Raw genomic sequence first — 69997 nt, 5'->3', positions numbered from 1 at the left:
AAAAGTGTCTTCTTAGCTGGCTGAACTGAAAGTAGATTCTTATTACCCCCTTAAAAAAAACCTGACAGCGAGTCGGATGAAAGGATGGATGGGCGGACGGGCGGCAAGTGGAGGGCGGGCTGCTAAAAAGTTATGTTTGAGCAGAAGACAGAGAGGATAATGAGCTGTCAACAGGGAGAGATGAAAGTGGTGTATTCTGTTCAAGCAGATCATTAAGTGACAGACCAAAGACAGAAATTAGCAGCTCAGTCAGACAGGTTGTTTTTGTCATATTGTTTTTAGCGAGCTATCAGAGTGAAAAGAGAAGCAATAATTCATACAGATTTTTTCCTCCTTTATTTTCACTTCATCTATTAATGAAAACCAAAGTCAGAGCATTTTGAAAATTTTGATAACAATTCACATGCATGTTTTAGATCTTCTGACTTTTCTGACTCACCGCAGAGAGACTGTGTCGGATGAGCTGACAATAACAGAAAATAACCCGCTGTTGAATCAGACAATCAGCGTCAACCTTGCCCATGTGTCGCTGCAGGAGGAGCAGAACCAAGCTGCGAGGGCTGTTTTAGCACAATCAAAGTGGAAATCTGTGTTTTTATAACACTATAATCTGAGCATCTGTTCCTCACATCTGTGGCACTGGGTTAAAATTCACTTTAGACACACATGGAAAGCAAGCTCCAGATCCCAACCCTACAAATGACCCGTCTTTCTGTGAGGTTCCTGAAGTGGCCTCTGTAAGTGTCCACTGTGTCCTCGCAGGGATTTCCCAACTTCAAGACAGAGGAAAAAAAACTTCCCAGAAAACACTGAGACGGACACAGAGCCAGCTGTAGTTGCGGTCAGGTCGTGCCCATGAGAATGAGAAGAATGTGGAGCTGGACTTAGAGAAAGGAAGCTTTGTCTCTCTGTCTGTCCCCGTCTCTCAGACTTTGTCTCATATAAAAGCGTCCCCATTTATTTTAAAGCTGTAACAAAACAGCAGGTGTCCCCCACATGCCAAACCAAATTACAAAAATAGTTTTCCCAATTAGTTTTATCCAGCAATCATCAGATCAGAGTCGATTTTTTTTCTTTTACTTTAAGTTTTTAACTAAAAGCAACAGTTTGTGGAAACACATGCTGAGTTTTTCATGTGTTTGCGTGCTGTGAGGAACAGAAACAAAATGTATCTCCACTGTGCTGGGGTTGCAGATGTTTCAGTAATCTCCAGAACCAAAGCATTTACATTGCTAGATAAAACATAAGTGGGAAAATGTTTTAATTTTGGTCAAAGTGACAGTTTAAAATCAGGGCAAGAGTGGAAACATGTTGTGAAAGTAAATGAGTTAAAGCAACCAGAAGCAAAGACCTGATCTAGATTATCTGATAATCACCACAACTTAATCAATCACCCATATTAATGATAGGACAAAGTATTTGTACATGTTTTGTTGCTTCGACGTTTTATTAGTTTTGATTTAATTGATCTTGAATATTTTAAAGCCCCTGAAAGCCTGGTTTCAAATTCTTTTTGTTTTTACTCATAATATAATATCAATAACTAAATGTGCAGCAATCACTGTTAAAGTTTGGGGAAGGAAAATCTTTATTAAGAGTTAAACACAAACTCTGTGGCTGAGGTTTGATCACATTTGATTGACAGTGCTCGCAATGTAAGAAAAAAAAAAAAAAAAGATTGTCATTACATTTTGATTAAAATTGCTAATCCCTGATTGGTGCATGGAAATATGTGACAATAATTATTTTCAACCGAGCCCACTTTAAACCAGTGACAAACAAAAATACAGAAAAACAAAATTGTTTAAACTTTGGCAGAAATTATGCGTTCATGTTGAATCCTATCGCACAAAATGTGTTATCATGGCCTTGAAACTTAAAAAGTGTTGTATTTTGTAATCTGTCTGTCTTCTGCATCTGACTGATATCTGAAGAGACTCAGAGGTTGTTTTCAGGATTCAAGTGATAAGAAAGTCTGTCTGTCAGCACAGCACAGAGGTAATTGCTACACACCTGGATGAACCAGGAGAGGTTTTGACTGAACCCAACAAAACTGAACACAGGATCAGACCGACAACAGCTGCTTGTATTTAGTCAGAGGGTAAAAGCAATAAGGTGGGAATAGTGGTTTCTCAGACTCTCTGAAATGCCACGTTTCTTTCCTTTTAGCAAAATCACCAGTGTAAAGAAATGAAGCTGAGACAGTGAGAGCAGCTCACCAGTTATCATGCATCCTTTAAAACCACTAAAGTAGATTTCTATTGTATTTTCTGATGAAGGAACAGTGCTGTATATGTTATGGAAATATTCTGTCGCTCATTTTTTATAATATCTGTGAATATGCCATGGCGTCTTGCTCTGAGAAATGAAGGAAAGTGATTTATTTTGATATTCAAGTCACAGAATCTAGTTATGGCAATCTGTGCTATTTAGTTGCTTCGATTAATGTCATAAAAGAAAAAAAATGACCTTGCTTTCTATTTTTTATGTTTTTAGGTTTTTGTCTTTGTGAAGCCAGTTGACATAATTTCAGCAGTTATAATGTATGAAGGAAGTTATACGCTGCTCATGAAGGCTTTTTGAAAACAAGGCACAAACGGACCACTAAAGCAAACCTGGGACTTTTTATTGATTCATATCTTAAAATTGCTGCAATTGAAATCTTTAATTTTTTTATGAAAATATGCTACAAAAATCAAAGTGAATCAGTGATTCTTTTTGTTGTGTTTTCCTAATGTATCTTTTTTTAAAGTGGGGATGTAATAACTCCTGTAATGATTGTAATCTTTAAAAAAAAAAATCTTGAAATAGACCTAATCATGACTTTCTTGTTTTCTGTTGTGTGACTTTGTGTCTTTTTAAAGATTAATATGACGGGTTTTTTTCTCTGTGTGGAAAAACACCTACTTCATTTATTCTGGGCATATCCTGTCTTTTATGTCTTTCCTCCGTCTCGTTCCTGCGACGACGATGGCAGCCAGCCTCCCACTCAGCCTTTCCCGCACACTTCCTGTTTTGACGGAGCTCATGTCCTTGTCAGTTTTCTGTTTCTGTGTCAGTCTGCAGCATAGACGGGCCCTTGTGTGTGTCCTCTCTCCGCTTGATAGATCGTCTGTTTTTCAGAGAACCAAACACAGAGAGACGGCAGTGGCGGGAATTCAGGAATGGAAGCTGCTCTGATGTTTAATTCATCTGTGTTTGTCCTAATTCATGGAAATCCTGGTCTTCCTCTCTGAGTGTCGCCGGCCTCGTGTTTGTTGCTGTGTCGAGACGAGCCGAAACCCATCAGGGATGAGACAGAGAAGGAATCCAAGAATGGAGACGACTGCAGTGTGATGTTTATTTACCCATCTTCTACATCAGTGGTGTAAACAGCCAATCAGCTAAGACACACAGGTCTTGTCACTGTTTCATAATTCAAACATGATGCATATATTCATTCTCTACAAAGGAATCTAGGCTTCTGTGCATAATAAACCATCAAGTGTGGGGGACAGTAAGCAGGCTGGATGAAGTCTGTACAACCTAACATTTGTTTAAACAACTTTCTGTATTACATATCCCAATATGACTTTCTTGGCGAATTTCTGAAAAGTCTCCCAAGAACCTTAATCATTTTCAAGTTTTGCAGTAAGTTTCAGAATGAGTTACTTAAACTCACAGTCACCCAAACTCAGCAAAACTCATATGAGGTTTTAATTTGTTGGCACAACTTCAGTGTAGAAGTGAATTAAGGTACTAGAGAAGACCAGAAGTTTAAAGGAATACTCCAGAGATTCAGTACGGGACTGCCACAAAGTTGAAATTCTTCTAAGAGGCAGATTTAAATAAAGAAGGCTCAATTTCAAAGCAGCAGAGGCTGAGATGGATCTTTCATCTCCTGTAATGCAACTCGATCACATCTTTCTTCAGACTCCTACTGACAAGTAAATGCTCCTGTCTTTCAAAGTCCACACCTCTAGTTCATCACCTGCCTTCTGCTGAAAAAAAAAGTGTTTTCTTGGAGTCCAAACCAAGATAACCCAGATGACATCACTGTGACATCATCAGGGTCATAGACTCAAACTTTGGAAAGTTTTGTTCAGAATCCCAGAATAATCACCCTGCTGTTTTCACAGGCTGAGTAGAGTAAATCATGACAAGTAAACAGAACCTTGTTCAAAATCTGTAAAGTTCATCAAAAAATAATTTGAAAGTCCCGTGCAGTCAGAGCATCTTCGGCCTCTGTCGTTTTATGTATTTCTAAGTGAAACTGAATGTCGTGTAAAACTACGAGAGATTTGATCAAACAGGTCCGGGATTAAACTGGATCACTCAAAGTTGGCATCGCTTTATGAGCATAGTGATTTTAAAAATATTAATCTGAGTGCTGTTAAGATCTTTAGGCTTTAATACTTGTACACTTTTAATCAGTATGATGAAGTATTGGACAAGTTTTACGCCTGTTTAAACAAATCCTGCTCGCACTTTCATCTAACAGGGCTCACACGTGAATTTCCACCAGGTTTTTACAGCTTAAAGGTCCAGTGTGTAGGATTTAGTGGCATCTAACGGTAAGGTTGCAAAACTGAACCTTCTCCTGTGTGCCAAGCATGTAGGTGAACTATTGTGACCAACATGAAATCTCAAAAAAAGTGAATGGCCCTATCTAGAGCCATTGTTGTCTTATTTTCAGGTGATAATAAACTAATGAAAACATGGTTCTGAATATTACATTCCATTTCTGCCAATAGATTCTCCAAAATCATACACACTGGACCTTTGAGTTGAAGTAAATTTTGGACCTCAAATATGCCGACCTTAAGAACATCCAACAGGATTCTGGCACAGACGGAAGGCAAAAGTTAAATCTGTGACTGAGAAGGATGGAGGGAAAGTATTCATGGTCAGGGTCAAAACTGATTTTAAGACTTTTAACATACGTCAGTGCAGGAACAAGATCTAGTGTGCCAGCGCTGTTAAAGGCCCCCAAAACACTTGGACTGGCCCTGTTTGAAACTTTATGAGGCATAAGTACATTCTTATCTATGCTCAGCGATATGTTGGTATTTATGTCACAGTGTTATTTATATGAGAAGCAAGCAGAGTGAGATCTGAAAGGAAAATTAGCACAGCAATCAGGCAGGCTGCCGTCAGAGCCAACCAAGTAAATGAGCTTTTCGATGAGTCGTTTCAGAGCAGCGTGAAAAATAATAATTAGAAGCTCTTTGTGATTGTGAGAAATAGGTCCCATACTGAGCGCGAGGACATGTCTGAGGCTGTTAAAGCCATGCAATGTATATTTAATACATGCCATTGTGTAATGAGACTGCCGACATCGTAACACTAACCACCCTCCCTCACCCCTCCCTTCCTCTCCACATGCTCTCTGCTGCCCTGGCAGAGCGAAGGAAGTCTGCTCACCGATGTGGAACAGCAGATCAGGAGGTGAATGTCAAACTGATGATAAGATGAAAACAGCAGTGTTCGGATTACAGCCCGTTTATATGATACGTGAGCCGTATATCTGTATGACTGGAAATAGAGTGAGCGACTGATAAATGTCAAAAGAAGAAGGAACTCAAAAATAACACCTCCTGTGACATTCTTGCCACGCAGATGACCTTTCAACACATCACTATCTTCAAGTGAAAAGTCTTTCCAGAGTTCGTAGCGCCTACCAGCTGGTTTCAAACTGATGATTTACTAAATGAGGTTGCACCATTAAAACTGAGGATGTCCTAATTATTACTGTTGTGAGGAAACAACCCAGTGCATCTAGTTAGATAGGCCTACAATCAAGCATGTAAACAAAGAAAAAACATTCCTTTATTTATTCATGAACACATGCAGAAATTGGTGCATGTCAGAGTAAATGCTATTTATGTTAAGCTAACCAATGTCATAAGCATCACATTATTAGCATTGCATCTTGTTATTCGGGGTAGGCCTATATTATGTTTTGTAAGTTGTCAGGTTGGAGCGAGATAATGTTGACTGTAGTTAGCTGGCTATGTTAGCTATGCAACAGTTACACCCGGTTAGTTAATAAATAAGCCTGTTAACAAGCTTTAGTTGTCACTAACAACCAATCAGAACTAGTTTATGGATTGCAACAAATTTTTATTTATTCATTTCCTGTAACCACTTATTCTGTTAGGGGTCGGGGGGGTGCTGGCATTGAGCGAGAGGCAGGGTACACCCTGGACAGGTCTCCAGACTATCGCAGGACTGACACATAGAGACAGACAACCATTCACACTCACATTCACACCTACGGACAATTTAGAGTCACTAATTAACCTGCATGTCTTTGGACTGTGGGAGGAAGCCAGAGTACCTGGAGAAAACACACGCTGACATAGGGAGAACATGCAAACTCTGCACAGAAGGGCTCCCCCACCCTGGATTTGAACCAGGAACCCTCTTGTCTATCTTGGTAATATAAAAATCTCCAATTGGAAAACAGTTTTAAGTATCAACCTAAGAACAGCTGCTGCAGTCTGCTCCTGATAGTTTGATGCCTTTGGTCATTTAAAAACATTAAACCAATTCACTTGGTGTGTGCACTGTAAGTAAATTTAGATTTGGAAAACCCAGTGTGGCCCCTCAGACTGCCCCTTCGCAAGTTTCATGAAAATTTAATGAATTATGGGTCTTGCTGCTTCTGCAGCTTCAAAATCACAGATGTCTGAGATTTCACTTTTCAAAGACTGTCCTCTACACAAGCACTTGGTCATTACAGGTTGTAGATCAGTTTCATACAAATGGCCATCAGTGTTAAGACTGAAATTTAGCAATCACAGTTTTAGGCAAAAAAAAAACACGCCATAAAGGGTTATATACTCAGTCTCTCCGTGAGTTGCATTAATATTTCTCTTAGGTTTTCTTGATTTGTGCCCACCACAGGTAGCACCACACACACCTATCCATGGTTTGTCACCCTCTCTCTCTGTCTCCCTCTGTTTCTCCCTCTCTCCAGCGCTCTCAACTCTCAGGAGTCTGAGGAGCATTAGTCACTGCCGGCTGGCAGGATGGAATTGTTATCAGGTTTATTGATCAGCATGGGGAAAGATTATAAGCCTGTGTTTGTGCGTTTGTGTGCGTATGTGAGGGGGACAACCTGAGAGCCAATCTAGCACCACCAAGCCTCAGAACAGCTTCATCCACACACCAAAACCAAAAATCAAATCATTAAAGCTGCAGCTGTTGGCTGACAACAACAACCACAGCCCAAATCCTTTAAAGTCAATTCAGTCTGTATCAATCAATAACAAATTAGGGAAAGAAGCAACAAAACAGCCAAACACAAACTCAAGTTTGTTCTTGTTAGCATACGTTCAACATAGTGTTAATCACTACATTTTCAGCTCTCATAATAATATATGACATTTAATCAGAAAATACCTGTTTCTGATCAGTTGGCAGGAGTTCATGAACGTCGTATCTGTTCTAAATCAGTGCACGAGACATATTAAAGTAAAACTGACCAAGGCAGCAGTGCACGCCAGATGTTGCATTATTAAACGGTAGCACTCACTGAAATGGACCAAAACATGGGTAAATACAATGATGTAATAAAATCTAAAGCAGAACTTGTACTCAGGGGTACATGGAAAGATTATGGAGTAACTCAGGTTTTAAAATAATAGAAATTGTGATTTTTTTAAGGTGTATATCCACAAATATATGCTTTGTAGAAAATAAATGCACAAGTAGGATTGCAAATAGGTGTGAGGCCGGTCTTTAGAACACTCACTGTCACATTAATCAACTAAAAACCATCTTGTGATGGGATCACTTCAGCACCAACACAGTGATCCGCAACTTAAAATGAATCTGAGGCGTAAAGTGGAAGGGCCCCTCTTCTACTTCCTGCCCCCTTGCTTGGACCACACCCATCTTTCAACCCAGACTTCATTCTGATTGCAACCACACATCAGAAAAGACTGCATCTTGGATGGTTGCAATACCGTCACATTGACAAATCTGTCCACAGACAGACAGACAGATTAACCCCTGGCAAAAATACTCAAAATGGCTTCTGTGGTAGTTCCTACTATAATAGGTGCCACCAGGATCACATGAGGACACACACACAGACTCACAAAGTAAAAATAATACCAGGCGACGAGATGTTGTCGCAGCTCGTAATAAACTACAAGCAAGGACCAGCTGACAGCACAGGACACACCAACCTATAACACCAAAACAGCGCATTAATAGTAGTCAACAGCCGAGCAGTAAAGTCACGTTCCAGCCTAAAAAGTCTTTTTAAAAGATGTCAACTTCTATATGATTAATAGCATTAAATAAAAGTCCAATTTAAAATCCACTCGAACAAACACATCTGGTGTCTGAGTAAAGAAAAAAGCCTGTAAGAGGGAACTGCTCACGGCATCTGCCTCGTTAATTATTTTCATAAATTAAGACACCTAGTTGCATATTATCACTTGCTTATCATGATACAGACACTGAAGTTGTACTTTGCTGTTTTGTTCATTCATTTCAATTAAATTGCTGTCTCTAGTACACTCATATTTTGTTTCATGAGTAGTGTGAAGTGGAAAATTGTGCATTATAGGAGACTTTCTCTTCTGAGTTTAGCTGTGGAGACTTGCTGCGACAGTTTGCTGAATCTTCTGTTGATGTCTCGTGGAGAAAAGGTGCCGGTTCAGCACACCGGCCTCTCTGAGGGCCACGGCTAAAAGGAAAACTACTGCAGGCACGGCATAGGCCACCAATGATCGCGTTTCTTTACAATTAAAAATCTGATGCAAGAGCCAGAAAGAAAGTCACAGAATTAAGAGGTTTATAATTCGTTTTTTTATGCTCAGGTTTTTATTGTTGTATTGCTGCCTTTATTTCCTCCTTTGATCTAAAGAAGTGTCAGAAGTCTCTTAGGTTCTCCTTCCTTTCCTTTATTCTTCCTCTCTCTACTCCCCATGCCCTGTTGCCCCCCACCCCCACCAGACTGTAATTGCTCCTGTCTCTCACAGCCCAAGTGTTCCTGTCTGACTTTGACTTTTGTTTTTTGTTCACTCACGACCGACCAAAAGACAGACTGAAAGTGTTACGAGAAAAAGAAAGTGTACACCTAATTTACAGCCTCCTCTGTCCTTACCTCATCCATCCATCTATCCATTCAACTATCTATCTATCCATCCAGCCATCCATCTGTCATCTGTCATCTGAGGGGCTATTGCGGCCTCTCAAAAGCCCAGACAGGCCCTCCTTCATGGGGGGAGGCTGTCAAAAGAAAAGCCCTCTAAACAGGATGGGAGTGGCAGGACGTACAGACAGACAATCAGACAGACAGGCTGTTAACTGAGGCACATGTGTCTGTGCAGTCAAACAGGCCACAGGGGCTTTACTGCAAAAACAGATATTTTAACAAGCCATTACACACAGTGTTTTAAAGTCTTTAAAGTGAGTTTTTCTCCAGGGTAGAGAAACAGAAAGCTGTCAGTTAGGCATGATTGTTTTATTTGTTTCCAATGCAAATCAACGTCTTATTTGGAGTCCCACAGGGGGAAAATGACTGATTTGTCGTTACTTTAAAAGAGCCGAGATATTAAGCCTGAATTAGACTAAATGCTTTTTTTTTCATTTTCATTAGACTGGGTTCCCTGAGGAAGTGAGTAAAAATAATCAAGTGCCTCGCAAATAAAAAAAAAAAAAGCAGCAGGCAGTTAATAAATTCATTCACCTCCAGAGCAGCTTCCAGAGAGCAGAGTGCACTTTGTGTTTTACACATGGAGGAAATCAGATGTTAAATGCTGCAGATCGCTGAGCTGAGCTGTTAGTGTTACTCATCTGCTCTTTACTGGAAAAGGTCAACTACTCCATGGGTCACAGCAGCCTGCACACGGTTTACAGTCTACACGAACAAACTGACAAGTAGTGCTAATGGTCTCACTTGGTGATTCCACCAGTGCTTAGCAATAGCCTGATGTTGACCAACGGCACTTATCTTCCATTTCCAAAACCAAAACACTTTCACATACAGCTGTAAATACATATGAATAATTTTAACGTGTCTACTGAAATCTATTGTACCTTGACTTGACAGCTTGCTGCAAATCTCAGTCAGTCAAGGTCAAATATGTGTGCTTTGGATATTCTTTAAAATATGCTTATATTTCTTTGATTCTTGATTTTGTGGTAGTTTGTTTCTCGCTACCGTGGCTCTAGGGATTATGGGGTGCCGTTTGTAAAGTGTCTCACGCTGAAAATAACATCAACATTTTGCCACATTTAGCTTCAAACAATGTTTAAAAAAGTATTGTTATTTTTTTAACGTCACCTTTTACCACATTTACAGCAATATTTGTTAACTTAGAAATATATTAAATAGTTAAATCTAAATATTAAATGTGGCACCTAAATGTTAAATGTTAAATCTAAATATTAAATCTAAATCTAAATGCTAAATATAAATATAAATATAAATATAAATGTTAAATCTAAATATTAAATCTAAATCTAAATCTAAATGTTAAATCTAAATGTTTTGGGTGAAACTAAATATTTAGCTAATATGCAAATTCACACTGCCGGTCACCGGAAGTACCAAAATAAAAGCTCGAGATGGTCAGACTGTTTATAGAATCAAATAACGAATTAAAACCAACTTATCGGGGGAAATGGACACTTGAACATACATTAGCGTGATAATAACTACCTAAAATAACAAGAAACGTGTTTGGAGAAATGTTATTTGACGTGTACTTTGAGTTGTTAGTGTCCCTTCGGAGGGAATCACCTTGTTGTTTACAAATACTTCCGGGTAGAAAACCAGCGGAGTTTAGCAACATATATATATGCACATCTCACGTTTTTCACGTCACTGTATCACCGTTTAGACTAATCTGGTGTTTGTAAAGCCTATAAACACAATGACTAAACAAACATTACTATCACGGTCTGAAATTAATAACATGGTTATCGTAGATTAGCGGGGCTAACTGTTAGCTGTTAGCCACGTTAGCGGTGTCTGTAATGACTCACTAACTCTAAACGGTCCGTGAAGAAAATATTTTTTCCAGCGGATGTCTTAGTTACAACATGATTGAGCTAACTGGAGTAGTTTCATGTCGTATCCGACAATGGGAGACATTTAACAGATGACGTCCTGATAGCTTTGCTGCTGCTGCAGCCGCTGATGCTTTCTAGACATCATGATTTCCCAAAACTGAATAAATACCACACATCGCAACACAAAACTGCTTTGCTAGCTCAATCATGTTGTAACTAAGACATCCGCTGGAAAAAATATTTTTTTCACGGACCGTTTAAGAGTTAATGAGTCATTACAGACACTGCTAACGGGGCTAAGAGCTAACGGTTGTTAGCTTAGCTTAGGTTGTTAGTCCCTCCGAAGGGACACTAACAACTCAAAGTACACGTCAAATAAAATTTCTCCAAACACGTTTCTTGTTATTTTAGGTAGTTATTATCACGCTAATGTATGTTCAAGTGTCCATTTCCCCCGATAAGTTGGTTTTAATTCGTTATTTGATTCTATAAACAGTCTGACCATCTCGAGCTTTTATTTTGGTACTTCCGGTGACCGGCAGTGTGAATTTGCATATTAGCTAAATATTTAGTTTTACCCAGAACATTTAGATTTAACATTTAGATTTAGATTTAGATTTAATATTTAGATTTAACATTTATATTTATATTTATATTTATATTTATATTTATATTTAGCATTTAGATTTAACATTTAGATTTAGATTTAGATTTAATATTTAGATTTAACATTTAACATTTAGGTGCCACATTTAATATTTAGATTTAACTATTTAATATATTTCTAAGTTAACAAATATTGCTGTAAATGTGGTAAAAGGTGACGTTAAAAAAATAACAATACTTTTTTAAACATTGTTTGAAGCTAAATGTGGCAAAATGTTGATGTTATTTTCAGTGTGAGACACTTTACAAACGGCACCCCATAAGGGATGGCAATAAAACCATGTTAGCATTTCTTTACTGTTGTAAAAACGTTCTATATTAATTACTCAGACATATGTAAATGTCAGTCTCTGAATATGGTGGAAAGGAGGCATTTCATAGTAGATTTAACATCAAACAGTGTCCTAAATGTAACTTTCATACAGTCACATTCGAGTGAAATGCTGGTCTGAGGACACATTCTTCATCTTCATCTTCTAACCGCTTCATCCTCTTGAGGGTCGCGGGGGGGCTGGAGCCTATCCCAGCTACAGCGGGCGAGAGGCAGGGTACACCCTGGACAGGTCGCCAGACTATCGCAGGGCTGACACATAGAGACAAACGACCATTCACGCTCACATTCACACCTACGGACAATTTAGAGCCACCAATTAACCTAGTCCCCAACCTGCATGTCTTTGGACTGTGGGAGGAAGCCGGAGTGCCCGGAGAGAACCCACGCTGACACGGGGAGAACATGCAAACTCCGCACAGAAGGGCTCCCACGCCCGGGATCGAACCGGCAACCCTCTTGCTGTGAGGCGAGAGTGCTAACCACCACACCACCGTGCCGCCCCCTGAGAACACATTATGAGGTAAATAAAGCTAACAGGATACTTCCTTAAGTTGGGCTTAAAATAAAGTATACTGTGCCTTTTTATTTCAACTATCACATGTTTTAGATCCTTTTTTTCTGGGATTGTACTGAAAAAGTAGTGTTCACTTTTTCCTTCTGTTCAGCCATCACTGTCAGTATCCTCCACACATTACCCCCTGTTTGATACAATATTCACTGCTTCCTTAAGTACTCTAAAATGAAAAGATTGAGAGATGTAGGCTGTCTAAGTTATATGAAACCACCCTGACTTTTGGTTTACTATAGCCCTGTGGATAACTTCTTTAGTAATATGTAGAGGACAGAGCCAACCAAGTGGAGCACACTCTGCCAGTCAGTTCCATCTAGTGGGCAAGTGAAATCATTACATCTTCAAAAGAGTGACCCAATGACCCAGAAATAAATGTATTTTGAAAATACATGCCCAGTAATATCTAGTAAGTGTGTTTTTAAATAGCTGTGGCCATCACAAAGCAGCAGGATCAATACACATGTCTCCATATTGAGGAGAGAGCTGTGCACAGTCACGGGCACAGCAATGCTCCATTAATTATTTAAACCCTCACGTGACATTGTGATCTTATGGTGGAATTATTAACCTAAATTTTGTATTAATTCTTATTATTGCTGACATATTCAAAGTTTATCATGAGAATTATGGATACACCCCATCCATATCCAACCCCCCATGCTCACTGCACAAAGGCTGCCACTCCTCACAGATCCTAATTAAAGCACTGTGTACATGGGCTTTTCTGGGACATTCAGTGTATAATTTTATAGTTTGTTTGTTTGTGGTGATTCTGTCGCCAATCTCAAACTTCAGTCTTTACATTCCTCATCCTCCTCTCAGTCCCTTCATGCATTCGGGTTCCTCCCACCTGTTTGCAGGCCGCCAGGTGAGCAAACTGGAAACAGAGCCATGAATCCCTACAGTGAGTACAGCACAGTGAATACAACACATTGTCTGTGTTGTCTGTGTTATCAATTTAATGGTGTTTTAGACAATGGCAGTGATGTCAGGTGACCATTTAAGTGTAAATTTATAGAAGGATTTCCATCATGACACAGAAACACACAACTTGAAAATTAGTCATGTTAATGAGTCAGTCATGTCTTCAACAGTCATGTTACGTTAATTGCCATCTCATAGTCAGTGTGTCCCACATTGTGATTTGACAATGTTATTATTCACTACAGAGTCAATTACTTGATCAGTCTATCTATGTTACAGTTTGGAGGATAGATCCAAACACACTGTAATTCAACCTTTTATTTTATTCACATACACGGCCGATACTGTCACAGAAAGGTCTTGGTAATTTAACACATTGCTCGTCTCAGTTACATCAAGGCCTATCTGAATTGAAATGAAGACCCACATTAAAGTGAATGCATGATTCTAGTTTTCTAAATAATAATTATTATAATACATATCATGGCAATAATAATGCACTGCATTTATATAGCCTTTCTCATAGCAAAGTGATAAAGGTAGACTACTTGTCCTTCCAGACTGGACATGCAGTCTGCCAAAATACACTCACCAGCCACTTTATTAGGCACTCTTGTTCAACTGCTTGTTAATGCAAATAGCTATTTACAACTAAGGTATGCAGAAGAAGAAGTTCTCTGAATGAACAACAAGTCGAACCTTGAAGCAGATGGGCTACAGCTGCAGAAGACCACACTAGGTGCCACCCTGTCAGCTAACAACAGGAAACTGAGGCTACAGTTCACATGGGCTCACCAAAACTGGACAATAGAGGATTGCCTGTTCTGATGAGTCTCCATTTCTGCTGCGACATTCAGATGGTAGGGTCAGAATTTGGCGTAAACAACATGAAAGCATGGATCCATCCTGCCTTGTATCAAGGGTTCAGGCTGCTGCTGCTGGTGGTGTAATGGTGTAGGGGATATTTTCTTGGCACACTTTGGGCCTCTTAGTACCAACTGAGCACTGTTTAAACACCACAGCCTACCTGAGTATTGTTAGTGACTGTGTCCATCCCTTTATGACCACAGTGTACCCATCTTCTGATGGCTACTTCCAGCAGGATAATGCACCATGTCATGAAGCTCAGATCATCTCAAACTGGTTTCTGGAACATGACAATGAGTTCACTGTACTCCAGTGGCCTCCACAGTCACCAGATCTTAATCCTATAGAGCACCTTTAGGATGTGGTGGAACAAGAGATTCGCATCATGGGTGTGTAGCTGACAAATCTGCAGCAATTGTGTGATGCTATCATGTCAATATGGACCAGAATCTCTGAAGAATGTTTCCAGTACGTTGTTGAATCTATGCCACGAAGAATTAAGGCAGTTCTGATGGCAAAAGGGGATCCAGCCTGATACTAGGAAGGTGTACCTAATAAAGAGAGTGAAAGTGATTAAGGTGGACTACTTGTCCTACCAGGCTGGACATGCAGTCTGCCAAAATATGTACCCTCTCTCCTTATAACTGACTGTCTCTACCGTCAAGTATTTTTATATTGTATGTACTTCAGCTGCTGCCTAACAACCTTGTTATATGGAGATGTTTCTTCTTTCCCAGCAAAAGTTACAGGGGGAGACACATTGATTCAGGCCAAACTGTCACCTGCCAGTATAATTATCCCCGTCCAACAACACACACATTTTGCTGCCTTTTTTGGCGACTTTATTCTTTTCTCATCAAGAATGAAAATATGCAGCATCTTACCGAAGACATCTTTTTTTTCACTCCAAAGGTTTTCTAGATTTAGTGTGTCATTTGTTTGTGGTGGTTCCAACATATGTGCTTTCAAGGCAGAGGATGCTTTCATTTGTGCTGCTTACACTGTTGTATAGTTTTAAAATAAATAAATAAATAAATAAATAAATAAATAAATAAATAAATAAAAGACTTTTTGTTGGAAGGATAAAACCTCTTCTAGTTTCTGACAAAGTCCTATTCACAATATGAAATATGTATGTCCCGACAAGTTTTGCTGGGAAAATAGAAACGTCTCTTTATTCACCGAGTATTAGCAGGCCAACACAGAATCTGTGCCCACAGAATTCCCACGACACCTCCGCAGATCTTCAATAAATATTGTCTGTCAATTTACAAAAATGAAGTAAATATAATAATAATAATACAAAAAACAATATCCTACAATTCTGTAGATTTCTATTCTGGTTCACTGCTGAAAGCTGGAAAAAAAATTCCACAGATTCAACTGGGTCTGGTTATGATGGCAGAGCATCATCTGTGCTTTATAGAGACGGAATAAATTTTGTGGCAGGCTGAAAGTGCAGTCTGAAATAATGTCTCTCCCCCTATGTTTGTTGCTAGGAGAGAAGGAACTTCTTCAGCAAGGTTGTTAGGCATGATCTGAAGTAGTCACAAAATGAAATACTTAATGGTATGAAACTGTGCTTTATAGAGAGGGAACACTTTCTGTGGCAGGTTGAAAATGCAGAGTGTGATAATGTGTATCCCACTATAACTTCTGCACAATTTCTATCTGCTGTCTCTCTGTTCAATTTTCTCCAGCAGCAATGGCTCAAGCCTTTCTCAGAGTGGACCCAGCCCATTTCAGCTGCTCCATCAAGGATCCAGTCCCCATGCCATGAGGCCACAGCTAAAGCATGAGTTGCCTTAGTACTGGGTACTGGGGCCCTCAGCAAGGGCCTTTGCAAATGCTTTTGTGTTTGATTGGGATGAAAACTTCATCATTTATTGCAATTAAAGAGAATTCCAGTATTTTTTAGGCTGGATTTTATTTTCAAAATGTTTATCTCAGGTTGTGCCAGAAGCAGATCCCCAGTTTGCTGCAGTAGCTAATACAGGGGGGTAATATTGGGTCCGTCAGAGACAAGCCCTCAATTTTAAAATTTCAGTTTGTTTTTAAAGTTTTAGGAGTCCACAATCCCCAAATCTCTAAAATGGATGTAGGGAGAGCAATGTTAGCATGAACCACTGTCAGAATGGGCAAAAATGAGGTTTTTTTTTTAAAGTGGGCTTAGAGGAAGCAGGTTATCCTGTATACTGTTGTACACTTTCATTCAGTTTATTTCTATGTACATCCAGCATTTCTATCAGTAAACCCTCATCGAGTAAAATTATGCTTCTTATGTATTAACTGGAGAATAAAAACTGTGCTATTAATTCTGACAGATTTAGAAAAAAAATCATATTTTTCCACATAAAACTTGAAATCTTCAATTAGCCAAATTTCCAAGTTTTGATTAAGTCTGATCAGAGGTTTGCATGTCTTTGTTTTTATTTCTTAACTTATTTATGTAATCTAAAAGATAGTTTCTTTTTTTAATTGTACTCCAAACATTTTCATGTTGTACTTTGTATAGTATGGAAATGAATAAAAACGTAAATGAGAGCAGTCAGAGGTTTGCCTGACGATGACCTTGTAGGTCAAGATGTTGCGCTAATAAGAACTTGGGAGACTATGTTTTGAGACAAATTTACAGAATCAAATAATTACTTATTTGGAGTTTATCTTGTATAACACAAGCCTAAGATCTACATTTTTAAATATCTAAAAGTTAAAAATCTAATTTTGCAAAGCAGCCTTCCTGACGAGACAAATGATGACTGGGGGAAAATAAATGATTCCTTGAAGCACAAAATCAAAAAGATATGAGGGTGTTTGTATTTTTCACCATGTAATAAATTATTATTATATTATTTCATCCTCAGGGATCATTCATCAAGTGTCGATTTCCAGCTCAGTGTTGGAATGTTTCTGGACCACAATGCCGTCTGTTGTACTTCTATACGGTGACACCCAGTGCATGACAGCCTTATGTTTGTACCATCTGGTGTAAACATCCTTTATGTCATATAAAAAAAAGCTGCAAAAATAAGTAAATCATAATGTAGTATGCCATAAAGGAGCCACAGTATTGTGTCATAAAAATATATCATAGTACATTTTTTAAAAAAAAAAAAAATCACAATGTAGCATGTGATAAAAATGTAATGTCATTAAAAAAAACATAAATGTCATAGTATGGCATAATACAAAAAAATGTAATTAAGTTATAGTATAGTATGTCATAAAAACTGGCATAAAACATTTCTTAAATGTCAAAAACTGGTATGACATAAAAAAAAATGAAGTCCTTAAAAAGTCATAGCATTGAATGTCAAAAAAACTAAAAAAAAAAAAAAAGTAATGAATGAACAATTAGACATAGTGTAGTATACCATAAAAAGCCACAGAATATTATGCCACATACCTAAGAAAAAAAAAAAGTTTTAAAAAACATCTGTATGCCTTGACATCACTAGAGATATTCATCATTTTAGGGGCTCTGACCCTTTAACTTTTAGGGGACGTACACTAAACATGAGACAAAAGTTTCAGTGCAAGAGTTTGTTTTAATTATTATTGTTAACCGTTGACACAATCAGCAGAGAAACAAGGCGTGACAAAAAAAAAACAAAAAAAAAAACCAGAAAGAGACACTGGAATCAGATCTTGTTGAAAGCTGCTACGTCGACACTCTGGACCTGAAACAGAGCACAAAGAAGAAATTTAAATGAGCTGTGAGATTTCAAATACAACAGAACAAGGCTTGTTCTATAGGCTCCCTCCCACCTGGGAAACTATTCTCTGATTTCAGTTTTTCCTTCCAAAATGGTTCGTCCAGTCACTGCATGCTTTTGTTTCAGCCTCGTTTTGACCACATGATGGCAGCACAATGCTGTGTTGTGACCATAAATTTGGCATTGAACACAAAACCTGAACTGAAAAAAGGAGCCATTGGCAGTACTTGTGAGGCTGCTGAAACAAGTTCCATTTAAAAACAAAAAGAAACACAGGCATTGAACATTATTAAATTTTGATCACTTTTGCACTCTGATGCATTTTAAATGACAATCTTATGATTTTATTTTTTTAACTTTGTGTCACTCATTTCTCTAGTAGTTTTCGGTTTCCCCTTTGTCTCCGTTTTGGCATGGAGGCAGCAAGGGGAGTAAGATTTCCATCTCATCTGCATACTAAAGAGAGAATGGCACTCTTCTGGATCCACCATTCATTTCTGAGGCTTCTGAAGCTTCTGACATGACCGCACAACTCCCATGTGGCAATAGCTTTCATGAGTTCACCTGAAATTCCCAACAGCAGCCTCTCTGCTGTTGCTTTTTCACATAGAGCCTGTCGTTGGCACTTATTCCAGTGTAACAATGCCAGACCAGCACAATGTCAGTTAACTTTAAGCCAGCCCAGTTCTATGTGAAAAACCAACCGTAGGTAGAAACAGACTTCATATACTCGCTGTTTGGGGGTTCCAGGTGAATGCCAGGCTTCAGAGCGGACTGCTGGATCAGGAAGAGTGAGAGAGTTTTCTCCTTAGCATGCAGATTATATGGAAATCACGCTTTCTCTTACACACTAAAACAAAAAATCGAAAATAAAAACCGCAGTCAGACTTTTCTAACTGACATGTAGAAAAAAAAATGTTAACAAACCCATCAGAATGAAAATAAAAAATAATAAAAATAAAAATAATAAAATCATTTATAATGCCTGCATTTTTCAGCAGCACCTTTGTCAGTCTTTCACTGGCAGTGTTTCCTTGTGCAAAATTTTACTATGGTGCCAAAATTTACGCTCACCTCATCTCCACAGTTATTGGGTACACTAAGATACAGGTAACATAGTCTAACAGTCCTGCAATATATCCTCATATCTTCATGTAGGTTATAATGTTTGGGTTTAAAGGTCAATGTTTTAGGTGTTGATGTACCAATGCCTTGCATATAGAGGCATTACTAAAAGTCTATCCTAATTGATATAAAGCGAGTGGACGACTAACTGATAAACTGGCAACTGTACATGTCAATGAATCTGCATCTCAGGCAATGTCAGCATATTGCTGATATCATGTGGTCAATGAGTGGGAGCTAAGTGTAGTTTACCTGTACGGATATTTCATTTGGTTAGGTGTCTTAATATTGACCAAAAATAAATATCAGTCATGGTGGTCACAATGACTGTGAGGTGCTTTGTTTTTTCTTCCTGAGAAATACTGGTTTTCATTATCCATTTGAATTGTCGAATCAAATTGCAGAATTGTATTTTTTTAATTAAATGGAAAATTAATTAAATGCTCTTTAAGACCTGCAGATGGATGAATGGATCGTCTAGAACGTAGTATTTGCAGGTGATTTAAAAAGTCTGTTCCTCAACTTCTCTCATGTGTATTGCACAGTACTTACATAGTCTTCAAACTTGGTGATTTCTTCCTCTAGCATGTCTGTTCCCACTTTGTCGTCCTCCACCACACATGCAATCTGGAGCTTCTTAATGCCGTAACCCACAGGAACCAGTTTGGACGTGCCCCATAACAGGCCGTCAGCCTGCACCGAGCGCACACACTCCTCCAGCTTCGCCATGTCAGTTTCATCGTCCCACTGAAAAGTGCAGGAAAGTTGATAAAATACAAGGTGAAGATGGTGCACAGTCAGTATCAGGCTTTAACTTGAATTACCACCTTGCGGTTGTATGTTTCTGCCACTAGTCAAGTTGCAGTTACAGTTTACATCCATGTCTGTCCAGACTCATATGTAGCCATGACAGCTGACAGTGCTTCAAATATGGATGCTGCAGCAAAGAAGCTACATTCTAAAACATGGAAGCATCATAGACATCTTCAGCCTGGCAGCACAGAGGTTCAAGACGATCAGCACAGTTCAACACTATATACATCTTTATACATGCATGTTTTTTTTTTCACCAACTTGTAATAGTTCTATTTATTTTTAACTATCTTTGTTGTCCTTGTTTTTAGATGTCAATGTCTATCTTCTTGTAAATTGGTCTTGGAACTGTGGAAGGAACGCAGACTTACAGGTTTTACATCCAGTAAGATGGAAGACTTGGCGATGATGCCGGGCTTTTTGGCCTTCTTCTCTGCGTACTCTTTCAACCTCTGTTCTTTAATTTTCTCTGCCTCTTCATCATCCTCATCACTACCAAACAGGTCAATGTCATCATCTTCATCTTCTTCCTCCTCGTCTTTAACCGGTGCACTGGTCTTCTGCTGGACAGTAGTGCCCTGAAAAGAGTAAAAATAGTTACGTGCTTACATAGGGGTCTACAGTGATGTAGTGGAGGTAAAATTAAAACAAAACACAAGATGACTGATGTGATTAAACCAGTTTGAATAAACTCACATTTGTGTAGGGTACTGAAGGAGCGGGAGCTGGGGTCACAGCTGCAGGCTGTTTCTCCAGAACAGATACTCGACATTCCAGTTTGGAAAGTGCAGCTCTCAAGTCATCCACCACTAAATAAACAGGACCAGAGTCAATACATTAAAAAAAACACCATGGTGGTAGAGTGTAGTGTACAAAAAAAGTAATACATACTAAACTACATGAAGAAATCATATATTTAAAACAAGCCATGCCAACTGCATTGGTCCTATTATAATATGCAGTAACAATTCATGAAAAATATTTTTAAGATCAGTGTCATAAAATAATAAAAACTGTCATGGTATAGTATGCCATAAAAAGTCATTAAAAATGTAAAAAAAACAAACAAAAAAAAAACAAAAAACCCCTAATTAAAAATCACAGTAATCACAGTATTATATTCCATAAAAATGTCATAAAAAAGGCATGTCATAAAAAAGTCACAGTATAGTGTGTCATAAAAAGTCCTCAAAATGTTTTTTAAAAAATCATAATACAGTTTTCTTTAAAGAAACAAAATGCATTAACATTTAATTAAAGTAAACAAACCAACCCACCTTTGTGTAAGCTTTGGTTCTCCAGCTCCAGGCTCTTGATGCGACTGATGATTTCTCCTTGATCAGCTGCACTGGTGCTGCTCTGCACAGTAAACACACCAAGAGAGAAAAGAATCGACAGTTCAGAGAGAGTGACATCTAAAGGTCAAACCACAATATTAGTCCTTTCATCACACCCAGAACTGTTAATCAGACCCCCTGTGAACACGCAACACACAGCAAGTGTCCATCTCAGCTGAGCTACAGGAGCTGTAGATGGAGCCTGACAGAGACATAAGTTATAGGCAGCTACTTGGATGGGGGTCTGCAACACTCCACACACACAAAAAAAAAAAACTTCTAACAGCCAACTAAAGGTCTGATAAACTCCAGCGTGGATGGCAGCAGGGGTGCTTCGAGGGACACACAAGGCTTGGCGGCACTTACAAGCTGGGACTGTTGGCTCAGGGAAGGTTGACAAGACCCTCTGTTACACAGTGAATTCTTCATCTGGGGGGAGGAGGGGATTTAAAACATGAAAAGGGACACAACTCAATAAAATACATAATGAAGGAGTGCTACTGAGGAGTACAAAACAGAAGAGCAAACAAGCACCCAAAGAAACACCATACAGCTGGGAGGTTATAGAAGACAACACCCATGTCTCTACAAAGTAAGATTTGTATGGCTTCACCTGACAACCTAGCTCCTACTCTAAGTAAACTTATATGTGCCACAAAAACAAAATGCAATATTATCATTCAAATAGGATCAAATCTGTCAGATAAATCATAAGCATGTACAATTTACATGGTCACTATACTAAAGGTGCTCTGATCATAACCATCAGCTACCAAGTGTTCTTATTACTACCAACCATGAAAGGGGTCTAGTTTCTTAACAGACGGTCACAAACGTACATGGCACTGATGCTTTTATTGGCCACAAAGCACCAATAACATACAACACACAACACAAGACAGAGTAGTTGTTTTTAAGTTTAGCTGCACAAAGGAACCAGATTAGTTTCTCTTCAGTATTACACTCCCCAGAATTTTCTGTTTAACAAACCAAGTTCACAATTCAGTTTAAACTGTCAGCAGGAAGGACCATAAACAGAAAACCCACAAGAACTCACTGCAATTGCTTGCAGACTGAATAACGGAAAAGAAAGACACAATTTTAAAAACGCCCAACACGATAATAATCTTCCTTAATGTTAGTAATTTGTTCCAGCAATTAGGGAGACAACAATTACACACTTGCTTTTGTTTATTAAGAGACGATCAAAGCACACAATGCCGAGCAATCACAAAAGTGTGCCCTTGGAGGATTTTTTTTTTTTTTTTTTTTTTTACCATATTTCATTGGATCAGATTTTCAGACCACAAAATCTGTGTGACACAAGCAAGAAAAGCAACAAGTAAAACAGTTGCAGGTATCTTTTATCTTTCTACACAGGTTTTTTCCAATGGTAATATTCAGGTCCAAATGAAGCTGGAGGTGTGGACAGGGAGTGTTGGCAGATTAAATCCTTTCATAGCAAAAACATACAAATACACGGTCTCACAGCCACACACAAATCAAGTTGTAATCACCATTCATGAAACTAGGCAAACCTTATTTTTACACACATCCCATCCTATTATCCTCGACCTTTTAAAGCCATGTGCTCTGTAGGTCAAGTGGGATCTTGATTGCTCAGGCTACACGTGCAGTGCTTGTACACGTGGAAAATGTGAGATAAGAGGCAGATAGAGTAAGCAGCGTGTACTTACTCCTGCTAGGGATTTCTGAATGTTCTCCCGGGCCCGAGCAATGTCTTGGAGAATGGTGTTAGCTCCCACATCCTTTAAGAAAATGAATAGTAGTCAATGCAGATTCAACTTTTACATTGTCAAGATTCAATGTGTAATGTCTCTCTGTGGTTCTACAGTTTCCTCTTATGTTTTCTATGCACAGTGTTGACAGACCGCATCAAGATTAAAAACCTAAACAACTCTGACTTTGTCCAGATCTGACTAAATCAATATTTTTGTGTCTACAAACCTGTCAGATAATTTGGTGTAAAAAGATTTGAAAAAGAAAAAAACGAAAAAAAAAAAAAAAAAAAGTACAATAATTTTTGAAAAATGGCTCCACATTAGGGCTGAGAAATAATAAAAAAAATCAAATATCACACACATTTTTGACAAGATACCAACCTGGTATCACACAAAAAAAGACTAGAATGACAGCTTTGCAGATGAATGCCTGTGCAAACCTATCAAGTTGCAGTTAAACATTACATCCATTGCCATGAAAACACTGATGCTTTCCACACATCATACCCCCAGCAGCACAGATTTACAATCAGCACAGTTTCAAGATTTGAGTCACCAATTTAAAATCTGACCAAATGTCTCCCCTTCTGTTCCTGAGTTATGATGTTGAGTAATGTTCCAGAAAAGTGTTTTTGCAAAACATGATGGTGTAACAGTGAAGTTGATCTTTTTGGAAATAAAATATCATTACTTTATCATTTTATCCTGTTAGACATTTGTGTAAAATCTAATTAGTTCATCCTTGACTCAAAATGAACGTTTGTGCCAAATTTTAACAAATTCCCTCAAGGCGACCCTGAGATAGTGTTCACAAGAATAGGACGGATGGACGGATGGACGGACGGACAACCTGAAAATATAATGCCCTATGATCGCGACCATCACTGGTGCGGAGACATAAAAACTTTAGGAATTGCCGCAAATAATGTGAACATGATGGTTGAAGCAATTTTGCTACTTCAGATGAGAGGAGTGACAACTTAAAGCAGAAGACAAATTGAGCTCTGAAACAGTGTGGGTACCTGTGTCTGTTGTGAGGAGCCATTCATGCGCTCATAGAAGCGTCTCTCTGCCTCATCGTAGCGAGGTTTGTCAAACCAGATCTTCTCCTGGGCAAGAAAGTCCACTGAACTCATGGTGCTACAAAGGAGAGAGCAAGGAGGGACAAGAGAGGGATGTATGAACAAGATACAGGAGGTCAGAGAAAAAAAAGATCTGCATTATACCTTCTACTTATTAAATATCACCTAATATGTAATTTATATTCACAGTGATCTAGCTGTAAAATATTAAACTTCTCATCTTACAATGGCGTTTTCTTTTATCTACACCACCCCAACACAACTATACAAAAAGAAACTTTAAAATAAATTAAGCTGGCCAAACACAACGATGGTTCATCAGACATCAGTCACACAGTCATTTTTCAAACAGACCACAAGGAATAAAGAATGAATGAACCAAGACGAATGAAAAAAACAAGAAGAAACACATGCATGCATTCAAGAAAAAAAAGGAAACTCATGATTACATGAAAGAAAAACAATGAAAGATAGAACGGAAACATCTGGAGCGACTCCATTCTCTCGGTTTGGTCATACTTGTCCCTCAGTGGGGTGGTGGAGGCAACTGATGCCGCTTCTGGCCTCTGACCCTTCTTCACTGCCACAGCTTCACTCCCACTGTAACCATGGAAACGGCTCTCTGCAGCATCATACCGCCACTTGTCCAGCCACACCCGCTCGCTGTCTGGGTGATTAAAGTAGCAGACTCCGGCCTCTGACATTTCTTCCCTCTCCGGGACCTCAGCCGGCTCCTCTTCCTCCTGAATAGGGAGCAGAGCATGGAAGACTTCTGCTTTACCCTGTGGGACCGCCCGTTTTTCCTCCACCACTTCCTCAACTTCTTCTTCTTCTTCCTCCTCTTCTACGAGGCTTTGAGGGTGGTCGCTACTTCTGGAAGTGGAGGTGCAGCTGGACCGTTTGGAGGAATTGTTGCCGTACAAATTCTGGTAGAAGGCTGCTTCAGCGCGGTCATACAGCGGTTTCTCCAGCCACACGTCTCTAAGCAGCTCCACAGGGATGCGAGGCAGTCCGTTAATTGACTGTCGATTGGTTGGTGTGACAGCTGCTTGTTGGATGACAGGGGTTGCAGGTGTTGGGGCTAGAGACTGATATCCTTCATCAGGTGTTCTGGGTACAATGGAGCGGATAAGTGGGGATGGGAGGTCCAGAGAGTTTGGAATGGGCAGCTGCATGGATTCTTCAACATAGCGGCGTTCTGCTTGGTCAAAGGACATCTTGTTCACCCACACAGCCTGGACGACATGGTGGCAGGCCACCTGATCGCTATGGTGGCACACCAGTCCTGGGGAAGATGGAGCCATATTGGATGGAGAGTTTGAGTGTTTCCCTGGGGCTGGAGGTGACCGGTTTGACTTGGTGGTCCCATTGGAGGAGCTCGCCAACCAGCACTGGTAGAGGCTCTCGGCTCGCTCATAGATGCTGCGCTCAAACCACACATTAGCGCACTCAGACTGCAGGCCAATCAACCCAGCACGGGGGTCAGGTGGCTGGCTGATCCTTTTGTCTGGCTTCTCTTCATTCTTAGTCTTACTGTCAACCTTCCCCTCAGGGCGAGTCTCGGGATTGGAGGAACGTTTCTTACGGCGGCGGCTTTTTCCAGTGCGCTTTCCATCTCCGTTTAAGCTGCCACTCTCTGGGGACGATGATGCTGCCTCTCTGTTTCTTTGACTTGATTCAACCTTGTTCCTACATCCCAGTGCTGCATTTGCGGACTGGTCCACCTGACAATGACTGGAAGGGTGATCATGCTCCGACTGATCAAGTGCAGGGCACTGGGGGATCTTCTTAGACATCATCTTTGATCCGTTGCAGGAAAAAAAAAGAGAATAACAAGTACAGGCTTTTGGATTAGTTACAAAGAGGCAGGAAGGTTGAGAGACATAAAGGGATTGACTCAGTGCTACAAATGAGTCAGTGACAAACACTACACATTTCTTCACACATTTCCTTGTTATAGATTTGTGTGGATGAAACAGAGTCTACAAATCATTCCCAGAGAAGGGCAAGAAGCATGCAGGAAAATAAAACAAACCCATGCAAATGAACTACAAATGTTTAGTGAATGGAATCTACTGGTTTCTGATTTGTCAAGAGTCAGTATCATCCACAGAGTGATGCACTGCAAATGCTGAACAAGTCCTACCGAAGGTTGAAGAGTGTCCAACTGCTCGCATGATATAAACTCAAAATATACATAAGTAAGGGAATATAAACACTGGCATTCAAGCTTTTAATCTAAAAGCCAGTTTAGATTGCCTACATGAAGCTAAAAATACAAATTGTGAATCTAAGTTGCAGTTCTTCCTGCTTCACAATGATTTCCCAAACAAGTAATCTAGACTTACAAATAAATCCTTGTAAAAACCCAACATTGCTTATGAAGACATGACTTGTGACAACTGGTTTTGAGTACATATTTAACATCAATTACTACAAAAATATGGATGAAAAAAGGTAGGCACAGCTATTCAGCTATATTTAGCCAGACGGGAAAATTCATATATCATCATGCATTTTTTTCCAGCTAATTCTGTATTCTTTTAAGTGACAAAGTAGCTTTCTGCAGTGCGATGTTAACTCTATAGCCCATCATCCAGACACAGGCATTAACCAAATGCATACTGAATGTCTCTTTATAGTAATGCAGGCCATGCAGCACTATCTGTATCTAAAAACCAAGAAACCCTGGTTCCTTTGATTACTCACAACATACAGCTATAGGCAAAGGACTATAAATTGCTTTTCAACATTCACAAATGAAGAAATGTCCCATGTCTAACCAACTTTTAATGAGGTGCTATTTTTCCATTAACTCTGTTGTAAATTTTTCTTAGTAATAAAAGTAATACTTTTAAATTCAAACTTAAGAAATCAGGCACAAGACTTGACAAATCTTGACACAATGAAATGAAAGCATGCAAAAAGAAAAGGCTGTAACATGACTAAGGAAAAATATTAAAGAGGTACTGGTTAAAAAAAAAAAAACAAAAAAAAAAAACACCAACATGTTCATGCAAGCAAACTAATTAATTCAAGAAGTACTGAGGTTTTATGTGTCAAGCCATGCCATTTTTATGATGTTACATTATTCTGTTGCAATACAGGAAATGCATTCCCTTAATGTTTCAACATTTTATGTTAGAACTATTGATATTAATGAAAAAATCACTAAAATGTATCTGGGCACTGTTTTGGGAAGGCATTTCCTGCTTATGTTTATTAAAAAACCTTATTCAAGCTCTTAACTCACCTTCCTGGGTTAAGGTGTTGAGCTTAAACTAGTATTCAAAGTCAAATGCTCAACACGTTCTTTTCATCCAGTTAACCGCAAGCCATTGAAAAAGAAGTTTAACAATCACCACCTTGTTAAAACAATAAAACTGATACAAAGGGTACAACAAGGACAAAACAAAACTCAAACAAGGTAAATGTCAACATCATCAGGAATACTCACTTGTCAATTTCTGAATGCAAGATGAGGGGAAAGAAGCTATGTGTTAAAGATTTCTCTAAAGAAATACCTCAACATGAAACTCTGCGTTCTCAACATTTGACATGGTAACACCCTCAGACTTGGATGGTGACAAATATGGAAAATACTTGCACTATTATTTGCTCAAATGGAACACTTATATTAAGCAAGAACTACAAGCAACAACTTGGATGCATCCCAAGGCTTTCCCCCTTCATCTGCTATTTTCCATTCTTCAAATAGAAGGCACTATGGACAGTTTAGTTTCCTCTTCATCATCAAAAATGAACATTTGCTGTTAAAGCAGGCCCATCAAAAACCTTCAAGCCTGTTAGCCAATTAAGCCCATTAGTGGTGACATTACAACCATTCTTGTATGCAGATCATAATACATGCTGGAAACTGCACATGCACTTATGTGCTGGACTGCTCTCACATTTCAACTTTCTGTGTGGTCTTCATGAGAGCTTCTGGGATGCACCCCTTTAGATGCAGCTCTATTAACAGTGAGTTTTAATGGGTTTTAAAGGGTAAGGCTGGAGATATCACATTTTTCTTATTGTCAAGAAATGCACTGAAAACACAGAAACCAATAATATGGTGGTTCTGTCTCTGTGTAAGTTCCGTCTTCTCTAAATCTATTTGTTTGTTCATACTGAGAAAAAAAGTGATCATTAAAACCCCCCCCCCCCCCCCCCCCCCAAAAAAAAAAGTTTAATAGCTTTTAGCTGGACTAGCTGGACACTGCAGTTTCTAGCAGATGTCACTCAAACAGTGAGCTATTTTAAGCAGCATGTGGTGCCCCAGTGAAGTATTTCTGGCAGCACAGCAGTGTATGTGGGATTTACTCCAAACAAACCACAGTGCCCATGTTAAAGATAATAAACGAACTTGTCCCTCTGCGCAATGGTCTGGGTCAGTAAAGTGTTTTAATAGTTTATGGACAACAACGGAGCTCTATGGTATGAGTACAATATATAAGGTTTTGGATACACAGACAATACCTGCTGATGGGGTCAGTTCAATGTTGGTATTTATTCTAGGTGCAATAATTTTAACTTATTTTATGTTCACAGCATAAGTTGGCACTGCTTATGTGTGCAGTGTGTGTGTGTGTTTTTAGAGTATGAATAAATTATATCTTATCCTGCCTATTATTCATGTGTGCACTGAATTTCAGTGCATTTATTTACAATGAAAATATAGGAATTTAACTGAATTAAATAGTATTTAGATTTGATGCTTGTACAAACATTGCCTGCTTTACCCTTTAAACGTTCATATTACACATCAGTGGATATTCCCATAACGTTTGGGTTGAGGAAGTCACCTCAAATAACCTCTGCCGAGTTTCTGATGCAATCAAATGCCATAATGTTTTATCCCATTGATGCTCAGGGGGCAATTTACCTGCTTTACAAGGAGGTCAGCTGCAGAGTCTGATGCAGTACAACTCCCCAGGAAGGGTGGGCTACCGTGATTTGCTCAAGGGCACTTCGGCAGGGCAAAGGCTTAACTCGTCATACATAAATCGTATGATTTAATTTTACTTTAGAGTTTAAATATACTATTCACACCCTTTTGACATTAATACGTTAAGGCCATTTTCAAGCCCAAACTGATAATAGCTGCTTAGATTCATTGAGAAATCAGGTCTTATTGAAAGGACTGTACAGCTAACAACACCGCAACACTTTCACTTAAGGTAAGCAATGTTTAACTGCTGTCAAGACAGAAAAACCTGTCTTACAAGATGCTGTATTACAAAAGAGAGGCACTTCAAAGCCTCAGCAGAGCTGTCATCATCTAAAGGTGTGCCCTGCTAACCTTAACATTAGCCATCTTTCATCTTGTAGTAGGTCCTAGCTAGGATGAAACGCTGTCAGTGGGTGGTTAGCGTTTAACGACACGCACAAATAACGCTTTAAAATATGACACTAAGGCATTAGTATTTCATTTAATTGTGAAAGTAAAATGTCAATGTAGAACAGCGGCAACTGAAGCCGGTGTCGAGCCGGCGTGACAGCCGCTCTGTGCGGCGTTAGCAGTAGCACGCAGCCCCATTAAGCTAGCCGTTTTAGCTAGCATCGGCTAACACACGCCGAGTCCCTGCTGTCTGTAAACCGCTCAACATTCATTCATTTCCCAAAATGTCCCTTAAAAGAGTCCCAAAATTAATCCCCGGACTGAAACCCCGACTGTCAGTCAGCGTTAACGTTACTTACTGCTGTGTTTTTTGTCTTGTCGATGCGAAACGAGGCCGGTGGATAAAACGCGTGTTTCTCCAGCCAGTGAGTGACAACGGGAAGGAGGAAGAGGAGGAGGAGGAGGAAGCAAGGAGCAGCGGTGATTGTGTGATCTTAGAGGATGGGGGAGGGGGGAGTTATGAATCATTAATGTTTCCTGATGCCCCATGTTAAACCTTATGTGCTGCTTATACTCAGTGTTGTAGTAAATTACATCAAACTGTTACAACAGTAGATCTGATACTTAACTAGGACAAATATAAGATTTAAATTTGAATCAGAGGACCACTTATATATTTTTAACCTTTGTCCTAGTATGACGAGCCTTTACTGTTTATGACACGTCACGTGTTGTCGTAAAAATGAGCCAATTTCCCCCAAATCTTTAGGCTGGTAATGCAGTGAAAAGACTTTCAGCCAGTGGTGACAATAGTACTCTGATATTTCTCTTACAATGTTAACACACTGTCAAAAGTAAAAGTGCTGCTTTCAAAATATTACTTTAAGTAAATGTACATAAGTACCAGGTATATTATTGGATAATAGTGATGCACTAATGTGTTCATTAGTTTAATGTAATTGAGCCAAATTCAGCCACTTTCTATACTGCTGGGAGGCTTAATCTGTATCATAATTTATTAATAATTACATTCTCTATTGATCACTTGAATCTGTTAACTAACAAGTAATTAAAGTTCTCAAATAAATGTAGTGGAAAATGGAAATACTCAAGCAGTGCAAGTACCTGATAAGTGTAGTCTGTACTTGGGTAAATGTATTTACATTCCACCAATGGTTTTGGCCCATATTCTCTCGAAAGGGATGAGATTCTATGTGTTTCAGATTGTTTTTCCAGAAATTGTATTTTGAAACCTTTCTTATGTTCATGGCTGCATAAAAATCAATGGCTTTTCTTTATACAATATATAAAAGTCAGCTGAAGTAAAAGAGTTAGTAGCTGTTCTATAGCTTTCATTCATATTACATGATCTTCATCTGCAGGAGTTCATAATAGGCCCTCTACATAGGTTGATAAAGATCATGATATATGAGGAAAAGCTCCAGAATAGCTACTAAATGGATACAGTGGTAAGATTTACACTGTAACTCAAGAGTTATTTCATAACTGGTTCATCTGACAATTATTCTCTGAACAAATCAATTAAATGCTTTGTCAAGAAAATCCATTTCCTTAAACCAAGGTGACGTCTTGAAATTGTTTTGTTTTTCCAAAATATTAAATCTATAGTATCACACAGAGAAAAGCAGGAAATCAGCACAGTTAAGACATTAGAACTGGTAATGTTTGACATTTTGCTTGAAAAATTATGATTAAAATGGTTGCATGATGCACATCCATCTATCATGCAGGTCCATAGTTTTCTGTCATGAGGTGTAAATTCAGTCCTGATAGGTTCCACTGCTCACTGCATTCATCTATTTATCTCCTTAATCTGCATATCCTCATATTGCTTCTACTCATTGATAATGTGAGCTTCCAAAGGCAAACAAAAATAAAGCAATGCACAAAGGGAGCCAGTTCACAGGACACTTTATGAAAACCCATTCTACACTCGGCATCATGGATCAGGAATATTTTTCTCAACATTGTGTTATACACAAAGCCAGCGACTAGATGTGTTAACTACACCAGGGACAGAAACTATCAACAGCTGCCCGACCACGATCATTCTTTCATTATCCAAACTTTATGTTTTACATTTCATTTGGCCGAATATTAAATACTATATTTTAATATAATTAAATACATTCACACATTTTACTTCCATTCTGTAATCCACATTACATGCACATAATAACCCAATGATGACTAGTAAGGCATTATTATACATGATGCTTTTTGGACTGAGCGATGCTACAGAGTGTAGTTTGATTAATGACCGATGTCTCCCTCTCTACATTACCTATTCACAAGATCACAGGCTAACATGGTTCTCAATAAACATGACCAGTATAAAAGTAATGCATTACTGCCTAAATCAGAAAAGACTGGATTATTGGTGTGCATGTAAAAGTAGCCATTCTCTCAAAAGAAGTCACAGGGTCAAGATCAAATAATTTACTTGTCAGATAAGATTTAGCCATATTTCCTTTTTGCTCACAACTAATCCCTCTGGTCACAGACGCGAAAAAGAAGAAATATGAACTACACTTATTTAAGGGAAAATAAAGGGGAGACAATGAAATAAAAAAGTGACAAGTCCTGCTTTGTCTTAGTGTTCCATGGTGATGTTGAGACAAAAAGTCAGTTTGTTGTTAGGCTTGATTTAAGTCCATTGAGTAGCTATTAAAGGCAAAAAGCTGTCATTTCCTGGATCCTGCTGCTGACTTTTGGCCGAGCTCCCTGGCTCTCTCGGTGGCAGATTGCACGGCGCTCATGGTGGACGCCCTCACACCGCCCTGCTCCAGGGTGTGAAGCCCATAGATGGTTGTTCCACCTGGGGTGCAGACCTCTGAGCGTAGCTGCGCTGGATGCTTCCCAGACTCACGTAACAATTTCCCAGCACCCTGTGACAGATGGAACACAGACTAAATTAATGCTAGATTCACATACTGTGCTGGCATAACAAAGTATTCTTAGTTATTTTAAAATTACTGATGTTACTACAGTAAAACTGACCAGAACAGTTTGGGATGCAATGCTGTGTGCCAGAGCACTTGGCATTCCCATTTTAACGGCTCCTTCTGCCAGCGCTTCAGCAAACAGATACACCTGTAAAGGGGGATCACATGCATCAGAGTCAAAAGGTGCACCAAGTCCATTTTCTTGCCGTTGCAGAAATAAGACACACACAAGAATGTCGATGCCTTTTGCAAACTATCACATCAAAATGTTGCCATTTTATAGAGTTTTAGATATCTTACACAGTGCAGTACAGTGCTTTTTCTGACCTTCCTTTGATTTCCTTTTGAAATTCAGAGACTTGAAATTGACTTAAAATAAGTCATTCATCACAGGGACCATTACTGTTAGCACCATTCATACAGAGGAGAAATATGCATCTGTAAAGAGTTGATAATTTGTGATTTTGGTTTGCTGAGACTGACTGGATCTGTATTTCACTGAAGATTTGATGTAATCACCATGGAAAGGGCTCGTCTGCCTTTCATCATGGAGTTCAGAGTCTGCCTTTTTCTTGCCAGGCTGCATTCATATTCTGTGGTAATGTGATGCAGACCTTTCTTTTCAATGTGCTCCTACAAAGTATTAACACTTAACAATAATGCACCTTGGCAATAAAAGCAGATCCAAAATTCATAATGGTTATGCACAGTGAGGAAGTATCTACGAGTGGACGTTCACGCTGTAGTGAAATAAGTTCAAACCAATTTGATGATGAAAGGTAAGCAGGAATCTAAAACACTACACACGAGTGTTGTAAGAAAAGGTTACCAGAATTATAGCATTCAGTGTTTACTGTCATTTTACCTTCATGAGTAAATTACTGGCCTGAATCTCGTTATCAATCAACATTATCTATTTTGGTCTGAGGAAGTCCAATTACAAAAGTTTGCAAGCAGTTACAAAGACCTCCTGCTAAACACACTCTGCCATATACTCCTCACATACTCACAAAAGCGACTCCACTCCCGCTCAGTCCAGTATGGATGTCGATCCAGGCCTCAGGTCCCTCCTCCACCAAACCACAGCGGTGCAACAGGGAGCGAAGCAGAGCTCCATCCTCCTGTTTTGCATGGGAACCCCGAGCAAACAGGAGAGCCCCTTCCTGAACCAAACATGGCAGATTTGGCATCAGCCTGATGGCAACTGAATTCTCTGGCAGGAGCTTGAAAATGAAAGAGAAAAAAAAATGTATTACTCATCTTTAGATCACCACAGAACCATCATTTAGATTGAAAAACCATTATACATGTGGTCCCACCTCTTCCAGTGTGGCCAGTGTTACTCCTGCAGCAACAGACACGATAATGTGTCTGTCGGTGACGTGTAGTGAGATCTCATTGAGAACTTGCGGGACCAGGTGAGGTTTGACTGCTACAAAGACCACATCTGACCCACAGACCACCTCTATGTTGGAGTGAGTGACAGAAATCCCGAGCTCCTGAAAGCCATCAGAAAGGATGTTACTGACTCACATGTCCACCTACATGTGGAAAAGCTCACGCAAAATCAACCCATGACAACAGGTAAACAAGAATAAACACCTCACTTTGCTTGACACAAGGTATTTATAAAACACAGCACACAGAAAGGACCACTACAGAGAGGCAGGAGTTAGGTTAGATCAAATGTACATCACATTCTTAATTTGACATTTATTTATGTCATATTCGTGTCAAGTAATCTTAACAGTAGGATCTGATCTGGTTGTGCTTGCGACAGCGGGACCACATGCAAACTTGGAAAGCTAATTTGAAAACATGAATTGCCTATTTTTGCACAAGAGTTAATAATTTGTACCTTTAAATTACTACATTATGTGCTCCAACTTGACACCTGCAGTACTATGTAGGGTCTGCAGTATTACAATGGATTAGTTTGCAGGACAACTTTCCATTCACATCTTACCAGTAACACTCACTGTCCTGCAGTCCAACTCATCTGACTGAAAACTGACAGAAAAGTAAAAAAGACGGAGGTAAAAAGTACCTGAAAGCGCCCCAGGTTCCTGGAGGACGGTGCACTCACTTTGACGTTTACAGGAAGAACATTTCCTTTGATGGGAACAAACAATAAAATGTTAACACCTTTACTTAAAAACTGTCCTCTCTCTTTCAACAATTCTCTTCTGACTCACCAGACAAGATGCCCTTAGCTATGCCGAAGGCCATGTTCCCTGCACCAATAAAACCAATCTTCAGTTGCGAGTCCATTTCAGGGTCCATTTTGATCTACGGTAAAGGAGAAAAAGAGACTTGAGTGGAAATATCAACAAGACGCTATGTCATAGTTTAACAATAAACTAGGGGTGTGAATCACAGGAACAATCTACGACACAATACTATCATGACAAGTTTCCCACAGTGACAACAATATCACACATTATCACACGTAAACATTACATACAATAATATTGCAAGACAATTTAAGCAGCTACAATTAGTTGATCAACAGAAAATTATTTGGCATCTATTTTGGTAAGTGAGCTATTATTCAAGTTATTTTTCACGCAGACATGCCAAAAAACAGTAGTTCAGCTTCTGCAAATGTGAAGATTTGATGCTATACTTTGCCATATATGATAGTAGACTGAATATCTTTGGATTTGAGACTAAATAAAACAAGCAATCTGAACACCTCACATATGCAAGGCGGAAATAGAACTGGTGTTTTTTGCTATTTTCTGACAATTTACAGACAAAATGATGACTCAAGGAAATTATCCGAAAATAATGGAGTGACAATAACCTTTAGTTGAAGCCCTAAAGACAATCACCAATCAGATCAAAGCATCTTTTAGCTGAACATAAAAGCACTGCCTTAAAATGGCTTTTTATTGTGTTTATCTTTAAGTCTAAAGACCATTAAAATTGTAACAGTGTCCTCAGTCTTAGCTTTTTTGAACACTAACAGTGTGCCACTGTTCAAACATAAAACATCCCTGAACTCAAAAAAAAGCTTAACTGCCACGAAGAAAATCTCCAGGCATGAAATATGTCAAAGGTAAAAGGAGACATGGCTGCCTCGTTGTAACTGACATCAGTTCAATGTGTGCAAAAAAGCTTGACAGAAAATCAAAAACAGCAGTTTATTAATAGCCAATCCATTATCCATATGCTTACAACACTACAGTAGATATCACAAACTTTCCAAAATAAAGTATTGTGATTCAGCAAATCTACTATGCCGTATAATCTCCTGTTAATTGCATACAGTAGGTTTGTGATTGCTGTACATCATAACGTGGCTAGAGACCATCAGAGCCAATGCATCAACACTATATAGGAACAAACAGCTGCGCTGAGAATGTCAGCTGTGTTATTATGCACACAGGAAACCTGATTACTGCGAGAAATCAGATTAAGCCAAGAAATCAGACAACATGTGAAATCCTGGTTGACAGTTGGTCAGTAATCAGATTTCTCCCCCTCCCCCTCATAACTGCTGCCACAGCGTAGTTTCCCCCCTGGGTCATTTTGTCATGCAACAGCATCCTTAACCCAGATAAGAGTTTATAGGGCCAACAAAGCTGGTTACTACAGCAAGAAACCAGTGAATCAGATTTCTCTCTTGATCTTGTGACATGATGTTTCAGAAAGCAGGTTACTGCTACAAGCTGGGTGCAGTCATATCTGAAATGCATGTACAGTGAACCAACAGAATGCATCAGGGTATTGGTATCTGTCAACTGACAGAAAATGTATCAACACCTGTTTTAAAAGCTTAGCATTTGTTATGGTAAAATTCCAGACATTTATGATGGTCAAATATGAGGAGTTGCTGCTTCCCTCTATTTTATATGATTGTAAATTGATTTTTGGGCAGTTTTATCTCATGGCTGTTGAAGGGGCCACAACAGGCTCTAAGAACTTGTGAGGGGCATTTTTTTCCCACTTGAGAGATGAACAAGAAAATGGAAGTTTTTGTACCAGAATAGTGTATGGTTGTATGTTGCTGAAGCAATTATTGTCCACACCCTTCTTGAGACCAACTAAACCAAGTTGCCAGTTTATTATGTCCAAGGTCAAACTAAAAAAGTTTAACACAACTGACCTGCTATAAATCCTACCGTGATGAACATTACAATGTTCAGATTTTGTTTAAATGGTGTTGATTCAATTTTATGGTCATTTCAGAGGCAGTAGTTTGAGAATTCTCTTATTTCTTTTTAAGATTTTGCAATATTATATACGAATATTTTAAATGGCACTTGTGATTGTTTTCTTTAATGTAGAACCAATGTATACTGTATATACAAACTGTGTTGTTTTGAATTTCTATGCATTTATCAATTCTTAAATTAGAGTTTTTTCTTGTGCACAAATATCTCTAAAATAAGAGATTGTGATCTTATTAACACTAGTTATTTAAATAAAAGGGGAAACCAAATTATATTGTGTCATACTGTCTTGTGTAAGTGTTTAATAGCTGGTCTACACACATTGATATAAACAGTGTAGACAAAATATTAGAAAATCTATCAATAGCACAATGGAATATTTCTACACAAAAAAAGCTTTGAATCAACACCTCTCTAAAACATTACAACTTTCATGAATGCAGAATCTACTGCAGGACCTTTGTATTTGCCTGCATTAGTTTTAGTCAGCTGCACTTTGTAAATAAGTGTATATCACAACAACCCAGAGACATGTTCACAATAAGCACACAGTTAGGGGATGAATGCATGCATCGAACACATAGAAGAAATTAAATCACGGTTATGAACTAATGACAAGACTACATCGCATCCACGGTATCACCCCTACAATTAAATCCAGGTTCTGGGTGGAATTGTCCGGGCAGGGCTGCGGCCAGTGCAACATTGATGCTTCTCCATCCGAGTCTTCTGTCACTTCATCATTCCTGTCAGAGTTGACTCCAGCTCCGACCAGGGGGTGTCTGGACTCCATGATAGCTATCATTGTCTTTTCATACCGCCACCAGCCTTGTATTTTGGTCGGTGCCGGGGAGTTGGGTTCTCTCTTGCACTTGTAATACGCACTTTTAAGAAGTTTCCAGCGAAACTTCAATTGGTCCACAGATCTGTGATAACCGGCCGCTGTCATTCTCCTGTGCGCCACCTTGAAGAGTTTGTTATTCCTCACTTTCCTCCCGTCCAAGCATTTCTTCATGTCCAGCTCCTTCAGGATTTCCAGAAATAACTCCGTCTCCTTCACGTCCCAGTTCTGCTTCTTGATACCAGAGTCGTCCATTGTTGTAGCAACGTAGCACTAGCTAGCTTGGCGGCTAGTAAACGTTAGCCCAGAATGTTCACACGGCTAGGTTGCTAATTAGGTGCTAGCATGTCTAGTGAGGCAGGGGCAGGGCGGTGCTGTTTGCTAGCTTAAATCTTAGCCTACAGGTCGTAAAAAGCGTGCCAATAAAATGTTTAAAATCCTATCTGTAAAAACCACGACAGCAGAAAACCAGCCCTGCTGCTGCATCTAGCTAGGGATAGCTAGAAAATAATCCAGCACAGATTAGATTAGAAATACAATGCACGTGTTACTTGTTGACTGGACAACCATAAAATAACACGGAGTGACATAAACACGGTGTCAGGCGACACTGTCAGTAACAGCGGCAAACGTTGGTGGTAGGATATTTATTCACCTGATGTTTTTCAGATTTGCTGACGTCCAGCGTTTAGCAAAGCTCAGACTGTAGTTTAATTCAGTCTGTCAGGTTGGAAACATCCGGAGCATCCACGGCACCAACGAGCAGAGTTCAAGAGAACTATCGGTGGGTTTGTTTATCACAAATTTGCTGCTGCACCAGGTGGGCGGCACCTTCGGCATCCTCAACCACACCTTCCACATATGAATCCGCACACCGACATTCCGTTTCAGCCGTGGTACAAACCTAACATACCCCATGACCGCCCCCCCACAAAATGCGAGCGATTCCATTGGCTGTATCCTCGTCCTATAGGGCGGAGAGGTGCGGGACAAAAAATTAACTGTCATTCCGATCAGCTGTGAGAGGGAGACGGCACCAACAAGGACCTGCAACTAATACAACAGGTACATGATTTAGCAGTGCGTATATTTTTGCATTCAATTATGTGTGCATTGATTTTCAAGGTAATTAGTTGAAGTCATTTTACTCGCATATTGCCGCAACAAGTTAGCGCTGAGTGTTTTGAATGTGCTGAAAACTATTAGAGTTTTAAATGGGTTTCCCATTTTGCTTTGCACACTATGGAAGGCGTGGGAGAGGGGCTCCCAGGTGTGTAAAACAGACAGAAAAATAGATTGCGTCCAGGTAGATTTTAATTTGTATGTTTACATTTTTATAATGAAAAGAGTCTCGTCTTTTCGGCATGACTTAAGTATACCGTAGAAATTAGTATTTTAATTGTGCATAAATAATCTTTGCAGCAGGTGCTGTGTTGAAGCGTTTGTGCAGCAGAGCAGACATGCCTGGGCAAGCCTCAGTGTGCCGTGGTCCTCATTCAAACATGGGCTAGCATTTATGAATGAATGAAAGTTTTTATTACTGTATCATGCATACAGTTATACTCATCCTGCATGGGCTTATATGGGACACCGTAAATTTATAGAAAGCAGATCCTGCATATATATTTTCAAACAATCATTCAAACATGTGGACTGTTATTGTCGCCATCTAGCGACAGCCTTCACATCTGGACGTCACACCTCCTGCAGCTGAGTTTTACAATGAGATTTCATACAGTGATGGGTAACACTTGAGGAAGGTACACTACCACACATCCTCCATGGAGAGTATTCTGGGAAAATATATCTTTGATTTAGCCAAGGTAAAAGTAAGCACTTACACAAACAAGATAGCATGGATTACATCAGATCAGTCACATCTATATGAAGAAAATATAAAAAATAGCTGTCTCGGGAAGTTGTATTTAGAATAAAAAAAATACTATGATAAAGTACAACAGTATAAGGTCCCTGTAGTTGAATGGCACATAATCACTGTAATTTCCCTTAAGAAAGTGCAATTACAAATAACAGACAGTTGTTGTTGTTTTTTTAATCTTATATTAGAAATCAAGAAAAAAAATATCCCCCAACACATGAACAAATGCTAGTAATTTCTGAGTAGATCCGCTGAATGGAAAAAAACTATTCCATATCTTTAGACTACAAGAAGTTCATATTTCAGAAAATGGGGGAAATGGACATTTTACACTAGACCCAAAATGGCAACATCCCAACAGAGCTACAAATGAGCCCATCAACAGTAAGAGCATTGACATGAATGACTTTTCTTTTTTTGCTGTTGTTATTTAATGCTGCACATATCTTTTAGTTAACAAATTAATTATGCATTGTGATTGTGTTTTGTTCCAGACATGGCTCTACTCCTGATCCATCACCTGTCCCTCCTGCTGATCAGTATCCTGGCCTGTCAGTGTCCTGCAGTCAGCGGGCTCTTTGAGTGGCTGAAGGGAGCGACAGCACCTCCAGCAACGGCACCACCTCCTCCACTTACAGCAGAAGTCCCAGCACTTCTTGCAAAGGATGCTCAGTTTGAGATGAGCACTGCAGATGAGAAGTTTTTGGCTGAGGCAAAGCAGATGGAGCTCAGTCCGTTAGACAGCTGTCATTACAGGGTAAAGTTTAAATTCAGGGTTTCTTGGTATTTGGCTCAGAATCCACTTAGTGATGCATGTAAGCAGAATCAAATCAGGAGTTCATATATTTGTTTGTGTGATCATTTTTAATCATTAATTAATCTAACAATTATGTTGATTAATTTATTAGTCTGTAAAATGTCAAAAAATAGTGGAAAATTCTACATTACAGTTTCCTAGAACCTAAGCTGATGTCTTCAGATTCAAAGTGCAAAAAGAGTCATTTGCAAAACAGAAGAAAAAATCCTTTCAGTTTCAAATACTGGAACCAGTTAATTTTGGGGATTTTTGTAAAAATTGTGGTTGACTTAAAATCACATGACAGCCTGAGATCTGTTATGTGATGTTTTGAGACTAACAATACAGTTACTGTTCAAATGAGAAACACTGCTGTGAAGACGTTTCCACCTTTTGGACATTTTCATCAAATGGTAGCAGTCCTCACAGCTTTGTTTGCCTAACAGGGTCACAGTAGCATTGGTACACTTCCACATGTTTGACCTTAACAGATTTAATAAAGCTCAGTGTTCCTTTGTAGGTGGTCGCCCGGCTGAAGGCGAGCTGCGAAAGCCTCCCAGAGGAGCAGCTTGCAAAGCTTGGTGTTGTTCTGTTTAACTGCCAGGCAGAGATTGAGGGGCGCCGGACCTTTCCATGTACAGAGGAAATGGTAAAATTATAAAGTAATGATAAAAGGATTCAGAGGATGAGTGTGTTTTGGCTGTGTGGAGCTATTTTTAATCTAATTTTGATGTTTCAGACTATAAAAGAGTGCACAGCAGACATGGATTCAGACACATGGAATGCTTACCACATTGTGAGCAACAGAGCTCGCTCTGTTTGCTACGCAACTCGCCAGCAGCTCTTCAGGCGCCGAGCAGAGCACACTGTCAACGCTCTCATTTCCACAGCCACAAGCCAACTGAGTGCAATGAAGGACCTGAAGGTAAATTTCAGTCCACTTTGGGCTTCTCATCTTCATGTGCACAGTATGCAGGTTGATTCTGCTTTGATCATGGTGTTGTATGACAGGAGGGCCAGCTGGAGCTGAAGGAACTGACTGCAGCCTCTTTGGACAAGCTGCTGCATGGTCACAGTGCTCTGCAGACCCAACAGGAGAAGCTGCATGAGGGCCAGGAGCACATGGAGAGTTCACTGAGGAACAACCTGGAGCGTCTGGGCCAGGAGAAAGCCCTCATCGCCGCCGGACAGGAACTGGTAGCCAAGCTCATTCAGGGCATTACAAAGAAAATGGGTGAGAGCTTTCATTTATTTCACACTGTAAAATATTTACCATTTGGTGTATCTGGCACAGAATTGGAGCTGTTGTTTACACATCAGTTATGACAAGAACAGTGTTGAATTGGTGCTTCTCTGAAGTGACGATATACCAAAATGTGTGCCTGCATTGTGCTTTGCATTGCTGTGGTTGGACTCCTAGAATGTGAAAGCACACAAAGAGGACAATCCAATTAACTTTAAATAGTTGAACTGACTCTTCTTTCCTCACAGTGCATGTGGATACACAGCTATGCAGCGAGGTAAACACACTTCCAGTTAAGGTCTAAGACATGAGCTGACCTTTGTCGTTTTACTGGAAGCATCTGTTAAACTTTGACAGTTTTGGACAACAAATTAAATGAAATCATAAACAAGAGTTAGACCAAAGATACTGTAAAACTTAAATGAATTAATGCCAGTACAATAGCATTAACAATAAAACTGGATTCACAGAGGTAGAGACTGGCTGCCATTGTAGTTAAATTGTCTCTAATGCCAGGATGAAGTTCAATATTACAAAATTAGGTTCCCACAGAAAATACAACATACGTAGTTATTAATTGAGTCAACATATAGACCTCATAGGAGTCAAAGTTTTAAACTAGTTAAATACATTAATAAGCTAAACAGTAAATTAGCACTTCCCGAGAATGTTGTAAGACATTAGACCCAAAGAGCAAATCTGATAGCTAACTGGTTAGCATTAATCTGATGACAGAAACCAAAAAAAATAAACAAATCAACAATCATAAAATGGATATAATAAATAGAGTACCTACCTACAGACTACTTGTTGTTACTTGTTTGTGCTATGTACACCTACTGTGGAAAAAGATGTCTACCTTGAGGACAAACAACCATCTAAAAACAGAATGGTGAACTGAAACCATTACGATTACTAAGTCAGTGGTTCACGAATGGTGTGCCGTGATACCAATCCAGGTGTGCTGTGGGATTTTGTAGTAACGACACATTATTATTGCAATATTCAACTGAGCCTATACAAGAAGTTATGAATGAATTTTGAAGTGACTGTATCAGTATATTGTGTGCACCCATTTCCTAAAAAAGAGGCAAAGTCTAGCTAAAAAATGTAATTTGATTTAATTTTAAAAAACATCTGGGGCACCGGTGGCTTAGTGGTAGAGCAGGTGCCCCTTGTACAAGGCTGTTGCCACAGTAGCCCGGGTTCGACTCCAGCCTGTGGCCCTTTGCTGCATGTTCTACCAGAGGAAAAAAAAAAACTCACAAAAGCTATGCGTTGTATTTTTTTTTTCTTTATTATTTTTATTGTCTTATGTTGTGATAAGAGTGATAATGCATGTTATAGAAGCTGTTGTGCACAGATGTAAATAAAGGCGTACTTGAGATTTTGGCTTGCCCATTGGTGTACCTTGGGCACAAAACATTTGAAAACCACTGTATTAAGTGATTTTAAAAGGAGCAGTTACGTGAGTTTCATGCGCTGACTGAGATTTAAAAGGTCTATCCCACCCCTTCAAACTGAGAAAAATACTTAACTATGATTCTCTTTTGTTGTTGGACAAAATGCTCCATGTAAACCCAGCTAATGTCACATTATCTGGTAAGAAATGACATTTATCACATTTGGCCTTCCTTCCTCTCCCCCTTCAGAGAATGTGAGTGAGCATCTGCAGATCCAGGGTGCCGAGGTGCAGGACAGCCACAAGGCGATTGTGAAAGACCTCACAGATGTCAGACACCAAGCTCAGGACATCCATCAAAAGATTGGTAATAAAAACAGAGCATCACAAATCTAAATTCATCGCATCTGTTTAAAACTAGTTGTTCAAATCAGTGCTGTGTTTGATTTTAATTTACCTTCCTCCCATGCCTGTGGCCGATCAGACCACAGTATGTTGGAGTTTCTGCAGTACCAGGACCAGACCTCCCAGTACTACACTGACCTGATGAACAAACTGGAGCGCATGAACAACACCCTGGGAGTCACGCTGCACTACTTGGATAACATGCAGAACCGGATTGAGGAGAGGCTTCACATGATCCAGGGCTACCTCGGCTGGGCAGGCAAGACATTACACTCAGTGCAGTCCATATCTGTCATCTTTTCTACTACAAAATCATTTTAATTAATTAAATTAGATTTTTTGGTCTGACATCTATTATAAATAGTGATTAAATATAACGAACATTGAACTGAGATGATTAATTGATCAATAGAAAATTAATCAATGAAAAGTAGCTGTTTTTCTGATCATTCCAGTCAGTTTTTGCTCTCAAAAAAAAAAAAGGCCGAAACGATCATGGCAAATTGTTCAGAGAATCAACTCTCGTAAAAACTCCATCAAAACAGAAATTGTTTTAGTTGCGCATAAACAGCCCAGAACTGAAAGTGTGGTAACGAACCCCATAGTCAGCCATTAGTTGATGATCAAATCAGTCAAAGATCATCCTCCTATAGTCTGAAATGTTCAAAACCACTTAAATGTGGTTAAGATTTTACTGATTTTATTGTTTTTCCCTTGTCCTTGTTGTGATAACAGGTTTAAGCTTGACAGCCATGTGGACGTGTATTGCACACACAAGCTACTTTGTCCTGTGTGCAGTCCTGCTGACGTTCCTGCGGTGCCCAGGTTTCTCTCGAGCCATGCTGCTGATCACCGTGCCTCTTAATGCAGTGGCTGAGATCAACCAGCAGCCAGCGCTGGATCTCACCGGCCTCAGTCTGCTACTGCTCATTCTCTCTCTGGGTACAAACTTAAAGGAATATGTTATTATGACTATTTGTATATAAGTTACTGGCCATGTGTTGAATTCCTAAATGTTTTTCTCACATGCCTCTGCGTTGAACAAAGAATCCAAAAAGCAAATGTTCTTCATGTATCAAAGTCAGTGGAGATCGTACTTAACAACAGCAAAACTATATCAAAACATGGGTTTACAAACTCTCACACAACCCATGCAGTATAATCCAAGCATCATTTATCCAGTCGTATGCTCAGTACTTTCCAAACGTGCATTTCCACTGAACCCTTGCTATTTAAAATGCGTCTGTACAAACAGTCTCATGCATGGCCGAGTCATGTGTGTTTGAACTCTGCTCAAGCGGAGCCCATGCTGACATGTGTGCTCGGGCATGCGTGCTTTTTGTAGGTTGGAGACAATGGAGACAATGCATGCTTTTGGAAAGTACTGAGCATATGAGACTTGGATTATACTGCACGAGTTGTGTGAGAGTTTGTAAACGTATGTTTTGATAACAGCTGTTGTGAAAATGATCTCCACTGACTTCAGCTCATAAAGAACGTTCACCTTTTTTTAGATTTTAAGTTCACTGTAGAGACATGCCAAAAAAAAGTTGTTTTTTTCCCCACAAATTTGACATAATATGGTGAGTAATTGATGTACAAATGGTCATTTTGCTGGTGAAGTATTCTTTTAAAGGTGATTACAAGGCAAGATAATGTCTCCAGTATTCATGTATTTGTCATAATGTTGTGGGTTTTTTCCATCATATCTGCAGGTCACTGGTTTGTGAATCAGTTGTGGGCGTGCTTCCAGACCAGAGAAAAGCCAGTCGCCCTGCTGCCTCTGACCCCATGTGAGATAGTGGAGCCTCTGAAGCAGCCAGTTTCCTCCTGCCAGTCATATCCACCGTCCTCTACACCACAGAAGTGAGTCTGCAGAGTTAATTATATACTGTCCATGCTGCAGACTAGGGCTACGGCTAATGATTATTTCTTATTATTGATGAAACCTGACCATTATTTTCTCTCAATTTATTGTTGTCTGTAAAATGTCTGAAAATAGTATAGGATGCTCTGTATAATTTCCCAGAACCCAAGGTGACATCTTTAAAATGTCTTGTTTTGTCCACCCAACAGTCCCAAAGATAGTCCATTTACAATGATATAGAGAGAAGCAGAAAATACTTGTATGTATGTATGTATGTATGTATGTATGTATGGTATGTTTGCTGGAAATGACTTAAAACATCAATTACTTGCTGATTCATTTTGTTGATCAAATAATCACTTGTCTAATCATTTCAGTTCTGACACCTCATTATTTTTTTATCCCTACTATTTTTAAATGAATTATTGAACACATATTCCCTGATTGTGCATGTCAATACAGATCTTGATTAAAACTTTTAAAGTCATGATTGCTGAAACAAATTTCAACAATGTGCAGCAATGCCAGAGATAAGTGCTCTTATTTCTATTTATTTGATGTAGTCTCTTATTCTTCTTATCCTCAGAGATGAAAATGATGGTTTCGTGGAGCAAGACAACCTCTTGAATCAGGACAGCTTCATTTCAGGTTTGAAATATATACTGTAAAATATTTTAATAATAATTCCCTCAAAGAAAAGTGACATTTTACTGGATGAAGTTACTTACATTTGCTCTCACTTTGTATTTGTCTGCAGGTAACTTTGGCGTATCAGCAGTGTCTCCCCCTCAGAGGAAGCCAATGCCAGAGTCCAGGTTTGTGCCGATTATTGGCACACCCAATCACTCCACTCCCAGGCTTCTACCACAGCCAGCTCTTTCCACGGTGAGCAAATCCAGTCATATGAAGGGTAACTAAGATCTATTTTCAGTACCTCATTAATTATTAACAGGTGACATATAAATGCTACGGATTTATTTTGCAGACTCTGGTTGCTGACATGCCCCCGAGGAACCTGGGAGGTATTTTTGATGCTGTGAACGACTCGCACGATTTCGTGAACGACTCACGAAGTGCGAGTCCTACCCCATCAGTCATCAGCAACAGGTCAGGGGTTCACATTTTCTGCTTACGGGGCGCTGGTGGCTTAGTGGTAGAGCAGGCGCCCCATGTACAAGGCTGTTGCCGCAGTGGCCCGGTTCAACTCCAGCCTGTGGTCCTTTGCTGCATGTCACTCACTCTCTCTCTCCCCCTTTCACGCTTGTCTGTCCTATCAATTAAAGGCTAAAAAGCCCCAAAAAGTATCTTAAAAAAAAAAAAAAAAGATTTTCTGCTTACACCAATGCACAAAACCAATCAGCCCAATACATATTTTTCAATTAATTGATCATGCCTTTCTTTTCTCTCTCTCCATGTTTCCTGTATCAGCTCTCTGTCAGGCCGTCAGCTGTGCAACGGTATCACAAAAACAGGGAAGGCCTGTAAGAAGAGAGCCGTGCCGGGACAGGAGTACTGCAGAGTCCACGAAGGAGGGCTCTCCTCCTATGTTGTTACTTGAGCACTCCACTGTTTTAGACTACAGATGTTTTATTTTTTTTTATTGCCATGTTTTTAAGTGTTCTTTCAAGTGAATACAATTTGTCTTTACCTATCAATGTGACCGTATGTGTATTCAGAGCATTTTTATTTGCTACAGGGCGTTCTCTGCAGAAAACTAATCAACTGTTATCGTGTTGTCATTGTAAGTACTGCTTGCTGTTCATTTTAAAGTAAATAAATTATTTCTTTACCTATGAAGCTGTGAGTACATGTATTCAAACATAACAGTAGTAGTAATCCCTAAAGCTGAATTCAGTCATGCAGTTTTTATTTTATTTTCCTGTATAATATGAAAACCTGCTAAATTTAAAAAAAATAATCAATATAGATTCACCGCCTCAGTTATACCTCCACAAACCTGTCAAGTTTTCATTAAATATTACATTAATGTCTGTGAAAACATAGATGCTTCACACACATCTTCCCCCCGGCAGCACAGAAGACTTCTTGATCAATTTTGTCAGTATCTGACTAAATGTCTCTCCTTCTGTTCCTGAGATATGACTTTGAATAATGGCCAAAAAAGTGTTACTGTAGAACGTTATAATGTTGCAGTGAAGTTGACCTTTGACCTTTTGGATATAAAATTTAATCCCTTAATTTCATCATATTAGACATTTGTGTGAAAATTTGTCAGAGCATGAATTCTTGACTTATGGCCAAAAAAATATTTTGTGAGGTTGCTGTGACCTTTGACCACAAATTGCAACCAGCTCATTCTTGAGTCCAAGTGGATGTTTATGCCAAATTTGGGGAAATTCCCTCAAGGCGTTCTTCAAATTTCGCATTCACGAGAATGGGATGGGCAGACAATCTGAAAACACAATACCTCCAGCCACAGCTAGCACCAGCACAGAGGCATAAATGCATAAATGTGAGCCTGTGGCAAAGCCCTTAAAGATTCAGGCAAGACACTTTGGACATATCATAGGTATAAAACATTTATTTTGTTCAGTGCCAAAATACTTATCAAAAAAACATTCCAACCACAGGGTAAACTTCCCATACCGTACCCTTCTTTGTGTTCATTAAATAAAGCAAGTCAAGGCCAGGTCTCTTAAACTGCCAAATCCCAAACCCTTAAAGACTGAAAGTAATTCAGTGATAAAACTGCTGAGAAGGGTTTACAGACAGATAATTAACTGAAAATATTAAATTGTGCCAGCACCTGGATTCCAAGATTGAAGCAGTCAGTTAACAACTGAAATGAACACTGCCATAGTGAAAAAGAAACTACACACAGGTAGACAATAGATTATTCCCTATACCTAAAGAGAGTCAAGTAAACATTAGCAACATTATATGGTATGGTGTTGCAGACGTGGATTTAAAGTGAGACGTTCAGTCCAGCTCACCAAGTGACAGAATCAAACGGACAGACTTCATTTAGGAACAACCATCTACCTTTGCAGATTAACCACCACATTGTTTTCTTTCAGCCATTTCCTCCTTCACTATTAGCCTTCTTTTCCAACGGAGCGGGTCATGGGTTTAAGAACTTCATACCACTTGCCTGATAGAGTTTTCACTTTCGGGCTGAGTCATAGTTGGCAACAAACCAATCACAGGTTTCCTTCAAAGCTGTAAGAGTAAAAAGAATGAGTGAAGATAGGCAGACAGCAGATGTGTTCAAGACATATTTGTAATTGCACATTTCTGCACTGTCTGATGGCAACTAAACAACCAACCATGTAAACAAACAAACACAACCAACAAGTCAGTCCTACCTTGTTTGAAGGGTGTGAAGGTGAAATCTGGCAGGTAGCGTTGCAGCTTTGCATTGCTAGCTGTCTTTTTGAACTGGCCGTCTGCTTTACTGGTATCAAACTAGAAGTCAAAGGTCAAGGAAACTACATGCATCTGATTATTAGAAACAATATGAACAACCACTTTCTTTACAAAGGCTGAAGGACCAGTCTTATAATCATGCAAATGTCTGTTACATACAAATTGCATGATAGTTAAACAGTTTAGAAAGGTAAGACATAACCAGACAGCGTCTTTTTTCAGGTAATTCCAGTATTTTATGGTAATAAACTTGTCGAGAACTTCCAACTGGCTACAACAAAATTTGGAGCTTTTATTGTTTTTAAAAATAGTAATTTATTTAGTTTAGTATTTTAGAATAATAAACAAATAATCATGGCTCATTTCCTGAGATGGGAATGACCCCATTCATAAAAATGTACAATATGCTTTAAAAAAAATTGATCAGCAATAATGTTGAATATTTGAAGTTTGTACTCAATGTGCAACAACAAGCAAAAACAACCAGCATGCTCTTCATTATTTTATCATATTAGACATCTGTGTGAAGTTTTGTCACAATTAGCATATGCATTCTTGAGTTATGGCCAAAAACATATTTTGTGAGGTCACATTGACATTGACCTTTGACCACAAAATTCTAATCAGTTTACTCCTCAGTCCAAGTGGATGTTTGTGTCAAATTTAAAGAAATTCCCTCAAGGTATTCCTGAGATATCACATTCTCAAGAATGAGATAGAGTCACGTAGACTTGACCTTTGACCTATGACCACCAAAATGAATTGAATCGAAGTGAATGTGCCAAATTTGAAAAGATTTCCTCAAGGCATTCTTGAGAGCAATTATGAGAATGAGACAGACAAGGTCACAATGACTTTGACCTCTGACCTGTGACCACCAAAAACTAATCGTGTTCACAAGGATGGGACATACATACGGATGGACGGACAACCTGAAAACATAATGCCTCCGGCCAAGGCTGTCGCTTGCATGGAGACATAATAAAACGTGGAGCCACCTCAAATTAGGAGCGTGGACTATATATAATAAACAATCTGTTCCATATTAAACACCTGTTAAACATGACAAATTTTCTCTGATGACACTGATTTACTTAGCACAATTAAAGGATACCACCACTTCTCCTTTAAAGTCAAGTGCTTGCACAACTGCTTCTGCTGCTTCTTTGATGGACACTTCATCTTCCTCTCCAACTGGAACCAGCAGATACGACACAGGCATTACTACTTAATTTAACTTAGCTTTCACTGTCAATGTGCTGTGTATGAGGACTCACCGGAAAGAATGATTGGATCGACTTCTGGATACTCTCTCAAGACCCACAGAAAGAGACGAGCCAGGTCCAAAGAGTAAATGAACTGTCTTCTGGGAGTGCCAGAGCCCCAGACCACCAGGGGCTTCCCCTCCTCTAATCATACACACAAATAAGTACACAATTAATATTGCTCCATGTATCCCCACTGTACCCTACTCTACCTTCAATACACAGGATTAGCATCAGCACTGTCACTAATCTTACAGTATATTTGATATTGTTTTTCAGTCACTGTCAAATGCCTAGGCATACACCTAAAAAAAATATATTAAAGTCTCTACTTATAGTTAAGTTGTGCTGTGTAGGTATGGTCTCATTACTGATCCTAACAACAATAAGGTAGACATATTGTAATTCGTAAAAAGAGCATTGATAGACTTACTTTGAGCAATGTAAGCTTTGTGTATAAGGCCTGGCAGCACATGACCGTCCTCAATGCTGAAGTTGTCGTGGGGACCGAACACATTAGTGGGTATCACAGCTGTAAAACACCGCCCATGCTGCTGGAAATATGCCCTGTGAAACATACACAAAGTTTTACAGACAATTATTACGTGTGTAGCAATGTGACAGTGGGAATTTACTAAACATGTTACAGCACAACAATAACAGTTGAGTTCCCACCTGTTATGGACGTCAATCATTCTCTTTGCATAGGCATAGCCAAAGTTCGACTCATGAGGTGGACCGTTATGGATCTAATGCAATGAAATGAAGCAAAGTTAGCCGCCATTTCCAAATTGACTGGTAAGTGCAATGCTAAGAGAGCGCACACACACACACACACACACATACAGGCCTTTTACCATGGTCTCATCGATAGGGTAGGTGGTCTTATCAGGAAAGATGCAGGTGGATAGGCAGGAAACAACCTTGACTGCGCCAACTTCATGTGCTGCCTGCAGAACGTTATCGTTGATGTAGATATTGTTTCTCTGGAGAGGGCAGACACATCAGTAAGAAAAAAAACACATATGAAAAGAATTATAAGAAAACTACACAAAACAACACGTCATGTCCGACAGCCTTTTCAAACATCTGTGCTCTTTTATTAGCAGTAATAGCAGAAGTGTGATTTCCTCATACCCAAAAGTCCAGGTTGTACTTCATGTTTTTGAAAAGCCCCCCAACCATAGCAGCCAGGTGGATGACATGGGTTGGCCGATATTTTTCAAACACCGCCCGTGTCTCCTCCATATTCCTAAAGAAACACAACAATATCACAGAATGAGTAAAGCACAGAGACAACCTCCAAACTTTGTGCATTAGTATCAAAACATGTGTTGCATATTAGCAGCCTGAGGAGTGTGCTCTCACATGAGATTTGCATCTTTGGAGGAGAGGAATGTCCATTCTTCCCCCTCCTTGGCTCCCCCTTCCTGTTTGACCACATGCTGTATGGCCCTGCCCACCAAGCCGGAACCTCCTGTCACCAGCACTCTCAGTGGAGCGGTGTGATTACCTTGACAATTCATCTAGATAAAGACATATATGAAGCACGCTTAATGGGGCGTAGGCATGATACAAACAAAACAAGATATGAGTGTTTGCACATGATAGTGACGCTTTGTTTCATAACACAAAGGTGCAGTGAATATGGCACTGACAGCTCCCCCACAGCCACTACAGGTGGGTGTGTTGCAGCTGTTTGCAATGCTGAAGGCTCAGGTAAATGCCACGTCATACAGCAGTTCAGTGGACATTTTAAATGTACACACAGATAATTTCACAAGCAATGCGATTAGAGAGCATTTGACAACCGGCGAACATCGGTTAGCAAACTAACGTCATAACAAGCCAAACTCAACACTAACTTATATGTGGATTGTATTAAGTAATGCAGATGAGCTAACTAAGTTAGCTAACTTATTTAGCTTACCTGTGCTTTCGGGAAATGTACAAAGACACGTATCCCAGGGCCGGCTTGTTTGTTGGTACCTGCTTGTTAAGAGGAATGTCCAGTCTGTAGAGATGCTGTGTTGAGCTGCCCAATGTCAGCCAGACAAGCTAACGCTATTAGCCAAAGTTTATGTTAGCTATGCTAGCAGTGGGTAGCCGCTGTCACATTCATTCCTTGCAGCGAGTGTTAAATTAACATAAAGTTAGCTACATAAGCTAACCTGAATGTGGCAACTATGTCACAAATACGTTAACTATATACGTTTTTCCTTTTCCTCAGAGTGACGGTAAGACGTTAGCTCTAAGCTAAACAAATTAAACAAACTATATAGTTGCGTCACACCCGTTAGCTGTAAGTGCAGACAGACGAAGCCGGTGTTAAGCTAGAATGTCAAGCTGAACTTCCGGTCAGAACTTTCAGAATAAAATTTTATTGACGAACAGCTGGGTCGTTTTCACGTCTCAGATTTTCTGTGTGCACAATGTAATGTGACGCAGTTACACCCGTTTTACAAACTGCACATCTACTTCCTGTCAAGCCTACAGATTCCTGCTGCACACAGGTGCGCATGGGGACACCCACAGTCTGCGCGCCTATTGTTTAAATTTTAACTCAGAGTGCAAAACAGTAAAAATAATGGTGCAATGCATACTTTTGCATCCCCGCAGAACTAAGCATGGGTGATCTGTGGTTATTTTACTGCTGCACACAGAGGTCTCAAGTTTCAGAAATAAAAACATTAAAATAAATTTAAAATTCCAAAAGTAAAAGTGCTCATTATGCAAAATGGTCCATTTCAGAATAATATATATAATAACTCAGGCAATGATCAATCACTTTAACGTTGCAGCTGGTAAAAGTGGGGCTCATTTTAATTACTGTATACTGCTGGGTAGATTGGTCTATAATAATTCATTATCATTTAGTTGATTTTATTTTTTATTTTTGCATTAATAGTCTATATCCGAAGAGTAATTAAAGCTGTCAGATAAATGTAACACAGTAAAAAGCACAATGTTTGCTCTGAGATGTAGTGGAGTAGAAGTTTAGCAAAATACAGAAATACTCAAGTAGAGTACAGGACCTTACAATTGTACAGCAGTACTTGAATAAATGACAGGCCGCAGCATTTCTTTTTTTTTTTTGTCTGTGAGGCCTGAAACACACCTGTCAATGTACAAAATAACCTGTTTATTAAACAAGTGATGTTAAATTAATATTTAGTTACATTTCATTCATTACTGACTCTTCCTTGAAACATGTGATGCTTAACTTTGCAAATTAGTAGCAATGGAGCAACAGGAGTAAAAGAAATATAGGAGAAAAGGAAAGTTTTCGGGCGGCACGGTGGTGTGGTGGTTAGCACTCTCGCCTCACAGCAAGAGGGTTGCCGGTTCGATCCCGGGCGTGGGAGCCCTTCTGTGTGGAGTTTGCATGTTCTCCCCGTGTCAGCGTGGGTTCTCTCCGGGCACTCCGGCTTCCTCCCACAGTCCAAAGACATGCAGATTGGGGACTAGGTTAATTGATAACTCTAAATTCTCCGTAGGTGTGAATGTGAGCGTGAGTGGTTGTTTGTCTCTATGTGTCAGCCCTGTGATAGTCTGGCGACCTGTCCAGGGTGTACCCTGCCTCTCGCCCGATGTAGCTGGGATAGGCTCCAGCCCCCCCGCGACCCTCAAGAGGATGAAGCGGTTAGAAGATGAATGAATGAAGGAAAGTTTTCCTTCTGCTCATAAAGGTAATTATGAGATGATGTTCTGCATATGGTCATTAAAACATTGAAGTATCTGTTAACACATCAATGATGATAAATGTGTTATTTGTGATCTGGTGTAAAACACAACACCTGTCAGTAAAACAACTATATAGAAATGGGAGTCTGTTTTAAAGGCATTTTCACATTTATTTGAAAGTTTGACAATATAAAGTAAACAGAGGAGAATCAAACAGAGAATGTCGTAACATTTTCTCACTTCTGATCCCAGAGTATCTGGACCAATAAACAGCTGCTGTCTGAGGTGTCACATAAATGAGCAGCCAGAATACAGACTTTAAATAAGGAACATCCAATGTCAGCTTTCACTTCTTCCTGCACACATTGCATTATTGATTACAGGTTTTCCTCTCAAGTGTGTCACTCTGATGTAGATATTCCAGCCTGTCTCTAAGCTCTGCGTGTGAAGTGCTGCGAGTCTCTGAACTCCAGATAGAGGCTAAACAGCAGGTGCAGAGACTGGATCCTGCTGCTGTAAACAGGGATGTCCAGCAGGCCGCTGATAATGTCGGTGTACTCGGCCAGGCTACATTGCAGGCGGGCCGGGGGCAGCTGTAGGCGGCCCAGCATCTCCTCCAGCTCAGCTGGCCACTCCTGCATCAAGCTGTCAATGTCCGGCATCGCTCGGCCATACTGAACGCTGGCCGGAGGTTTGGAGCGGTGCAGAGCGCTGATACTATCCACCCAGCTGTCCACCGCCCGAGGGTTGGTCTGAGGACTGGCAACGCTCGTTACCTTCTTTAACTGGAGGAGAGAGGGAGAGCGAAAGAGAAAGACAGACAGAGAGCCAGACAGAGACAGACAGACAGAATGAGGTGTTTGTTTTTGTTTTACAAGATTCATTTTTGGCATTCTTCCTTTATTTGATTGGAAAAGTGGAGGCACAGACAAGACAGAGAGAGAAGAGAGGTGACATACTGTATATATAAAACTTTTGTCTATTGAGGAAGTCACATTGAGATTAGAACTGCTTTTGCAGGTGAGACCTAGCAGGACAACATCAAATCACAACAGTGACAATAGATGTCTCAAAGTACAATACATAATAGAGTGGAGTAATAAGGCAACACTATTTAATCTAGAATTTGTTTATTAAATGAAGCAGCTGCAGCTAGCTGTGACCACTTCCTCTATTCTAAGTTTAAAATCATTTTAGGAGATCATTCCAGGACCAGGGACTGTAGTGGAACAGACTTGTTTTGCCAGATTCTGTGCTGGTAAAAGCGCCTTAAAATGAAGCCATTTATGTGGCTGTAGATTATAACTGCTTTGCAAAGATAAAAACTTCTGGCTTAGGTAATTGGAAATGTACCTGAGATGATCTAATAGACTAGAATGTACCACAGTTGGAAGCTACACAAAGTGAGGGATGGCCATCCTACCATGCTGTATAAGATACAATAATGAGCCCTGGAGCTAGATTTAGTAATTATATAGTCAGGACTGAGTGATACAGGGGGTCAAGCTGAGACAAGGTGTACGGTGATGCAAAACTGTACATAGTATGGCCAAAATCAATCTGAGACAGAAATAGGCTAGCAACTAAGCGTTTTCTCTATACGATAGAAAAACAAGACTTTAGCCTGTACAGAAAGCTGAGTGTGAATTTCTATTTCTTTGCAAGACAGTCATTACGGTATTTTAAATTGAGACTTATGTCCAACCAAAATACAAAGCCTTTAATGTCTTCAGAGACAGTCTGATTACTGACGTATCGTATCGCTCATTATGAGCGCTGTTGGAATATATATACTGTTCAGTTATTCACTGCACCACGCACACACAGAGCGGCAGAACATCAGGAGCAGTGAAAAAGAAGCATAATCGTTCACTGCACTGGGTCCAAAAATTTGCCTCTGCAGCAGCTGCTCTTCTAATCTATCGATCTGATCTGAGCGGTTCCGATCAGTTCGACTGAATAATTATCCACCCCACAACTCAAAACTCCACAAACTGCTGTCGAGGAAGAAAATTAACTCTTGAAGCCTGCGCTGCATTCCCAGACCCTCCAAATTTAGAGAGGGGGATGCAGACTGATCCACAAGGACACAGGCAACAAAGAAAAAATGGAAAGTTAACAACGTAGCAAAAGGTCCACGCTAACAGAGAGAGAGTAGGGTGGTGGCTCACCATTGACTGCACTCAGGATGTAAACACAAAGTGTCAGGTTGGAAACTGTACTGCATTCAGCTGAAAAGTTGTTGTAGATTATGATCTATATTTGAACGACATGATGATGTATTTTCAATATATAACTTGTTCTACAGGATCTCAGTCAGAATAGAGTGTGTGTGATACAGGTGTATAATGGTTATCAGTACCTCAGTGGCTCCATGCTGTTTGGTCTCCTCTGACAGCCACAGCGACAGCACCGTGGGGTCTGACTGTTTCACACTGGGTTCGTCCAGAACCACCAGACCCAGACTGTCCGCTTTACCATCTGGCCTTGGCACCTGAATGCCACACAGGTCACAGTCAGCTCAGGGGTCACAGAGATTAAGGAGTATTTCTAGTGCTACTACCAATAAAAGTTTGTTAGGTATAATGCACAACCTTTGTCTTTTCTCACAATAAAAGCAAGACTAAAACTAAAAGAAAGTTTTGAAAACAGGAACTGTGACAACATTTTTATCTTGTTCAGAAGATAATTGATCTGTTTGTTCTGTAATAAGAAGCGTCTTTACATTCAGTAACGTTGAGTCTGTCAATGATGTTATCTGATGATTTACGAACTCAATTCATCTGCAATCCACTGAGAATTTGACAGGAAGCAACAAAACAGCTGAAACATGAAAACATGCAGGCAGTAGAAGTGATCAGAATACATCAAAACTAAAAATGAATGACAACAGTGAGACTAAAACTAAAAAAAAAAGAACCCTTGTGTATTTCCTATTTCTGCAGCTCCAGTAAATTAGCAGACAGGTTGTGTTTGTACCTTCAGGAAGGCGTCAATGTCTCCCACAGCTGGGATGAAGTCTGGGATGAAGGGCTTCAGGCTGTGCTCCAGCTCTGCACACTGAGGGGTGTAGCTGAGAGGAGACAACAAAAGACGTCTTTTATTTGTGCCCTGGTTCTCCGTCCAGCTTAAATGACTGGATCTGTGTTAACTGTCAGTCTGATTCATAAAGGAATCCTTTTGTCATGTGTAACAACATTTTTCTCTCTGTGATGTAAAATTTCTCTCTTCAAACTGTATCAGTACTATTACTACATATACATAATATGGAGCAGGAGAGTCTGTTGTGACTGATAGTTTTGGACTGAAGACCTCACCTTTGACTCTGGGAAATTATAACATGCATTTTCATTTTTTGATATTTATAAACAGAATGATGAATGGAGAAAATAATCAGCAGATGAATCAATAATGGAAAAAATTTAAGCGTACGATATGTATTGTGTGTGTGTGTTTCTTAAGTAAACTGCTCACCGTATGATGTACTGGAAGAGCTCTTTGATCTCTGTGCTGACAGGCAGGTTGGCGTAGTCAGCAGGATCATATGCCCCCTCTGGAGCATCACCGGGCTCGTCATCATCGTCTGAGTCCTCTTCATCAGAGTCCTCCTCCTCCTCTTCTTCTTCCTCATCTTCCTCGTTCGGACTGGCCCCAGGCTGCCCGCCAGTTGGCTCGATGGCCCTCAGAGGCTTGTGGTCTTCATCGTCACTGTTGGCCGACATCAGGCCTCGCTCCATCCTGCTCCTCCTGGACTCTGACTGAAAACACAAAAGTGATCTTCATCTGATGTCAGAGGAGAGAGAAAGGTGACAACAGCATCACTATAGGCTAAAGTCAACCCTATTAAACACATTCACTGTGTTTTGTCCACCACAGCCCACAGAGCAGCAGTTCATTGCATGAAAGTGAAAATTAGAGTGTGTGAATGAGAAGAAGCTGCTAAGTGACTGTCCTCTCTGATGATCACAGTCAGTGCGTGGATAGATATCCCGAAGATATTCAGGTAGCAGCTCCTATTTGCAGCTCACACCCACTGGTCACTAATTATTAATTCAGTCAGTAACTGGATGACAAAGCAAAATAAAACTTGTCTGTTGCATTATTATGTATTGTATTTCTACTTCTGATACTTTATCTACATGAAGCTAATAATACTTGTGTACTTTTTCTGCTGATAGTCTACTTTAAATACATGAAGCTGAAAATACCTGTTTACTTTTACTCCTGATACTGACACAACATTAAGTTGACAATACATGTGTACTTTTACAGTAGATACTTTAACCACACAATTCTGCCAATACTTGTGTACTACTGATACTCCAACTACACGAAGCTTATACTCGAGAGTATTTTACTGCTGATACTTAACGTACATGGAGCTGATAGTGACTAGTCTGCAGTCCTAGCGCATACCGTTACATTAACGTTATAACATGAGGTAGGCTACTTCTGTAGACATTTCTTTGTCTACACACACAGTCCAGGGGTGGTGGTGGGCGGATGTTACCTGATGCTGGCTGCGGGGAGTCGGGCTGTAGACGCTCGCTACCTCCTCAGAGTCGACCACCTCCAGGCTCTCGTCGTACGGTTGGTTTTTCAGCAGTCTAGTGTCTTTCCCCCGGTCAGCCCGCTCCATAGGACGCTAACACATTATCGTGTGAACCCAAATATGGTTACACACATTTATCTAGCGTTTAGATGCGCTTTAATATCGATATAACAGTTTACCAACAACCAAGTTTATAAACAACACAGCTGTAATGCCCGTCTACCGTCTCGCATTAGCCACCTAGCATCAGACAACTAACAATAAACCGAACTACGGGAGGTTTTAAACCGTCCAAGACAATAAACACACGGTTTAACGGATAAAAGGCCTACAGAGATAAACTACCTTTGTTTTTCATGTATCAGTCGGAGTTCAGTGTGAACGCGTTTGTCTGCGTCTAACTGGAGCTAGCAGGTAGCTACTGAGTCCTACCGTACCGTCTGTGGTGTATCCTGGCAACGGCTCACGTAATGCACCTTGGGATTGTAGTTTTTTTCCCGGCAGCTTTATTGAGCGTAATACAAAATACAAACAAAGCAACACTGTCATCAAGTGGTAAAACCAGAAAACTACAACACGTGGAGAAAATAATGACTGAAAAAAGGCATTAAGTGAGAAAAGCGTAAAAGCAAATCTATTAAAAGAAAAATTATATTATTATTATTGTCGTCGTTGTTGTTGTTATTATTATGATAATAATAATCACAATAATAATCCAGATGTGGCTTGTATAACAGATGTGAATGGTATTGACAAACTGTTTTTTGTTTGTAAATTTACATTTGTAGATATTTAAATTGGCCAAGGAATTAAGTAATAGTTATTGTCTTTATCATGCAGAAGGACACCAAATATACATGATTAACATTATCATAACTATTAGTAGTAGTAATATGTTAGCAGCAGCCCTTTAAGCTTATATTAACAATAGTTAAATGCACATACTGAACTAGCTGTAGCATGAGAATTTTACTTAGTAAGTATACCAACTGTTGTGTGAGAGCTTGACTTGCTGACTAACCATATCTAAAAACATTAAAACAGCATTGAAACACAGTGCAATAATATCTGACAGGAGTTTCCTCCAGTTACAGTGTGTAAAGTGTCTAAAACAGGAGCAGGAAATAAACAATGCGTGCCAGTTCGATGTCATTTACGTGCTGGGCCCCTACAAACTTTACTCACAAGTACTGCTTCATCTATGAGCACAAAAAAAGTTAGGCTCCAATTTATAAGATTTACCTCGCATCATAACGATTCATAGCCCTAGCATAACCAAATTCTGGGCCCTATGCACCAGTAGCCTCCGTGGGCCCCCCACCCTTTCTGATCCATGTCTTTCTCACACACCTTTTGAAATGTTTTATTCTTGTAAAGTTAGTTTAGCATCTTCCCCTTTCCTTTCTTTTCTTTTTGAAACTGATTTTCCTTTCTCAGGGAAAGACATGACTGTACGCTGTTGCTCCAGCAGAATCAGCAGTTAGTCAGCCTTAGCCACCTTTAGAAATGAATCCTAGCTCAGGGGCGGACTAAAGCATTTTGAGCCTTTTAAGGAGTGAGAGGGGCCTCAGAGCGCGTCCACTATTTTTCATACAAAGTTGAGTCTTCAACCAATGCGTTCAGCCAGTTTTAATTTAGTTATGGCACTAATTACTGAGAAATAAAAATCTGCAAACAAAACCAAACTTTTCAGGATTTTTGAGGGTTCCCCTCATATTGATACCCTTGGTAATCAGTCCCACCCTACAATGACGCCCTTGCATTGAGTGGGCTGATTCAGTCCCTCCTTGATTTCCAATTGCACATTAACATACATGCTGCACTTTTGGATATGTGGAAATGCTTTAATCTGTATGTGGACTGATTTCTAAAGACCTGTTGTGGGATCTACAAAGTAATTCAGATGACTCAGTGTAGCTGCTTGTTTAGAGAGACTCCTGTTCTACCATTTTAGCAGCATTTTAGCCACTACACACCTGCAACTGATTCAGAAAGCATCACATGAACTCAACATCACTGAAGTTAAAATCAATCTCACAATACAGAGTGTCACTTTAGATGACTGAGTGTTTTATTGATTGCAACAGCTAACTGGTAAAGTTGAGAAATAGCATGACAGAGTGTGTTCAGTGGATGGTTGTGATGCTGGCTTTGTGCAGTTTGGTTCACATCCCATCTCAGGGGCCCCTGGACACAAGAGGAGTCCTGCCCTAAAACAACAAAAACATTCATTAGTACTCATGTAATAAGAGAAAATAATGTTACTCAAAATTCTGTTGGACTAATGGACACTTTCTGTTGGTAAAGTGTCGGCCTGCAGACTGAATCATCTCTGTTTTAACATTATTAATCTGTCACAGGTTATTTTAGTGCAGAAAACATTCACGCTGAGTCTAAAATAAATAGTACCATAGAATGAGTAACATTATTCATCTTTGAATTTGAAATAAGTAATATTAAGATGAAATATTAGATCTGTTAATGTTTTCATTTCAACTGTTACTCACCTCTGTCTGCTCTCCAGCTTGTCCTGTAATCATTGTAACCATGAAATGATGTAATCATTTCTTTTCTGTCGTCAAGGTAACCTTGGATGCTCTGCAAAAATACTGAGTCTGGGTCTTCCTCCTTTGCTGCTTCCTGTGTGTGTTGGAGCTGCACATAATCCTGCAGATTAAGAGTAAATCAGATAATATATGATTTATTAAGATTTTTTTAAAAAAATATTTCTGTGGGCATTTTAGCCTTTAATTGACAGGACAGACAAGTGTGAAAGGGGGAGAGAGAGGGGGAGTGACATGCAGGAAATGGCCACAGGCTGGAGTCAAACCCGGGCCCCTGTGGCAAGGGCCTTGTACATGGGGCGGCTGCTCTATAAGGATAAGGATAAACACGTGCACATGTGGCTAGTTTACACAATAATATACACTAAGCTACTCACCCTTTAGTCCACAGTGAACAGCAGCAGCTCAGATGGTGGAGTAAGAGAGGGAACAATAAATGAGTGAGCAAATTATTTCGAGTTACTAAATAAGTGAAATATGAGTAAACAGGCATTGTATACAGTATGTAGCTGGTTCACACAATATAATGCATTACTTTCTGTCTTGATATATTGAATTCTAGTCTAGGTCACTTTTTCTCTAAGTTAGAGGTTCATACTTACTTTCTTCGTCCACGGTGAACAACAGCAGCTCAGGTGGTGGAGTGAGATAAGAGGAAAGTCAAAAATGGTTAGTAAGAAAAGAAACCTTAGCAAAATAAACATATCAAAGAAAAAATGGTTGATAATAAGCTCACACTAACCTTTTTTGTCCACGGTGAACAACAGCAGTTCAGCTGGTGAAGTGAGAACAGACATAAAAGATTAGGGAGACAAGTACTCTTTAAATTATTGAATATTATGAATATAATGTATTTCATATTTCATATATGTTACTTTACCTTTTTTGCCATATGAAGGCATTTTTGGTTTCTGAAGGGTTATGTTAAGAGAGCAAATTGTTAGGAATATAGGCTAAATGTTAGGCAGACTAACATTTAGCCTGCTGTGAGAAGGAATGTATTTTTTTTTTTTTTTTTTTTTAAGATATTTTTTTGGGCATTTTTAGCCTTTAATGGATAGGACAGACAAGTGTGAAAGGGGGAGAGAGAGGGGGAGTGACATGCAGCAAAGGGCCACAGGCTGGAATCGAACCTGGGCCACTGCAGCAACAGCCTTGTACATGGGGCGCCTGCTCTACTACTAAGCCACCGACGCCCCAAAGGAATGTACTTTTAATCTGAACACTAATCAAGCTAATGTTTCTTTGCCCTGCCAGACGCAAAGGCAAATTTGTCTTCCTCAGCCCCGCCAGACGCAAAGACTTAATGCACAGGGTGTCAACAGCCCTGCCAGACGCGAGGGCTACCTGGGGCATCGCCGGCCTCGCCAGACGCAAAGGCCGGCCCTCAGGAGGAAAGACAGAGAGGGTGATCCATCCTCCGTGCAAAGTATCAGGAGATACTCTAAATAAGTCCCGGTGCAAGAAGCTATGTGGGTGTTGACAGCCCTGCCAGACGCAAAGGCTGCCTGGGGCTTTGCTTGCCCAGCCAGACGCAAAGGCAAGCCCCCTGGGTTAAAAGGGGTCAATCCGGTGGTCCCAGTGCAAGACGCTATCCGGGATGGTAGCAGCCCTGCCAGATGCAAGGGCTACTTTGCCTTCCTCAGCCCCGCCAGACGCAAAGGCTATGCACGGGATGTCGACAGCCCTGCCAGACGCGAGGGCTACCTGGGGTATTGCCGGCCTCGCCAGACGCAAAGGCCGGCCCTCAGGAGGAAAGAAAGGTCGATCGTTTCACTGTGCAAATAATGAGGACATAAACTAATAAAAGCCCAGTGCAAGACGCTACATGGGTGTTGACAGCCCTGCCAGACGCAAAGGCTGCCTGGGGCTTTGCTTGCCCAGCCAGACGCAAAGGCAAGCCCCCTGTGTTAAAAAGTGTCAATCCGGTGGTCCCAGAGCAAGACGCTATCTGGGGTGTTAGCAGCCCTGCAAGACGCAAAGGCTGCCATAGGAATCACTGTTCCTGCTGTAATGAGGAGGTGATGAAGAGCAGATGTGTGATTGCTCCGATGTCTCAAGCAGAATATTCAGCCCATCCATCGTTGAGTCAATCCGAGTCATTCTCTTCAGCCCATCTCCGCCTCTTCGCAGCAGCCTCCTCCCCGTCGCTGTCCTCCCTGGTCCTCTTCATGGAGGAGGCACTGCCAGAAGATTCAAGGACTACAGCATCTTCAAGCTCCTCGGAACATTCTTCTTGGGAGATGGGCCCGAAGTCTTCAGCATCAAACGGAGAAATAGAACAGCTGTACTCAGAGTCCCAGTACACGTCCCACAAGCCCACGTCCGAGTCCTCATCCGGTTCCTGTTCCCCACCAGCATTAGGGCGATGATCAGCATAAGTGCGAGGAGCAGCAAAAGGACAAGGATCAGCATGACGGCGAGGATCAGCGAAAGGGCAAGGAGCAGCATAAGGGCAAGGATCAGCATGAGGGCAAGGAGCAGCATAAGGGCGAGGAGCAGCAAAAGGGCAAGGAGCAGCATAAGGGCGAGGATCAGCGAAAGGGCAAGGAGCAACATAAGGGCAAGGATCAGCATGAGGGCAAGGAGCAGCATAATGGCGAGGAGCAGCAAAAGGGCAAGGAGCAGCATAAGGGCGAGGATCAGCATGAGGATGAGGAGCAGCATAAGGGCAAGGAGCAGCATAAGGGCGAGGATCAGCATGAGGACAAGGAGCAGCATAAGGGCAAGGATCAGCATAAGGGCGAGGAGCAGCAAAAGGGCAAGGAGCAGCATAAGGGCAAGGAGCAGCATGAGGACAAGGAGCAGCATAAGGGTGAGGAGCAGCATAAGGGTAAGGACCAGCATAAGGGTAAGGAGCAGGGTAAGCAGGGAAATCGTAAGGACCATTGCGATCAGCATAAGGCACAGGATGAGCAACAGCAATGGGAGCAAGGTGGTAAGCAGGAAAGGGAGCAGGTGGTGGAAGCTGCTGCTCATCCTCTACATTACCAGCCTGAAGCACTTCCACGTCATCCACCCCGACAACGCCAACCTCTTCCTCCTCCTCCTCGTAGTCAGGCAGGACTGGGTCATCGGGGGGGCTCTCAGCGGCAGGGGGTGCGGTGCTGAGTGGCCAAAAGCAGCCTCCTGAGGAAGAATAAAATTGAAAAATAATTAAACACAAGGCTTAAAGGCATGATCAGTCATTTTTGACCTGATGCATTACATGTACTTTGTAGAAAAACCACCAACAAACAGAGTGCCACTGCCACCTCTAAAACTCATATAAATATTGTGCAGTTCTGCTACTTTTATTTGGAACATTAGGACGGGATGAGGGTAATATGATAATACTTTTATGCTGGATAAATCTTGACTGGACGCAGGCAGCTAATCAGCAGCTACGTATGTGCTCTCATGTCATCATGTTACATGTTACATGTTTGCTTTGCGAGTTGATGTTCCATATTTGGCTGCCAAAGGCTAAAAGAGATTTACACCATTCTGACCATAAACAGATTCTGACTATTATACTAGTCTGACTTTAACTGTGGTTGGGTCAATAACGTGATGCTACTTTTTTTGTGTTCATATGGTTTAGTCAAATTTAAAAGGGTTAAAATTTGAAAATAAATGTATGATTAACTAACAAACTTTAATTTTGTGTGGATCCAGTATAAAATTTCTGCTTTTAATACATTTTGAGAGAATAATAGGATAATGGCAAAAATGTCTAAGTGGTGTAACCATAAAAACTTGCACCAAATAATTAAACTTGCTTAAAAACACTAAAATTCTCAATAAAACACCATATCAACTAGTTTGGCATGATCTTTAAATTATTTTTATTTTTATTTTCAGGAAAGGTAATGAAATACAATTGTTCTAAATATGAAATTAATTTGGGGAATCATGAAAGTCAAGTTAACTACATGAAGTGTCAAGTGGTGTAACTACCATTTAAGAGGCTGTTTTGTTAATATTGTAAAGAAGGCCATGTGACAGGAAATGGTATTACATTAGTATTAAGGTTAGAATCTCTTAAAATTATTAATAAATTGATGTTTTTAGACTCTGGTCAAGTTTGGTAAGTTTACATGTCAAATGGTATGACCCTAGAAAACATTAATAATTCATAAAAATCATTAAAAATAAATTCATTCATCTTCTAACCGCTTCATCCTCTTAAGGGTCGCGGGGGGGCTGGAGCCTAACCCAGCTGACATCGGGCAAGAGGCAGGGTACACCCTGGACAGGTCGCCAGACTATCACAGGGCTGACACATAGAGACAGACAACCATTCACGCTCACATTCACACCTACGGACAATTTAGAGTCATCAATTAACCTAGTCCCCAATCTGCATGTCTTTGGACTGTGGGAGGAAGCCGGAGTGCCCGGAGAGAACCCACGCTGACACAGGGAGAACATGCAAACTCCACACAGAAGGGCTCCCACGCCCGGGATCGAACCGGCAACCCTCTTGCTGTGAGGCGAGAGTGCTAACCACCACACCACCGATCTTGAGACCAAGGCCATGTGCTTACATAGGTGTCCATGGTAATGCCTGTCAAATTTGATTTTAAAATGAAATGTCAAATGGTGTAACCGTAACAATTATGTCACATATCAGCGGTTTATGATAGTAATTTGTTAGATATCAGTAGTTTATGATGCTAATTAAAGATGTATTATAAAAAAAACTACTTTTGATCTTGTACAGTAGCTTTAAAATACCTAAAAATCCAATAATTCATTTCAAGTAGAAATGTTACTCAAACATTAAAATTTCTGTCTGTAAAATACAATTATTTACATTTCTGCTATTTCATTACTAATGTATGATACATTTATAGAAAACTAAAGTAATCAAACTAAATAAATAAAATCAATTTTCCCCATTAGATGCCAGTTTCTAGGAGGGCCACCTGACAAGCCCTAAGGGCAGGGCCGCCCCTCCCTAAACGCAGAACACGCGCTGTGCGTAGGGCCTCATCTTCCATGGGGGGGCACATTTTGCACGAGGGGACGCATTTGCGCATATGCGCAATGGATGCGCACATGTGCTACCGTGAGGTGCGCGTAGAATCAGCTCGAGGAAGGAGAGAAGAGACCTGACCGCCCATGCGTCGCTGCAATGCTTGACAGCACTCGACATCTGAACAATCAGAGGGGTGCGCTGGCAGGCACTTGCAGAGCTGCAGCAGGTGAAGAGTTGTCGACATGTCGTCCAAAAGAGCCTCAGGAGTATGTGCGGGGAAGGGCGGGCGGGCTCCACGGAGGGGGAGACCCGAGCCTCGGGGGTATGTGCGGGCCGGGAGGTCGGATGCTCCCAGAAAGGGGAGAGGGAGAAATATAGCTAAATAAGATGAAAATAGAAAAGAATGTCTCTGTATTTTATTTCTGTTTTCAGTGTTTAATTAAGGTGGGAGAGGCGGAGCGCTGAGGGAGATCGGACGCCTCCAGAGAGGGGAGAGGGAGAAATATAACAAAATAAGATTAAATAGGAAAAACCTGTCTCCCTCTTTTATTTTATTTTCAGTGTTTAATCAAGGGTGGGGGATTGAGGTGGTGGAAGTTACTTTCTTTTGATGAGTAATTGATGGTTATTTGTGACTCAGATTTGTTTATTTATTTATTTCAGTTTGAAGTTATTTTTATTTAATATTTATTTATTTATCTCAGGTTGAAGTTTTTATTTAATTTGACTCATACAGCCAAACTACTGTATCTACAGTACATTTGTTATTGCCAGTAAAGGTTGTCAAGTTAAATGGCAAGTTGTTGTACGGTCATTTTGTACCTATGATACATTTGGGATGGGGGCCTCCGAATAAAATTTCGCTTAGGGCCCCAGTTTGGTCAAGGCAGCCCTGCCTAAGGGTTTTCTTTTGGCTCCTCCCGCACACTTTTTTTTCTCTTTTAAATCATCGTTTTTTATATGTGTCAATACTGTATGTATTCTGTTTCTTCTTATTGACATCCTATACTCTTTTTCATGTGTGCAAATAAAAAAAAACAAAAACAAAAAAAAAACCCAAGGAAAAAGTCGCTCGTCATAGAGTGCTAATGCAAATGAATGCTAATACTGCAGCAAGGGCCAATTACGTCCTTACGAGTTGTTGTTGTCAGGTGACTTTTTCCCTTATCAGAATTTAAAACACAAAACATGAAACATGAGTCAAATTTTAAAATTAAATGATTGTTGTTAGCAAAGAATTTACAGTAGGAGAAATTAGTTAATTGTTGTCAGCTGTTCCTTTTTCTGAACTTCCTCTCTCATTAAATTTTTATCAACCATATTCACTGTAGTAGACCAGTTCACCATTTGAGATGTTGTCAGATGACTTTTTTCTTATCAGAACTTAAGATACAAAACATAGTTAAATTTCAAAATGAAACATGATTGTCAAATGTTTTTTTCAGCAAAGAATTTACAGTAGAAGAAATTAGCTCACTGTTGTCGGATGTTCTTTTTTCTGAACTGAAATAATATGAAAAAAAACAAGTTCACTTAATCTTGTTGACTGTCATATTTGATTTTCAGTGTCAATTCCTTCACCAAACAGTGGTGTTTGACTGAAGAAGGAACATGGTCAGGCAGTGTATCATATTTTAATGAAAAATACCAGTTACACCAATTGACACAACCCAGTGTCATTTGGCATAACTGGTATTTTTTCATAAAAATATGATTATATACAGGAAAATAAATGTGGAGTAAAATGTGGAATAAATGTAATCCACTTTTGCAGTGCAACACTGTTTTTTAACAAATTTTGCATAATTTGTCATGCGTTATTTAGAAAAAAAAAAGAGGGGTGTTTTTAGGAAATGTCCTGCTCAGTATTGCCAAAATGCATTAAATTTAAATATAGAAATACTCCAAAAATATCTTATTTCAATTTAATGCTTTTGAAATAAAGATTTTTTTTTTAATAAGAACACTTAAATCTAATTTAATATTTATCATTCTTTCGTGGTTACACTATTTGACATTTTCAGGAGCATTCAGTCTTACTTTTCATAAAAAATGGTGCAAATGTACAAAAATACAGAATGTACATTTTAACAAATCTGATGCATGCTTTGAAAACTATTTTTGAAGATATTTCTGAATTGCCCATCTTGCCAACCCTTATTTGTCACTGACCCGGTTATGTGAAACATGATATGCTTTCAGAGGCAAAACCAGGAATGTGAACAGTGTTATTATGTAGAATTGTAGGTAAGACTTTATTTGGACAGTCCACCTACAGATAATATATATATGTACATGTTAACATTTCAACAGTTTATTAGTTGAGATTCAACAGTTCAACTGTTTCACTTTGTCTGTAGATATGTGACAGATTATCTATAGAGTATATGTGATAATTCATAAACATATCTAATATTCACAGAATAATTTAGTTGAACTTGAACTGTTCACTCAACCTGTGCAGCACGGGATAAATGAGTAGTTCAGCTAAATTATTCTGAGAACATGTAGTGAATTATGTCATAAACATATAATAAACATCTGCAGACAAAGCAAAACGTTTGAATTATTGTTGAATCTCAACTAATAAACTGTTGAAATGTTACAAATACTCTATAAACTGTCTGTAGGTGGACAATCCAGGTGTATCCAAAGTGAAACCTACAATTCTATACAATAACACTGTTCACATTGCTGGTTTTACCCCTGAAAGGTATCTTGTTTCGTATAACCACAATACAAATCAGACTAGTATAATAGGCAGGACAATAGGTTATGTTGCGTCATATATACTCCAGTAAAATAAAAAGCAGAGACACGTGACACTGTGGAAACTGTGTGTTTCTAAGTGGATTCGTCGCCTCCAAGTTAAGCTGTGTAAAACACTCGGATGCAGCGAAAACCTTTGAGCGCACAGAACTGTGCGCGCAATTACGCATATCAAAATGCGGGTTACTTCAAAAAATCATAAACAATAATGAACAGGGATTCTCCAGAAAATTATAACACAAACATCTGTGCTTCTCATTGTCAATATTTACTTAACGCCACTCTCAGTTTATCAGTTTCTAATCATGCCGCATGGAGGAGACGGTGGCACTTTGGACACAGGACGCGCACAGTTACTGCATGACAAACCAGTCTCATCTCTTCCCTTCATAAGAAAATACCACATGAACGAGCGAAGCATATTTCAGTGCTCTGACAACACTAACATGTCCGTCATAAGCTCTGAGCGATGACTGAACGGCTTTGTCCAATAACTGTCAAACACTTCAGTTCACTTCATCTCGCTCATTCAGGCTCAGAGCAACACCTTTTAAAGAAATCCAGAAAATGAGTTCATTAATGTGATTAATTTTAATTTAAAGGGACCTCACATCTCCAGATACATTTTAAGCAGCAACCTCAGCACACAGAGCAAAGGGCCCCGGTTTGTTTACACCTGTGCGTGCTGACGTCCTGACGTTTGCTGTGAAACGTTCCATCGTCTCCATGGTGCACAAGAAAAGCATCATTGGCATCCTCATTGGCATCCTTCAAAAATGGCCTAGTCGCCATCTTTTCCCCATAAAATTTCGACAACGAATTTACCAAATTCAATCCCCTCAAACAAAAATAACAGTGTCACTACATAGTTATTAACACCTTCCACATCTGTCCCGACAAATTCACTATATTCTTATAATAATAAATCATTTTACACCAAGCAAACCTCCAATATCACCAAAAACTCTTTTCCTAACAGATCGATGAACATTTTAACATTTTATTAATTGTCTATCTTTAGGCCTATACATTCAACATTTCACCATAATTAAATGCACATTTTGTGTTGAAATTCTCTTTTAAGGATTTAAGCAACATTAATAATATATTACAACATTATAATTAATAATAAATTTACCATGACATTAAAATATGTCTTACCGGCAAAGGAGGTGATCCAACGCCTGACTCTGGACAGCAGGGGCTCCACGGCGGGGGGTCCGGACGCCATTTTCCAACAGGTAGGTAGCAGATGTAGTTTTCCTGGTAGATAGATAGATAAATACTTTAATTTGTGGTCGTGTAGAAAGATACTTTAATTTGTGGCTGTGGGGAAATCAGTTTGCAACAAGTCACAAATGCATTTTGAAACTCAGCAGGGCAGCCACAGAGAAGCGCCCGGGAAGGAGCAATAAGATTCTCACCTGTGAGGTTTTGAGTTTCTCAGATCAGGTATCCAACAGTTTGTTCAGTAGAAATTGTCTCCAATATTTCAGCTTTTCAGCAGAAGGTTTTGCAGGTAAACTTGTGTCAAGTCCGAGTGCAAATGTGACATTCAGAAAGGCCTTGAGCTTTTATAGGGCTACCGTTCTGTTTCCACGACTCTTACTGACGCACGACGCAGTGTATGTATGATTTAAATGTTTGGATTCAAGTGTATGCACAGAGTAGTGATGTCTGTCATCTTGAGTTGCTTCTGCAG

At 39.8% G+C, this 69997-nt stretch overlaps 6 protein-coding genes and 1 long non-coding RNA gene across 15 annotated transcripts in view; 2 read left to right on the top strand and 5 right to left on the bottom strand.

Moving 5' to 3' along the window:
• Window positions 1-1708, top strand: part of LOC125895518 (carboxyl-terminal PDZ ligand of neuronal nitric oxide synthase protein-like) — a 260775-nt gene extending 259067 nt beyond the window's left edge. For all 3 annotated transcript variants that reach the window (XM_049587420.1, XM_049587419.1, XM_049587422.1), the window contains one exon: window positions 1-1708. This exon is cut by the window's left edge and continues 2486 nt beyond it. The gene's annotated coding sequence lies outside the window, so the exon portion shown is untranslated.
• Window positions 1709-17906: 16198 nt separating this feature from the next.
• Window positions 17907-29994, bottom strand: eef1db (eukaryotic translation elongation factor 1 delta b (guanine nucleotide exchange protein)). 4 transcript variants are annotated; one of them, XM_049587440.1, is made up of 9 exons: window positions 29894-29994; window positions 24134-24251; window positions 23067-23138; window positions 21736-21798; window positions 21310-21391; window positions 20729-20841; window positions 20404-20610; window positions 19772-19966; window positions 17907-18058 (listed from the first exon to the last, which is right to left on the bottom strand). In XM_049587440.1, the coding sequence occupies exons 2-9, from the start codon at window positions 24245-24247 to the stop codon at window positions 18020-18022; spliced, it is 885 nt and encodes a 294-aa protein (XP_049443397.1). In that variant the 5' UTR covers window positions 24248-24251; window positions 29894-29994; the 3' UTR covers window positions 17907-18019. The 4 variants fall into 4 exon arrangements, with proteins under 4 accessions (XP_049443397.1, XP_049443396.1, XP_049443399.1 ...); XM_049587439.1 differs by lacking the exon at window positions 29894-29994 and adding an exon at window positions 28105-28145; XM_049587442.1 differs by lacking the exon at window positions 29894-29994 and adding an exon at window positions 24713-27081.
• A 1292-nt stretch (window positions 29995-31286) lies between these two features.
• pycr3 (pyrroline-5-carboxylate reductase 3) lies at window positions 31287-38324 on the bottom strand. 2 transcript variants are annotated; one of them, XM_049587432.1, is made up of 7 exons: window positions 37328-38140; window positions 34696-34789; window positions 34548-34612; window positions 33820-33999; window positions 33511-33723; window positions 32556-32648; window positions 31287-32443 (listed from the first exon to the last, which is right to left on the bottom strand). In XM_049587432.1, exons 1-7 carry the CDS (start codon window positions 37772-37774, stop codon window positions 32240-32242), a joined length of 1296 nt encoding a protein of 431 aa, XP_049443389.1. In that variant the 5' UTR covers window positions 37775-38140; the 3' UTR covers window positions 31287-32239. The 2 variants fall into 2 exon arrangements, with proteins under 2 accessions (XP_049443389.1, XP_049443390.1); XM_049587433.1 differs by lacking the exon at window positions 37328-38140 and adding an exon at window positions 38175-38324 and having other exon boundaries at window positions 31291-32443.
• A 192-nt stretch (window positions 38325-38516) lies between these two features.
• Window positions 38517-46904, top strand: bmb (brambleberry). Of its 2 annotated transcripts, XM_049587424.1 has the most exons (13): window positions 38518-38584; window positions 39893-40155; window positions 40715-40843; window positions 40934-41119; window positions 41206-41428; window positions 43090-43206; window positions 43324-43503; window positions 43980-44186; window positions 44960-45110; window positions 45698-45759; window positions 45869-45996; window positions 46097-46218; window positions 46540-46904. In XM_049587424.1, the coding sequence occupies exons 2-13, from the start codon at window positions 39895-39897 to the stop codon at window positions 46667-46669; spliced, it is 1896 nt and encodes a 631-aa protein (XP_049443381.1). In that variant the 5' UTR covers window positions 38518-38584; window positions 39893-39894; the 3' UTR covers window positions 46670-46904. The 2 variants fall into 2 exon arrangements, with proteins under 2 accessions (XP_049443382.1, XP_049443381.1); XM_049587425.1 differs by lacking the exons at window positions 46097-46218; window positions 46540-46904 and having other exon boundaries at window positions 38517-38584; window positions 45675-45759.
• Window positions 46905-47638: 734 nt separating this feature from the next.
• On the bottom strand, window positions 47639-52111 carry LOC125895527 (GDP-L-fucose synthase-like). The gene is made up of 10 exons (XM_049587438.1): window positions 51694-52111; window positions 51132-51289; window positions 50901-51015; window positions 50621-50749; window positions 50439-50512; window positions 50197-50330; window positions 49776-49907; window positions 49613-49692; window positions 48438-48537; window positions 47639-48291 (listed from the first exon to the last, which is right to left on the bottom strand). The coding sequence occupies exons 2-10, from the start codon at window positions 51287-51289 to the stop codon at window positions 48236-48238; spliced, it is 978 nt and encodes a 325-aa protein (XP_049443395.1). The 5' UTR covers window positions 51694-52111; the 3' UTR covers window positions 47639-48235.
• A 1498-nt stretch (window positions 52112-53609) lies between these two features.
• Window positions 53610-58460, bottom strand: ift46 (intraflagellar transport 46 homolog (Chlamydomonas)). Of its 2 annotated transcripts, none has more exons than XM_049587435.1 (5): window positions 57958-58460; window positions 56922-57205; window positions 56427-56520; window positions 55810-55941; window positions 53610-54232 (listed from the first exon to the last, which is right to left on the bottom strand). In XM_049587435.1, the coding sequence occupies exons 1-5, from the start codon at window positions 58084-58086 to the stop codon at window positions 53879-53881; spliced, it is 993 nt and encodes a 330-aa protein (XP_049443392.1). In that variant the 5' UTR covers window positions 58087-58460; the 3' UTR covers window positions 53610-53878. The 2 variants fall into 2 exon arrangements, with proteins under 2 accessions (XP_049443392.1, XP_049443393.1); XM_049587436.1 differs by having other exon boundaries at window positions 56922-57230; window positions 57958-58078.
• A 1663-nt stretch (window positions 58461-60123) lies between these two features.
• Window positions 60124-61343, bottom strand: LOC125895540 (uncharacterized). The gene is made up of 3 exons (XR_007450183.1): window positions 60941-61343; window positions 60507-60666; window positions 60124-60209 (listed from the first exon to the last, which is right to left on the bottom strand). It is a non-coding gene; the product is annotated as an uncharacterized LOC125895540 (long non-coding RNA).
• Between the last annotated feature and the right edge of the window lie 8654 nt (window positions 61344-69997).

Source organism: Epinephelus fuscoguttatus, linkage group LG10, assembly GCF_011397635.1.
Source record: "Epinephelus fuscoguttatus linkage group LG10, E.fuscoguttatus.final_Chr_v1".
Lineage (NCBI taxonomy): Eukaryota > Metazoa > Chordata > Actinopteri > Perciformes > Serranidae > Epinephelus > Epinephelus fuscoguttatus.
This window is presented reverse-complemented; position numbering and strand designations above follow the sequence as displayed.

Excerpts from the sequence above, each read along its gene's own strand:
- eef1db (XM_049587442.1), bottom strand. The coding sequence starts at position 25,992 with ATGATGTCTAAGAAGATCCCCCAGTGCCCTGCACTTGATCAGTCGGAG. Across the intron at positions 24,252-24,712 it reads ACCACCCCACTGAGGGACAA|CACCATGAGTTCAGTGGACT; the intron begins GTATGACCAAAC and ends TCTCCTTTGTAG. Across the intron at positions 20,842-21,309 it reads GAACCAAAGCTTACACAAAG|TGGTGGATGACTTGAGAGCT; the intron begins GTGGGTTGGTTT and ends CTGTTTATTTAG.
- pycr3 (XM_049587432.1), bottom strand. The coding sequence starts at position 37,774 with ATGGACGACTCTGGTATCAAGAAGCAGAACTGGGACGTGAAGGAGACG. Across the intron at positions 34,790-37,327 it reads CCCAGAACCTGGATTTAATT|ATCAAAATGGACCCTGAAAT; the intron begins GTAGGGGTGATA and ends CCTTTACCGTAG. Across the intron at positions 32,444-32,555 it reads TTGCATCCCAAACTGTTCTG|GGTGCTGGGAAATTGTTACG; the intron begins GTCAGTTTTACT and ends CATCTGTCACAG.
- bmb (XM_049587424.1), top strand. The coding sequence starts at position 39,895 with ATGGCTCTACTCCTGATCCATCACCTGTCCCTCCTGCTGATCAGTATC. Across the intron at positions 40,156-40,714 it reads TAGACAGCTGTCATTACAGG|GTGGTCGCCCGGCTGAAGGC; the intron begins GTAAAGTTTAAA and ends GTTCCTTTGTAG. Across the intron at positions 45,760-45,868 it reads TCAGGACAGCTTCATTTCAG|GTAACTTTGGCGTATCAGCA; the intron begins GTTTGAAATATA and ends ATTTGTCTGCAG.
- LOC125895527 (XM_049587438.1), bottom strand. The coding sequence starts at position 51,289 with ATGAATTGTCAAGGTAATCACACCGCTCCACTGAGAGTGCTGGTGACA. Across the intron at positions 49,908-50,196 it reads CAAAGCTTACATTGCTCAAA|AGGAGGGGAAGCCCCTGGTG; the intron begins GTAAGTCTATCA and ends GTGTATGATTAG. Across the intron at positions 49,693-49,775 it reads CGATCCAATCATTCTTTCCG|TTGGAGAGGAAGATGAAGTG; the intron begins GTGAGTCCTCAT and ends TGCTGGTTCCAG.
- ift46 (XM_049587435.1), bottom strand. The coding sequence starts at position 58,086 with ATGGAGCGGGCTGACCGGGGGAAAGACACTAGACTGCTGAAAAACCAA. Across the intron at positions 56,521-56,921 it reads CTCTTCCAGTACATCATACG|CTACACCCCTCAGTGTGCAG; the intron begins GTGAGCAGTTTA and ends GTCTCCTCTCAG. Across the intron at positions 55,942-56,426 it reads ACATTGACGCCTTCCTGAAG|GTGCCAAGGCCAGATGGTAA; the intron begins GTACAAACACAA and ends TGTGGCATTCAG.